Consider the following 72,089-nt stretch of genomic DNA (forward strand, 5'->3'; position numbering starts at 1 on the left):
TTAACGGATATTACTCTGAAAACAAACCCAGGTGTCTCTGGTGGCTTGTGTTTTCCAAGGCCAGCACTGAGGTGGTGGAGAGCCCCAGCCCAGCTGTGATCCCTGCCTAGGCCACCGCAGAGCTGGAGGAGGGAGGTGGGGCTCCCAGAGAGGGTTATAAGCACAAGACAAAACCCAGCTGGGGATCTGTGTACCTTTTGTGTCCCTTCCTTTTCTATACCTTAGTATGCAAGCATTACTGACAGCTATTATTCTTACTCAGGATTTTCCTACTTAACTCACTGTTTGCCTCAAGCGTCTTCTACCCTTTACATTCTTACAAGCCTCTCATCTGTTTTTTCCAGGACTTCTTCACCACTCCTTCCTCCTCATCGGCTGGCTCCTTGTTTTTCCTGCCTTTATTTTTTCTAACTCTCTTGGTCCAAAATCGCTTCATTCAGCTCCTCCTTACCTAATCCCCTACCCTACTTTTGCCCTATACAAAAAATCTCTGAAAAAAAGCAGAAGGTATTAAAAAAAAAGAAACAACCACTTGTCTTTTTGCAGCCAGGCTCCTTTCTTCATACTCCAATTTGTTCTTATTCCCTCCAGCTTGCAAGATGCCCATGCAGCACCTGGAAGTGGTGTGCATGATACTGCCGAGGCCTTGCAGGCCACCAGGGTGGGACAGGAGGGATGGGTTGAGCTAAAAGCTCTCAGGGAGCCAGGAACACACTGCTGATGTTAAGGCACAGCAAAGAGGGCATAGAGGCAGCTTGAGTTTGTTTTTCTCCCAGAGCTAGAAATTCCTGTTTCCACAAAAAAAAAAAAAAAAAAAAAAAAAAAAGCTGGGTTAATGGGGTGAAGTGGACTGTGCCCGAAGCAGGGCCTGACGGGAAGACGGCTCGGGAGCGAGGGTGGCCGGACAGCGCAGGACTGCACAGGCTGCCTTGTTCAGCAGCCACCTCAGGGTCACTCGCAGACAAGTGCAATTAAATTGCTAACAGCAGGTTTCAGAGGAAAAGAGAGGAAAAAGACGTGTCTGCTGACACCAAGGAGAGAAAACAAACCAGACGAGAGGTTGTAAGTCCTCAGGGGAGACTCTGAGCTGGGTGGCAGATGGATATTTCTGACACATAACAGTGTCTGTCTGCTCAAAGGGAAGATGCTTCTGTCTCATGATCAGGCACCACCCCTTTCCCTTTCCCTGGAATTGGGTTGGGAGGTGCTCCGAATCCTTTTCTTAGCCAGTGGTGCTTTCAAGTGAGCTATTCATCACTCTGAATGTGTAAAATTATAAACACTGTTAATTTTGACTAATTACTGAGACAATTGCTTCTTCATTAATGCCAAATTGGTTCAGAAAGGGATTTTTCTAGTGAAGGTCCAGTAGGAAGCAAAAGCTGATATTAATGCCATTCAATGCCGTGTACACCTAGTGCATTGCAAATTAATAATATGTTGGAAACCGTTCGGGAGGCTCATGATTTCTGATCCGTGGCAGTGCTCATTCTGTTCCTGTAATGCTTTCTCTCAAGCATTCAGGCACTGCTCGCAGTAGTGTGAGCCGCTGCTTTAAAACTCAGTGCACAGTGTGATGGGACAGGACTAATTCCCCTAGCCTGGCTGAGGGCCCTCTGGACGCCAAGGTCCGTCTGGGAGCAGGGTTCTCGGGGGGACCCCGGAGCTGTAGCCACCTCAGTGTCACCCGCAGGTCACCCAGATGCCTATGGCCACACAACAGCCCCATCAATGCAGCAGGTGGATGACCACGTCCACCTGGCTTTGGCCAGCGCCGTGCACCGCATTACCAGCATGCAGAGCTTCCTACCAAACTCCCCAAACCCAGCCTCACCTCCCCTGAAATCCCCACAGAGAGCAACAGACAGGGACAGGCTCACCCATCCCCTCCTGGTGAGGGTCGGTTTCTAACCTAGACAATTGCATCAGCAACAGGATAAACTTGGCTATCAGAGATTATTTTCGAGTGTCTGTCTGGTTTATTTTCAGGTCAAATAAAAATGTTTAGAAAAATCTCCAAACCTAACTATGTTACCTTCAAATCTACCAGTGGAAAGAGCTCGAGCTGGCTGTGGCTGGCCTGTGAGGGTTTGCGACAGGCTGAGGAGCACAAACATCTTTGGCTCAGGGGGGTGGTTTTGACCTGAGTTTCGCCAACTGTGGGATTCCCGCAAAGTGCACTGGGATTTCTGTTGGAAAAGGAGGCAGCTCACCCCATCTCAGAGGTGCCAGGCAGAACGCAATACTGAGCGGCTGCGGCTGCAGAGCGGGGCTGGGCTGCGCAGCGCGCAGGGGACTCCCTGCCAGGAGCCAGCACCTTCTGGCTTTCTTGCTCAACGGGGCTGTCAGCAGCGGTGTCAGACACCCCCCCGGTCGGAGCAAAGCGAGAGCATACGGGCTGTGCTACCCCTTGGCGGGGAGCATAGCAGAGACTTCAGACTTACTTTCAGGGAAGGAAAATGACTTTCAGAGAAAGAGGCAAAATAAAATCTCTGTGGAAAAGGAAGACTTTCATTTTAAGACTGTCTGTCTTGTATCCCTTGCAGTCCTATCCCACAGCCAAAAGAGAAAATCACCACTATATTACAGACAATTTCTTAGCTCTCTCCTGCTTTTGATGAAAACTCATTCTTTATTTTTCTGCATTAAACATTTAGCTGTGTGCCCAGGGACTCGGAAGTTTTCCTTTAACCAAATGTAATATGGTACCTGCCTCTAGACAGACATTACAGATTCTTACAATTTCTATCTTTCAGCAGATGAGGCTAAGACTGTGAATTTATTTGTTTGTGGCTTTTGTTTTTTTCTACAAAAACCACATCCAGGTGAGTAATGCTGCTACTTAGTAGCATAGCATCAACACTCAGTTGTGATCTATCGTGCCTTTGACTGGACTTCCAGGTTCGTTCCCAAGGCGAGGCGCTGACACATTTCCATTAGCGCACGGTCTCGCTGGCACGAGCACTACGAGCCTGGCTCCAGGCTCACAGGTGAACGCTGCCATGTTCTTCGTTATGTCTGTGATTTACTGGAGGAAAGGTGCTTTCCGATTTCCTGGATACCAGATAGATAGGCAATGATGATGCCAGTTGCAAATCTTATTTCTATGGTGCTAGAGGAGTTCCTTCTCTGTAGAGTACAAAGGGCATTTTTATCACCTGAGTCACATGAGCCAGCAATATAATTACTGCAATACAGCACCTCTATAAATGTTTCACAGAAAGATGCCAAGTACTAGAAGTTGTTTCATTAGACACATCTGAATTCTTCCAAAGCATGTTACACACCAAAAACATATTGCAAGATCTGTGGTCTGAAGCTTAGAAGGAGGAGTTGTCTGTCCCAACTGTTGGCAAATGGTAGAAAATAACAATTAAAACTGCTTGAATAAGCCATTCACCAGAACTCTAGCCCAAAGCTCTGTGACAGCTCTGAAGTTTTGTGACATGCGATCTGCACCACTGAGAGAGTAGAAAAAAACTCCTATTTGCAGTGGAGAATATCCCTCCGGTGAAGAGTTCCTGCTCAGGAATCCTGTTGCTCCACGCTCTTTAAAGGAGGCTGATGAGTCCTGTGGATTTCTCTGCCTTTAATCTGTCAGGCTGTACCTTAAATGCAGGTCTGGGGTATTCACATACCACAGTCAGGTCCTGCAGCCTGACTGGATGCCTTTCAGTTAAATTCAATGTGTTATCATCTATACTCTTTACATAGGAAAGACTTTTTTCCTGGGGGAACCACTTCGGCTCTCTCTAGGCATACTTACAGCTTAAAAAGCACAAACAGACACCGTTAATCTCAAATACAATCACAAATTGCAAACACAGTATCTGGGCTGTCTTTTCTCTCGCTGGTGAGGTCCCAGCAGCTCCACTGGGCTCAGCTGCAGGGAGTGATGTGCTGGAGGACCCCAAGGAGAGCAGTGATGAGCAGTAACAAGCAGTAATGAGTGCACTGGCCCACAACTGTCCAGGACAGCCCTGGAGCTCACCTGGCAGTGCCCTGGGTGTCCTGAGGCAGGAGGAGGAGAGGCAGCATCACTAACCAGCTCCTTCCTCTTCACAGCTGTAGTCCCCTTCTGCTTTGCCATATTATGCCTCAGGACCCTCAGCATCCCCTTAGGTCTGCTTATTCCCACCTCCTTATCACGCTCTCCAAGGACGATCTCTGGTCTTTGTGTTTTCTCTGTGTCTGTTCATTCTACCTCCACTGAGCAGACATGCTTTTTATAAGGCAGACACTGGTACATGCTCTGAGATAAGCAACAGATCTTTCTGCACATAGAGAGTGAGAACTGTCTCTAAAAAACTAAAGTAACCAGCATTTTTTGGGCATTATTGTGAACATTCAAAAAAAATGTTGATTTTTGATTTAAGATGTAGCATTTTCAGACTGTTTTCTTGAAAAAGTTGGTATTTCAGGCCTTAAGCAGTGTCCTGAGACTGGAAAAAAACAAGCTGGAAATGTTTTGATCTCTGATTTCTGCCTGAAGAGAGGTAGCAATAATACCTTTTGTCCCACAACAGTAGGACAGTAGCAAGGTGGAAGAACCATCCACAGCTAATTAAAATCTGAGTATAATTTCCACACTGACAGCGGTGTTAAGTAATTTCCAAAAAAAGCTCCCTTGCAATCCAGGACAGAGAGGTGGGACACAGTCTTCTTTCCAGTCTCGTCTGCAGCACGTCAAAAATAAGTCGGAAAAGCCACCGAAGTGCCTCACAGGGCTTCCTCAAGGAGCACGAGGGAGCAGTGACATGTCAGAGGCTCCTGCTTGTTGGGACAGAGGTGTCCTTTTGCGTGGAGCCCAATGCAGTGGGTCCTTAGTTGGCTGAAGCTTCAGATACTGTAGTAAAATTGCATAAATGTTAATAATTTAAACAACTGTGTTCAGCCCTCACTACATGGGAAGGGAAAAGGAGACCAGCCCTTCCCCACCTACCTTGAGGACTGTCTGGTGCTTGTTATTGGTGCAGTGGACCAGATCTGCAGGCTCTTTGCAGTGGCGCATGGTGGGAGGGCATGAAACATTGGACAGAAATTTAAACAGAGAGGTTGCAACTCAGCATAGGGAAAAAAAATATTCACTGCATGGATGGCCAAGCACTGGAGCAGGTTGCCCAAAGAGGCTGTGGGAGCTCCATCTGTGGAGGTTATCAAATCTGATCTGGATAAAGTAAGTTCAGTGCTGACCCTGCTCTGCGCAGCTGGCCAGACTAGAGACCTCCCGAGGCCCCTTCCAGCCTGGGTGACTGTTGCAAATTTAACCATATCAAGGTGTTCAGCTTCACTTAGTATCTTCAAAAAGATTTCAAAAATATGTTAGAATAGGGAAAAGGCTGCATTCTTTTCCTTCAACAATAGATAAAAAAGGAGATGTTATGGCCATTATTTGTTCCCTAGTCACCACTGGCATTTAGAAGTGTCATAAAATTTAGACTTGCTCTTCATTATGCGACATGATCAAATAAAAATGTACACACATAAAAAAATTCCCCCACACAGCTTGTTTCTCGCTTTCCCACTTGTGCAAGTGATTAGCAGGGCAACGTGAACATGATGCAAATAAACATGGCAATAGAAAGCAGAACATTAACTGCTACAGCCCACAAAGCTACCTAACTTCAGAGCCCTACATTTGGAAAAGATCAGAGACACAAAGTGGCTCCAAGTGCAGTGAATATAGAGACTACAGAATAAGTTGCTCCTGTCATCTGCCAGCCCAGGTCAAGAACTATCATAGCACTCCTGGGAAGGGCTCTCTGACAGACTTTCAACACACAAATTAAACCAAACAAGAACAATCTAACGAGAGGAGAAAAAAAAAAAAAAAAAAAAAAAAGGACCTCCTCTCAGGCTTCTCTTTACTGTCCTTCAGTCTTTCTAAGGGATTGCAGGATACGGAATGAGCTTTCCACTGAAGATGAGCTGCCAGCAGTCTTCCCTCCATGCCGCCAGTCCTCTCATCTTCCCGCTGTAGAGAAGCAAACCAGAAAAGTGGTGGAGCTAAAGACTGTCTTTTTTCCAGTATTTTTCAGCAGAAAAGCAAATAATTTGGGATTTGGTTTGATGCAATTTTCAGTTTCTTCCAGTTTTTGACCCTGGAGAGAAAGGTGAAGCCTGACTGACGCTAGCCTTTTGGGCACAACAGCACAATCCACACCCAGGAGATGCGTAAATGAAGTGTGACCCAAGGGAGAGTCGGATCCTTTGCCATCCGAACTTTGGTCCACCAGGGCTGTAGGCCAACCCACCCAAATTCAGCAGGGCTCTGCCTTGTACCCACGGGTATGATTTCCTTCAATGGCTTTCAGCACCATGGCAGAAGTGACCTCCAGCAACGTGGAGGACAAGCGTGGCCACCTCGGCACCAGAGGTGCTGCCTGTGGAGGTGCCCAGGAGTTGCAGCCATGCAAGGTGGCCCTGGTGGGTGGCTCTCCTGAGGGCTGCATGCCACGGTGGGTACTGTGGGAATGCAATGGCCCAACGAAATCTGCTTTAGAGAGAAGGCAGACAGAGCCAAATGAAACACAGAGAGAGTGGCTTAGCTTTAAATCATTGCTAAGCATCATGCCTCCCGTTCTCAAAACATTTATGCTACAGAAATATGCTGTGTAGCGTGCTGTTGATCATAACAGCTATTGTAAAATAGCAACTGAATCCCACTGGTAGCGCTGATACTTCATGTTTATAGCTGTTCCAGTTCCCTTCAGGCAGGAAACTGAGATTTGCACTCACAAATGACTACACTGTAACTAATTACACAGTGATCAGTTTGTTTTAATAGAAGGGGTTATGTGGTAATGATTACACCAAAAAGTCATTATAAATCATGTGTGTGTTCATTTGACATGTCCATATATATCTTGCTCCATATGTTATATCCAGGAGTTAGTAATAACATTATTCATTTTCTAAGTCTTTTCTTTTTTTTTCTTTTTTTTTTTTTTTTTTGAGTATAGCCTAGGCATTTTCAGATTTCTAACATCTTAGTTACGTATAGAAACTTTTGACAGTTTTCTCAAGAATCTATGCCATTCCTTTTTCTAATTATTGCTGACTTGAAAAGAAACAGCAACTTCTTAAAATAATTAAGTGGCTCTTACGGTAATAAAGAGCTGAACAAAGCAGGGTGAAGTTTGAAGAACAGGAAAACTGATTATCTGGGATTCCTATAAAAGAGTGCAGATCTCAATGATGCAGAATGAAACAAAAAATCAAAACCAAACCCTCAGTCTGATAAGAATAACTAAGAAAACTAGCTGGGTAAAGGTGAAATCACCTTGAAATTCATGCCACCGCTTCTCTCTCCTATCACAATTCATGGAAAGTTAGCAAAGAAGATTTTATCTTTGGAAGTCTGAGATTTGCTCTCAGAAGCCCCATTGACTCTCTGAGCGTATGTGATCCACTAACTGTAGTCCTAGGTTGAAGCAAAAGAGAAAGCAGCAGAGGACTGCATGCATTTTCTGCTGAATAGGTTGGACTGAAGACGACTACTTCATAGTGAGAAGCAAAAACTACTAACTTCAAGGTAGTATCAATTTCTTAGCTCATGCTTGGCATTTGAGGAACCTCCTGCACATCTCTCAAACCTTCCTTCCAGTTCTCCGAATGTTTTCTCAGGAGCTGCTTTACACTCGCTTCCTTTGACATTGGCTCATTCAGTCATTGAGGGGAGGGGGTGAACTACATTTTGGCCCACAAGCATGCTGAGTATTGGTTTTGAAATAACTGTATCCACATGGTATGATGTCAATAACACATAACTAGCTTCTATAGGATTCCTTCTAAAGCTAAATACCCTCTTGGCATTCCAGGTAGATATTCCTTACTTGTTTGGTCTCACTACATAGCTTTTTCTGAGTGGGGACTTTTTTAATGATGTATTATAAAATTACTATCACAGTTTAGGATTCCTGTAACACCTCTCCTTCTCACTTGCTTGGGGTTTTTTTTGTTTTTTTATGAGACCTATTAGCCATTCTTTAAATCACTGCCAGTCAGCACAGAAAGGCTGTACACTCTCATCTTGGCTGCTTTTAATGCATAGAGGCTATACTAAACACATGTACAAATAACCAGGAGGGCACAACTTGTTTTAGGAGCCAGCAGTTGCTTTGCAGAGCCAACACGAACAGAGAAAAAGAAAATTGAGAAGCTAATTCCATATGATTTATTTATCCTGAAGCATCCTCATCTGGTGGACTGCTGTTTCTGGACTGAATTAACAACATTTATTGTTGGAAAAGGACAATGATTCAGGTATGTCTTAAAACAGAGTCATATTGGCAACCAGAAGAGGTTGCTGATGGATCTGAACCGTTAGGGATGAGGCCATATAGTCTTCATATTTGCTGCTTTAACACATGACTTCGACACTCATAAACAGAAAAGGGTATTTTTCCACGGTGCCCTGAAACGTTTGATTTCAAAGGAAAATAATAGGAAATGGTCCATGGCCTATTCCTATTTTCCTGTTCCTGTCATCTTTGTTCTCCTTTGGCAAGTTGTTGAGAGGTCACTCAAATTATAATCTCCTGTGCCAGAGGTTCCATCAGTGATTTTTAGTGATCTTTTTTTTTGGGGGGGAGGGGGGCACATAATATTAAGGCAGCAGAGCTGAGAAACCAAACAAGTCATTACTATATAAACTCCAGTCTCCATAGCAACAGTGAAAAGTGTTTTCCTTCCTCAGTTTTCTAGTTTCAATTCTATGGTCTCTCCTCTGGCCTGGATGAGCAGAGAGGTTAAAATGTTTCCTCTCTTACTTGCTCATTGCACAGTTTGAAATGCAGGCTATTGTGGTGAGTTAGTAAGGGGCCAAGTGAGATCAGTCAAGTTTTCCTGAGCTCTGGGACATGAGGCAGGGGCTTGGGAAGGGCAGGTTGGAAATAACAACTCTTTAGGACTTCCACATTGGGATACAAATCAACTACAGCAGAGAAAGGGGTTGTTCAAAGTGGTGAAGAAAAGAAAACACAAAATTATACAGTGACAGCATTCACGAGAATGAGTGTCCTGCATCTACTGAAGTATCAGGGAGGCAACACTATTACAAACTCACCTGAAAAGATGAGGCCACTTTGCTATATTTGTGACAAACTCAAAGCAATTTCTTTGCCTCAAATTACTGCAATATGCAGTATGCAAATATGCAGAGTGTACTGCAAATAGGCAACACTGAACTACTTAGCTTAGAAAAGCTGAGAGGCTTCACTGACTGCTGTGTCCTATAGCTATTCAATTTTGATACTTCATGTTGAGCAGTTCAGTTCATGAAATCCTAAAATTGCTAAAAGAAAAAAACACTCTGAAAAAATTCAAAGAACCTATGACTGACGAATTCTCCAGCATAGATGTCATTTTTAGCATGAGGAAGGTTGGAAGCTATAAGGCTTGGGAAAGGGTGAAGGATGCAACTCTCACCTACAAAATCGTCCCCACTGTCTGGCACCAAAGTTCATTTCCCCCCTCCACTATGCAACTCAAAGATGATGTTTTACATGGCACCTGCATGCAGCAGCTTCATGCTGGGTGCCTGCCAGGAGATTTGGCTGCTGTTTGTTCTTTGGGAAATTGGTGGAGGAAAGACTTAGGCTTTGGGATGAGATTTCCTCACAGCCCTGGTCAGCCTCTGACACCAGGTTCTCTGCAGTGGTTTGGCACTCTGCGTGATGGATTAGTGTTTGGCAGAGGCCTCTCTGGAGGTAAGTACAGAAAAGTACCAACAAGGTAGGAAGACCTTTCTATTTGCTTGTAAAGGACAGTTCTTAAATCTTGTTTTCTTAAAAAACTGAGTAATATTATAAGCAATATTCCCTGTCTTCTAGTTTCCTACAACAGAGGCTCCAGCTGAATAACGTCGGGTGTTGAGGATCTGTAGTTATATACACGTTCCTCCCTGTGCTATTGTAGCAACATGTGTTAGTCACAAATCTTTAAGGCATTTAGTCATTTGAATAAAAAGTATTGATTTCCTGTCTCTCAATCTAAGCAAAGTCCCACTGCATGAAATTAAAATTAACAATGCAACAAGAATTAGACAACAGAGAATTAGGACAACAAAATTAGACTGAAATACAAATTTATCCAAACAAATCTTATTGTACTTCAATGGACACAAAAATGCACTGAATTTATTTTCAAAGCTGGTCATTAGACTTACAAAGAGCACAAGTTAATTGGAATAACTGAATTGGACAGGCATGGCATATTTCAACTTGAAAGAACAAACAAAACAGAACAGGCGTTGAGTTTCCTTGTTTTGTTAAATAAAAAATAAAAATAAATAAAAAAATCCTAAATGAGTTTTCCTTTTTACTATACCTTAAGGACAGATTCAGCAACATTGTGGGAATACTTTGCAATACCATCTTAAGCTGATGAAGTTTTCTGGTTCCTAGCCCTATAAGACTAGGAAACTGTCATTTTAAGATACTAGGTCAGGTCAATTTTCCCACCACCTGGTAGTATGTGCTTACAATTTTAAGATTAAATGCCGAAGGAGAAATTATCAAATCAGTTCTAACTGGGTCTTTGAATAACAGCAATCTTTTTCAGTTTGGAAAAGTTATTTTAACTTATGGGGTCACAATCAAAGGTGACTTCACTGACGACAGCATGCTATTTTTAACCTACACTCAAACAGCAGAGGAGATTTACTAGAAAGATGTTCATCTGTGAGTAGGAAATGTGATAAGCTGAATTACTCTGCACCTTCCTACTGCCTTTCTAGAGTCCCCAGAAAGAGAGAATTCACTCTTTTAGCAGTCCTCTTTAACCCGGGGCAGGGCAGTATACCTAGGAATTGAAGGTGTAGACAGAGAAGAAGTGCTGTGTTAGGCCATGCACAGTTTAATCTCAGTGTAGATACAGGATTCTGGCTGGCAGAGCCTGTTGAAAGGATCTACCAAGACAGTCCAACATCCACTTCGGTGCATCCAGACTGCAGCATCCAATTTTTGATGTGGGTCTGCTGTACAAGAGAAGAGTATGACTAATTTCTGTTGCTCTGGCCTTGCTAGTGGATTTTCTGTGCCATAGATTCTGCAACATTATTCCACCACAGCAAAGCTAAGTGATATCCTGCTGTTGGTAAAACCCCAACAGAGTTATGTCTGCTTACAGTGCTGTATATATTTTACATTGCTGTTCATTTACATTGCTGCTTTTCATTTGCCACCTCTAGAATTAGAGGTTCAAACCCAGCATATGGACAGCTATTGAAAATTCTCTAGGAAAATCAGGCATTTCCAGTCTGTGCCAACTCAGCAGTCTCCTTATGTCCTTTTTTCAGGAAACCTCTCTCCCAGGACAGATGTTCAAAACATCTCAGATGTTTAGGTGTTATTAGAAGACAAATTATTTTTAGGTCTTTTTTTAGTGTGGTTTCTGAAAATAAATACAAAGTATCTAGGAGAAAGACAACTTTTGTTGTGTTACTTCCTTTAAGTGCACTGAAGGGTTGCAGCAACCTGAGGAGAACCAGCCAGAAAAGTAGATATTGCCAAGGCAGATAATTGAAATGGGCACAAACTGAAATATAGGAAATCCCATTTAAACATAAGAAAAAACTTTTTTTTACTGTGAGGATGGTTGAACACTAGAACAGGTTACCCAGCAATAGGCCCTTATTTTTCTTGTTCAGCCTTTTACTGCTAATGTTACAGTAAAAGCTGTTCTTGCTGCTTTTGACATCCCCGGCAAATCTCAACGCCAGTTGAGTTTTGGCTTTCCTGACACCATCGCAGTATGCCCAGGCAACGTTTCTAAACTCCTCCTTTGTAGCCTGTTGCTTTTTCCCCTCCTGTGCACTGCCTTTTCCCTTCAGACCTCAGTCATGAGCTCCCTGCTTAGCCAAGCCGGTCTTCTAACAGATCTACTTGTTTCCCTGCATATCCATCTTTGTTTCTTTTGGGGTGCAAAATAATCATAGCTGGCTCAAGCCAGTGTCCACGCAACTGGACACAACTCTGGTCCAAACCTGGACAAACTCCTGAAAAAACAATCTTTCAACCTTCGCCAGTAGAGAGGAACTGCTCACTCAGGAATCTTGGAAGCCATTGACAGATACAGAATAGGTTCAAGGAATATTAGCTATTGCATTGCAAAATTCAAAACAGTAAGAAACCCTGTAAAGGTTTCTGAGAAGAAATACTAAAATCCATGACAACAGCAAGAGGCAGAACAATATTAAAAAAACAAACACAATGCACACTATTGGAAAAAAAATGGGAACAAGCAGCAATGTAGCTCCATGAGAAACTGTGCAACCCGTTTCATATACTGAATGTATCAATGGGAATACAGGCCATTAAGGCATGCCTTGGAAATATAAACTAAAAATGAGGAACTGGGTTGCCCACAGATATTTTAAAAAGACCTCCTTAAGACATGTTTTGCAGACAACATAGTGCCTGTGAGGTCCTCTGCTATTACTTTGGCTATAGAAAGTAAAAATTAAAATCACTTCCAGTAGCCAGGGCAAGGTATGATATTGTTCCTCCTCTAACTGACCAATATCACTACCTAGAAGCCAATGAAAATTTGGCCACTGAATCATCAGAATTAACCAACCTCTCATAAATATATATCCAAAGTGAAAAAATAGGGGAAAAAAAAGTCCACTAATAATTGAAAAAGATTAAAGTAACTCCAAATAGTGGAGAAATATAATTCCTTCATAAATTCTACCTTCGATATGAAAAGTTATTCATTATTTGTAAATGAATATCACATTACAATAAGACTTACACATCAGGAAAGTAATAAAACACTGGACTCCTGATATGTTCAATTGTTCTTTTTAAAGCTGTATAACTGTATTTTGCATGTCAAAATTGTGGTAATTTTCAGTTGGAGATTTCTGAAAATAGTTTGCTTGTTGATATGACTTCTGGTCATATGCTTTTTCAGCTACCTAAAAGTTTTGTTCATTGCTAACTCCCTCTAAAATCCCACCAGTCAGCAGGCAATCACAGCAAGTGTTACCACAGATAAGATTTTTGTGAAAATTTTGTCACTCCCTTGCTATTTTGTGGACAATATTAGATGACCATTTCTTTCATTAGCTGCACTTATAAATCAAAGAATTTTACTAATACTTGGTGGTGCTGATTTTTAGTTAGCTGGCTTTGCAAAGAGCCAGTGGGACCACCCACATATGAGAAGTACTTGCTTAAGTGCTGTTAGGATCAGAGCATGACTTACCTATTATTACTAGCTGTTTTAAAGCCAGCAATCTTTAAAGACATTGCATTCTCTACCGTGGAATTTTGGCATTTGTAAGATTTGTTTTTAAACAACTGGAATACAAATACTGTACAAAATACTGGCTACCATGGGAATAAAGAAAAGAAGATTTTGGATTTATTAAAAAGGGGGTTGTGAATGTATAGATGTTGACCCTTATCTCCAACTCACTTTAGGTCTCATTAGAAGCTTAATTTTTCATATCAAATAACAATTTTTCATTATAAATTAACCTGTAGAAATGTGCATTATCTAGGTGTGTATGTGAGTAGACAGATATAAACAAGTACTCTAACTAGTTTCATTAAATGTTTTGATAAAAATAACTGCCCTTTATATTTTACTATTTGAAAGAAATTTGAAAACAGTTGAACATTGACTTGAAAGTAGACACACATGTATTAGCAATCAAGGGATGGAAACAAACTGTCTAACACCCTGATATTGTTTTTTCATATTAAAACTGTGTGTAGACCTAGTGAGGAAAATTACCGGTTCCTCTAAAACTCATAGAAGGGCAACAAAATAGACCCTTCTGCCCTAAACTTTGAAGTGAAACTTGATTAGATTTTTACAGCCTTTCAACTATAAAATCTCTAATTACATGTGAATGGCAGTATCAGACACACTTTTCAAGGTTCCTGCATGCACATCCCATCTGCTTCCCACCTTGATGCTGGGGCTAGGTCCAGGCATATAGCAGGCCAGAAAGGAGCTGCAGTTCTCTCCAACCACATCCTTGAAGCACTGGGAGCCAGGCGTTGTGGACACCAGCCCTGCAGTGCAGACACAGTCTCTGCTCTTCTATACTTATTTGGGCTAAGCACTCTGCAATTTGTCCTTGAGGCTAGAGGATGTTACTACAATGCAAACAGCAGAGGCAGGTGCTGCTGGAGAAAGATGCCGCAGAGCAATCCTAAGTGTTCCTTATACAGAAGGCTGACAAGTGAACTTTTAATAGAAATGAGCAACCTGCAACCTAAAATCCTAGGAAAGGCTTCAGAACTGGGGAGGCGAGGAAAGCAAGAGAGACAGAAGCAGGCTGCTCCCCAAATTGCTCTGAATTAGGATCCAAGAACGCAGCTTTGGCAAACAGCATGTTGTTACAACCCGAGACACATGGAAATGTACTTACTTGTCAAAGCTGTTATCTCCAAAGAGGAAAGAAATTATGTTGTCTTGAACACTCTATAGGTAACAGACAGTGAGAGGTCCAGAAATAGAACAAAACTAATAATATAAAACTAGGCATAAAATATGAAATGAAAGCTGTCTTTTAAACAGAAAGTGGGGGTGTTTTTTTCTTAGCAGATAAAAAAGTGGGACTTTTTTAGACACTGCAAACTGAGTATTACAATAGGCACACATTGTCCTGATGAAGGCCTAATGTATTACCTATAAATTACTGATATTTGTTATACAGTATAATGAACAGGGTAATTTCTGTGATTAAAGAGATTATAAATTCTGGTCTGTATAAAACAATGAATAATATGTGATATGGCACTTTTAAGGATCCTTTGGATGCTATGACACAATGAACTAATGTATTAAAAAAATTAGATAGGAATTATCTGCAAAAATGACATGATTTGGACGAACCAGTCTCAGAGTCTAGCTTTGAAAAAAAATCCTGAGTTTACTTCATAAACCAGTGATTCCTTCACAAGGAATTTAATAGTGAACTATATCTTTTATTTTAAAGCCCATTCCACAATAAAGCTCAAGAAGAAAACCAGCTTTCAATTTCAACAACAGCACAGTCTTCTAATACTGCTTGTTTCCTTCCACCCAAATGAATGCTCTTAGTATTATACTTTTGTTTTCTGCCTACTGAATCCACATCAGAAAACAAGTATGAGTTGTGTCTTTTCCATTAAGATAGAGGATGATACACAGATGACCAGCCACAGGTGCTAAGATTAAAAAAAAAAAAACTTTCTATTTTTAAAATGTCAATTTACTTTTACCAAATTCTTCAAGTCTCCACTTTCCATTAGGAGGAAATATGTTGCAATTAACATAAAATTGTTATGATTATTACATTTTAACATTTATCCTTGCAGAAAGAGCCAGGTATCCAGAGACAGTTTCAGACAAAAAGTTATGGCATCAGCATCTCCCACTACTCCACAAAAAATGCATTCTAGTACAACTGAAAAAAGGAGTTTCCAAATACTTCTGTATGTGTTAAAGCAAACTGGAAAACCTTTTAGTTCTTGTATTTTGTATCTTGTATTTTCTCCTTAGAAATGGTGAATTGCTTATTGGGTTTAGTAGCCTCATCCATCAGTTCCTTCAGCTGTCCAATTTGTTCATCACGGAAGTCATTAAGTTTCTCTTCTGTGAGCTGGATTCCAAACACAGTCTTTTCTCTTGAGTTTTGTCTGTCTTCATTAATTTGTTGCCATATCAGTGCTGCATAGTTCTAACGAGGAAGGAAAATAAAGGTCACAAAAATGACAAAAGCAGGATTTAGGTCAACTTTTTTAACACTATTCCAACTCTTTCACAGCCCTCTACCACCGTCTATTAATCAATACAAAATATTCACCTTCTGTAGAAAGGAAAGTTATTAGAAAAGTTATCAGGAAAGACATCCCCAATATCTCTTGTTAATTTTAAGTAGCTAGTTAAAAATACAGATCACATATGTAAAGATTTGCTTGCAAATTTTGTCATATCATGTACCACTACTGAAAAACAAAATTTAGTTCTAGATCAAATGTATTTATGTAGATACAGCTAGTAAAATATTTCAGTTTTTATCTAGTAGAATATCAATAGAATTCAATTTGTAACCTAAGACAACTGGAAAAGTATTATTCTTGAAGATATGTATTAGAAAAAGGAACCTAAATGGACTATGCTAAAAGTACCAGAAAACAGCTATTTACAACACAGTACCCAGCACTGCAGTCTGATTGTTTAATAGGTTGAGTACTGACAATACACCATGTCCAGCAAACTACACCCACTACAGATCACTTGAATGCCTTCTGGTGCAATTATATTTTTTATAAATAAAACTAAACTCCCTAAACCATGCAATTTGATAAGCCCTTACTCTCTAGCTCTGATTAGGAAAGTTGTTAAGCACATGCTTCATTCCTGCTGACTTCAATAATCCTAAGCATTCATTTAAGACACACAGACTAGCAGGCTCTTCTGAACATAACTTTTCTGACTTCGCTCTGGACAGGCTAAATTACTTCGGTAGCTTTGCTTTGATCTTAAGATGTACCTTTGCAGAGCTCCAAGGGACACACACAAGCCATCTCCAGATGTTACCCCATGAGTGAATAAATCCTTACTAATGTCCTTCGCAGTAATATCGGACGCTCCCAAAATCCCTATGTCACCCCAGCCCTGATTTCCTAGGAATCTTACTGTAATATCTTTATCTATCCTCTTTATGGCCTAAAGCCCTTCTCCCTAACCATTCTGTGGTTTTCTGGGAACTAATAAAGTCTTCTGCACCTAGCCACTGATTTTTCCAAGGACTGAAGGAGTTCAGTAACTGTGAGAGGTCTGCCACATGGTCAGCTTTGGAAGAAATTTGATAGCATATTTAAAAGTCAGGGGAGAATAAAGGGGGGCTTCAAAGACAGATGCCTTCCTACTGCAAGCCTCATTTCTGAAAGAAGGAAAAAAAAAAGGATAATCACCTTTTTGTACTGTTCTGAACATATCTTTACATATGGTAAGTTTGTTCAGACATCTTTTTAATCTTATAACAGAAAGGATTTGTATCATGTTTATTTAAATTACAGCATTTAGGTCAGTGGATAGACAGAATGGTCAGTATGTATTAAATCAGCATCAAACTGAGTGCCACTATAAAAGCAGAAGTTTCTTAAAGCCAGAAATGGAAGTGGCCAACAGGTCATACCAGGAATGTGGGCACAATTTGAAAATTGCTCTCTCACCACTTTGGAGCAATCTTTGACAATTATGATTTCTCTAAATTGCAACACTCAAGGTTTTGCAAGGACAGCAGTTCTGGAAATTTAATTCAGCTAACAGTGCTAACACTGACACTGCTGCAGTCAAAGCACATCAACATGACTTCTGTGCACTCACTGGTTCCTTCTGCCCAACACTTCCCTGCTGCAGCAGTCTCATGTCTCACAATATATTGCTCTCATTTTGCTAAAAAAAAATGTTATAATAAGTGAATTTGTCAAAAGCCATACAGTATGTTTACTTACTCAAGTCTGTGAACCTACTCAGTTGTTTAAAAGTTAAGCATACACTTAAACAGTGGGTTGGAAGGGAGCCTAAAATTTTATTTTCCCTTAAGAGGAACTTAAAAGCAACTCCGCAATTAACAAATTAATTCCAAAAATGCATTTTTATTGAACAAATACAGGCTTCACTCTTATTTTGGCAAAGTATCCTTTAAAGGTATCTTTAAAGTTTCAAATGCAATTCTGAATACAATAGAAGAAATTGAATCAAAAATAAAAACCCCTATATTCTGTATAAATAAGGTGCTGAATAACTGTGTTACATGGTAATATTTTTTTAAATAAAAAGATAAATATAGGGAGGATTGAAAAGCATAGGATTTTAGCAGTGAGATATAAGTATTATTTCCACTGCAAATTTTCAACTGAACAGAGTCAACTATGTTAAGCTTGTTACCAGTAAAATATTATATTGTTTACAAACCACATCAAACCTCACTGAAGTCAGAAGGATCTTACCAGTCCTTCTGTGAAGCTTAATCTATGGCTGCTTAAAGAAAATAGATAAAGCTGAAGGAGGAAAACACAAGTAAATATTAATACTGACTGAACTCAATTGGCTCTTCATTTCCATTAAAAATATCTGTAGCACTAGAACTTTGTGTTAAAGCTACCTAATAGTACAATAATAAGTGTTTTCCTAACGCTGTGATTCTTGCCCATATCACCTCTTCCATTTTCACATTAAATACGTATCCAGGAAGAGTGACACTACGGTCAATCCCTAGAGTAATTCTAGGCCCCAATGGTATTACTCTATGGTAGAGTAAGTCCAAGGTTCAGGATGAACTGAATATAGCATTTTCCTGATGTCTGAAAGACCAAACTGTAACAAGAAGGGGGAAAAAAAAAAACCATAACAGATTCAGAGCCTTCAACTTTGCAATTTACAGAATTTCTTATGAAGTTAGCCGGACAAATGTGACTTCTGAAGTCTTCAGCAGACGAGTAATATACTGACACGTTACACATGCACTATTCTGTCTCATTTTATCTGCAATTTCTACACAGAACAATCCAACCAGTACTGATTTTTGAGCTGTGAACTTCAAAAAAAGAAAGAAAGAAAAGAAAAAGAAATTCTCATTATACCAAACAGCAACATCTGCAGTGTTTAATTCAGTAGCAACACTGAAAGCCAGCAATGTGAAAATCCCAACATTTATTCAGGGAACCAACTAAATGTGTAATACCTGCTCCAGGGAGAACCTGAAAAATGCTCCATGCAATGTCCAAGCAGCTCAGATTCCACAGCAGGAGAAAGGCCCTCCCCACAGTTAAGGGTAACCAGCCCGGGAACTACCCCATGGCGACTGCTGCAGGCGTGGGCTATTGTACTTAGAAGTAACTAGAATATGAATATGAACTAGAATATGAAGTCTCTTTAAAGACAGGTTATAATTTCACAAACCTGTAGTTAGCTTTAAGATCATCTACTCCCAAAATATCAAGTGAATTACTGATAATAAATCCACAATATTTTTTTTTTTTTAAACCTAACATCAAAGAATCACATTTTTACATGCTGGCAAAGAGGAGCAAAGATTTCTAACCACCTCCTGCATTCGGACACACAGCAATGGACTATAATCTGTTTTTCCTCGCTCCTTTACGACAACTGTCCTGCTTCACAACACTCCGAAGCGGCTGCCATCTAAACATGTCACCACTGGTTCTCTGCTTCCCCATCCATTTCCTAGCTGAACAAATATTTTGTGCATGCCAGAAAACCTCAATAGTTGTGGTTTCACATCAATTTGTAATGCAAACAAAAATGCAATGCTGGACCCTGAAGAAATGCTACTTTTTGATCGGCTCCTGACAGAAAATGGAACATTCTCACCCCATTTTACCAGGAAGCAGTGACATGCCAATGAAAATGCATTTCAGCATTTACAAGAATACTAGAGAAAAGAATAAATACGTAGCATATCATTTTCTTTGCCAACAAAGCCAATTCAGGAACTAACAAAACTTGGGATATTTAAGTGTTTAATACATTGCTGTTCTTTGATAAATTCATACTGTTATTTCAAATAAGTTAACTGAAGCAAATACACAGTTTTCCTCTGCTCTCCAGTTCACAACCATTTGCAGAATGCATGAGTTTATTAACAGAGTATGGGCATGGGTGACGGGCATTTGAGGTTTTAAAATACCAGGCACCACAGAAAGGGTGTTTGTTGTTTTCAAAGTTTAGAACGGATGAAGAACAAATAAGAAAACCTGCAGGCAAAACCCGCGTTCCCTAACTGCCAAGTGTGCCAACTGCTGTCTTGTCCAGTAAATGCTGACAGGCCACTGCTTTACTAATGCTGGAAATAAATTCTACGGGAAACTTAAGAGCCCACTTGCACTGGGAAGAATGGCAATCACCTCTATTTTCTTTGAGGTCCTCCTCAAAGGAAGGTTTAACATGCAGAATGTTACATTTTATTCACTCAAAAATTTTTTGCTAAAAGACTTTGATTCATTTAGATAGAAAAAGTCAGAATGATTACGTCTATTCACAATAAATACCTGCATGATTTGCTTTGTTGACAGATTTTTTTTTAAGGAAAAAAGTCTAAAATTATCATTTCCTAAGTTATAAACAATTAAAAGTATAAAGCCAATATATTCATTTATTCCAAAAGACCACCTTCACTTCAAGTCAATTAACGATAACACTGATCAAGCAACAACATTTTTGGGGCCTGATTAGGAGTTGCTATTCAAGATGTTAAATAAACAGGGCACAGTCAGGGCCTGAAAAACGTGATCAAAAGGAAAATTCTTTTAAACTGATTTTCTGAGGGTGATACGAAAAAACATGTGTGGCTCGGCAGGCCACCCTCACCGGTCACTGCAAGTTAACTTAAGATGGCAACATTTCAAATTCTTGTTCTGTTACAAGGAGCAAAATCAAACACATGCAGCTAGGACTGTAGCATGAAGCAATAATGACACCAAACAGCCCAGCAACGAACAACCTAGTGTTATTATTTTGCAGACATAGGTTGAACGTATTTTTATTATATGTATGTTCAACCAGAATTCTGTAACTGATTTACTGTACTTTTTACTACAAGACTATTTTGCTCGTTAAACAACTTAAGTATCAGTAAAAGATGAAATCTTTATAGAAGTGATTTTTAGGTGGGAAATATACCTCACGAAATACCAAAGCAGGTGCATGTATTTTACCTGAAGCTGTATATGTATCCAGAAATGTAATAGTACACCCAGCAAAGTTCTGACACCACTCTAGCTCAGCTTAATGCACTATTTCAAAGTATATTTTCATACACTTGTGTACACATTAAACCATAACAACCTACATACCACCCTTAAAAAAAAAACACTTAAAACAGCTTAGTAAAAGAAATGTATAAAATACAATTACTCAGTCAAATAAGTCACCTAATGTGAACAAACAGCTGTCTGAAGTCACGTATTCTCTAGCATGAACAATGTATTATTAGACAATTTCAAGACATCTTTGTTTGTGTAAAGAACACACCAAGATCATTTAATAGCAATTAACAATAATATAAAGAGTGGTGAGTAAGCCTTCCTCCTGCTTTTTGAAAATACTCATCAAATCTTATCTGAATGATACCAGATAATGACATATGGCTTGCATTACCAGAGTTTTGTATGTGGAAACATAAAACAGTATTTGTTGTGACAAAGCATGAAGATATGAATCTCATTCTGAGGTATCCAATACACATCCAAGCACGGAAAAACTTGGGAGTAAGTGGTTAATGCTGAGTGCTTTCGAAAAAAAATTATTGACTCCAGCATGAGCAAAAGAGGGAAATCTCTCAAAAATTATGCTCTAATCTTTCTGAAAGTGTTACAGGATTTTACACTGATCTGAACACTGACATCCAATTCGTATGAGACCAAACGTTTTGTCCAAGTGTTCCAGTTCTAATGCAATAGGTAACATTTACATTCTAAGTCAAAAATAATGCCTTAAAAATGGATCTTGTCCCATTAATAACAAAGTATTAGGAACAAGCCGATCTTCATAAAAACACGGTTAAGCTATAAATCTTTACACAAGAAAAAATAGAAGTGATAAGTTTATTTTTGATAGAAACCAATAGTTTTCTTTACGTTTTCTTGACTGGATAACTATTGATGACAATCGAGTTAACTGCAGCTTTTCAGCCAGACTAACTTTCATAGGCATCTCCTAAACAACCATTAAAATATAAGAGTATAAAATGTACATATGTTTGTCCCGAGTGTTCTTGGCTTATAAACTCTGGGCTCAGCCAGTATTTTCTATTTGAGCAGGTGATGCATTTCATAAGACTGTGGCAACATTTAGTATCCCTGCATGAAAAGGGAACTTAAGAATACTCTCTTTTTTTTGGCCAAAATTTCTGCCTTTATTAAAAAAAAGCTTTATATGGTTGATTGCTGTTTTGCTTTATAATTTATTTCCATTCCACGGACAGCAATAAATGCTGCTGTTCTGAAATCTATTTATCACCTTCAGACAGCTCTTAGACATAAGGAATAAAACGTACTCTCATCAGTCATGCTCAGAAAAAACCTGCCGTTTCTTTTACATTGAAGTTTCAGCCATTCTTGATATTTTTTGTTCATAATAAAGAGTTCATCTAAAAAGAACTCAGAGTTTAACATATTCAATAGGTAAGTTTTATTCAGAGGTTTGCTAGATATAAAAACATGAACACTTTAAAAAAAGGGGGAGGGGGGGTGAGTAGATTATATGACTAGTTATAAGTATGTTAAGCTGCAAATTTAAGCACATACAAGTAAGAGTAAAAACAGGAATCACACAGAGGGAATCGCCACAGGGAAAAAGCACAGCCTGGGGATAAAGCAGAGTAGCTAACCCACGGCCGCCTGTCCTTGCCCCGCTGCTGAGATAGCCAGTACAGTGGTGCTCCAGAAAGTAAAGGAAAAATGGGCAAAGCAGAGCAGCATGCAAAGGAATTCTTGTAGGCATAAATGGAAAACACAAAAGGTATAAAAATTACATGATTTGCCAGAGGCCAAAGTAGTTCTTTATGCCCCCTTCAAGGCCACGGGTGTGGACTAGGGGTGTATCACACCACAGAATCTATCTCATTACGGATTACATTTCTTACCCCAAAAGAAAAATAACACGTTAAATAAAATCCTACCTATTCTAAGATACCACATTGGAATTAATGCAAAGCTTTAAAACAAGTAGTGTGAAGAGCAACTTGGATAAGCTGTGTTGTATTCTAGTTGATTGTTAGAAGAAGGGATTTGTAGAGACTGTTTTAAGCCAAGGGGATATTGTACCATTTGGGATGGGATTGTCTAAATCTAAAAGATATTTGTCAAATTGAAGATCGAGACCTAAGTTGTCTTTATGCTGAGTGACAGAGAGAAACTTCTATGTCTTAAACATGATGTGATGATGGGATAAACTGTCCTCTGGAGATGTGGGTCTCATCATTGCAAAAGCATCTAAATCTCTCACTGGCTATAGATGACCGGCTTCAAGCAACTTTTGCACTTTTAGATGGTGAAGTGAATCTCATTCTCAGTTAAAGGAGCAACAAAATACCATTACTCCATGAACGAATCTGTAATCCCTGCCCCAGCGTTTGTAGGATTTTTGGGTAACTCTGCTGAAGTCAGACTCAGCAGCATCCTGAACCAAAGCACAGGATGAAAAAAAAGAAGAAAAAAGTTCCAGTTCCCTTTCTATCCTTAGAAAACTTTGAATTTCATGGGGTTTTAATTTCTGAGGATTGAAGACCATGTCACCGTTTTTAATTAAAATACAAAAGGCTAAAACAAATCTCCAGGATGAAGTTACTGGGTTGTAAAGAACAGGAACAACCAGAAAATTTCAAAGTTTTCTAAAAGTTGATCTGAAAGGAAAAGGCATCAGAACTGTAATAATATCATGTTTTCCCAAGTGATTCAGATAGGATACTGTAATATGTGATACTAACCAAAACTTCAGGCTAGTGATGCACATACTGTAACTATACATAACTGTAACTATACATAACTCTTACCATATAAGGATTTTTTTTTTGGTTGTTTGCTCGTTTGCAGTTTAGGAGGGGAGAATGAGAAATTGTTTAGCTAAAATGAAGCCACAGAATATAATTAGGTAATACTTAGTAATCACCATAGAGAATTATTATTTGATCAGGAAGGTATAAATGGACTACTTTTTTTGAGCACCGTTTACTAATATTGTTAAACTGGAAGGAATGACATTTATTTAGAGGAATGTGAAAAAGCTGAAGGATCAACTCAGTTTTGTTTATAGCTTCAATAATATGTTATTTTAATGCCCTTTTTTCATGCAAGACTTATGAGATCATAATTTGAGGTAAAGTTGGAAAGTCTGTGGCCTGACCATCAAAGTAAACATATATCAATCCTATTAAGTAAAGAACAGAGCACAACAGTAGTACAATATATCAGAGTGACTTTACTGTCATTTGTGGAAAAACAAGCTGTGATTAATCATCTCTTTCTGGATGCACAATACTTACGTCAATATTGTACATCAGGGCCAAGATCTAGGTCACTAAAAGCTTTTTGCTTCATCTGATAACAGCCATAGTTTTTAAGATCCTTTCCACTTATGTTAATAAGCTTCATATTTGGCCTTAAAGAGAAAGCTTGAGCTCCAGTTTTAGTGAAAGAGAAAGAAAAAATGGGAAAATATTTGAAGGAATGACAACATTTAGAAAAAAAGAAAGTCATCCATTAAGTCCTGAAATGACAGGTCATAATCTGAAATGTAGATACAGTATCAGAAATGGGGTAGATTAACAGATAGGAGGTAGGATGAGAGAGATGGTCTTGCAAATGGCTTCCAAAGGCTTGAGCAAATCACATGATGGTCCTCTTTCCTTGGACATGTCATATAATTCAAATTGTGAACTCCTCCTAAAAAGACTACTTTTATGAAAGAAAGAAAAAGTCCTTCTCCAAAGTAGGCATCAGTGTGTTTGAGAGGCTTTTAAATTGGTACTGGAGACAAAAATATTTGAAGAGAAACACATTAAAAACCCATTGAAGTTAATACAGTTACAAACAAAACAAAGGTCTAGGCTGAATAATTTTCTGTGTCTGTAAAAATGATGATGAAATTACACTGTTGCTAATAACAAATACTAGAACTTCTGTGAGTAGACAAACATGCAACAGACCAGAAAACTTATTTAACTTCTTACAAGAACATCGTTTCATATTTTTATACAAATCCTAATAAAAAAAGATGATCATTTCTTGACTCGTTTCTAACTTGCTTTGATATTCTGTACTGTATATAGCAGCTCTTTGGCTAATATAAAAGCTGTCCTGCACACTTTCGTCTACTCCTGATGTTTTGTCTGGCAAATACTATGCTGCAATCTCAGGCAAAATACAAGGTTTTATCACATTCTGTTAATTTAAAGCAGGGCAAGGGAAAAGACTTGAAGCAATAGTTTCATTCCTAAAAATGAATTGATACTTGTTCAATACATCAGTTACAGTGTAGTGTAATATTTTCTATTTAAATAGTAAGCCTGAAAATCTTGGCAAAGTGCTTTCCTGCAGAAGATTCCTAGACAAATATAAACACTAATTATAGACATTTTATGTAAAAAGAACCTAAAGACTATTTTATCAACATAATCACACAACTATAATTAAAGCATGCAATGCCAACCTCATTTATAGTCTTCTGTATCTATTCTTTAAATAAAGGAAAAACAGCTTAAATTTATGTTTTTTTCTTTCAGGAAGTATTTCTTCCAGATTTTCAAGGAAGACAATGATTTTACATCTAGGTATTTGCAGAAGGAAAATAAAACCTGTTTCCAAGACAACCACATTCATTTCCAGACTGCTACATAATAACCAAGAACATGGAAAAGATTACATATTCCACATGATGACACTTAAAGACCTTCCATGCGCGTTCTTCTACTCAGTTCTATCCAATGAAGCTCTTCAAAACACACATTCATCCAAAAAGAGACTACTCTGTATTCTTATTTTTCCACTGCTCATATTCCTATATCTTACAAAAGCTTAAAGTAATACAGTACAGTAGAAAATCTTAAGTCTAAATAAAAATTTAATCTGCAAATACGCATCTCACATTGGTGTCAGTGACACCACAAATAACATTTTTTTCTGCTGAGCATACTTTGTATTTTAACTTAATAGATCTGTAGAAGAAATGTTTTTGAATTAATTAGGTAAAAAACATAGGCGATATTTAATTAACAAACCAGAAGGTCATCAGTCTAGAAGTCAGACCCGTCCATTGTGACAGAAACTTCCCTAGTTTTAACTGAACATGTTCTACACTCTCTGCTCTAATACAGTAAATGGAATTCCTTCCTGTAGTAATTTAGGAAAGCAGATTTGGCAACAGAAAATACTGGGTCAACATCTGTACCAAAGCCTGACTTCCTCTGCCAGTCTCACCTTGGTCCCTCTGGTAACACATCCACTGTGGAAAACAAATTATATTTGTAAACTCCCTACAAAGCAGGTTTATTATTGCAATAAACAGTAACTTCACAGTACTTTATGAAGACAAAAAGACTAAATAATTAGTATTTGTGTTAGACCCAGGGCAAATTCCTCAAAAATGTTTGTCACTGAGCAGCACAAGATGCTAAATGACATAGAAATTTTAGACCAGAAATACATTTTGTATATATATGATCTTACCTCTGTCAAATAAAATTAATAACACTGTTTAAAAAGTATTCTACATCTTTCAAAGAATAAGAGAAGAAATCAGTGTTTCCCTTTTTTTTTTTTTTTTTTTTAGTTTTGTTGCCCTCAAAATTACAGTAGAAGGTTCCTTGCACCATTTTATTTTCCTAACATATTGTGATATAACATAGCAGCAGCCAGAAAGCTTCCTTAGATAATGGTGCTGACCAAAAAGGATCAGCAAAATGAAAATTCCCTATTCTAAACATAATTCTAACACAGTTCCACATTTTTTGATTTCAAGAAACTGCAAGAAAATTTAAAGTCTGCATTGTGTATCAAGCCAGTGTTTTTTTTTTTTTTAACTTAGTCTGCAGATCTCAATGCAATCTCTGAACTACCTCAGAAACATCAACAGAAGATAACTGAAGGAAACAAACGTATCGTTCACACATTTAAGAGTTGCTACAAAGGAGTCTGCATCTCTACTGACTGTGCAAGTCCCCAAACCGGAAAAGACCGAAAGCCTCTTAATTTTCTACAAATCACTATGCATATGCCCTTCTAGCCAATGGCTCTGATATTTAATAGGACTTTTATAGCACTTGTCACATTACAGCAAATATGAGCTGGGCTGTCACAGAAATGTAGAAGTCTGGAAGTATTAAGTACAGAAAGAAAAAGGAAGATTCACTGGCATGCTGAACAAGTTTCAAAATTCAGTAAAGTACTCAAGAGCTAACCAATTTGAAAGTACTTCTGAAAAACACCATAAAATATTTTGTACTCTTCTTGTGGAGATCAAATACATATAAAACTCAAGCCTGAGCAACCTGTTGCTCCATTATCTCTACACAACATATACTTCAAAATGAACTCATCTAAATCTTGTTCTACTTCTTCATTGTGTTTCTGCTACCATTTTTTCCCCATGGTAAAAGTAATTTTGCTTTGAATTATCAAGTGAGAAGAAAAACAGACTACGGAAGTAAGACAGGGAGAGAAATCAAGCCAGCCAAACAGTTTAGAATGGTATTTACTTCACTCTGAAATGTGCACTCAATTAACAAAAACTTAAGACATCTTGAAAAAAATATCCAGACTGCTTATTTACCTTCCTAAACACTTTCACACACTTGGTATTTCTCCTTATTCTCTGTGCTACCAAAAACTGTCAGCTACCAAGCAAGCATATGTATTAAACTGGAATAAAAATTTATAGGAATAATTTAAAGCAGAGCGTCCTTAAAAGAATGTGAAAACACAGGAGTCAGGAAAATTTCAAAGAAACTTTTCAGAAAATCAAATATGCAATGTTAAGATTGGTCAAACTAGCTTAGTTCTACCCTCTTGCTGCCAGCTTCCAAGGTTGTTTGACAGCTGAGTATTGCGTTCTTTAGCTTTGGGTAAAGGATTAACACTTGGAGTAGAAGCAATCTGTACAGAACAGATCAAAATGGAGAGTGCAGCATATTATACTTTTACTTCAAATAATCCAGAGATAAACTATCTTTACTCTGAGTTACATGATACCATTTTATTGGATCTGCATCCATTCAGATTCTTTCTCCGCCCAAATACAGCGATACATTTATCATTAGCATGAATGAATGACAAACGGCTGCATTTTTTTATACTTACTAGTAAACACATCCTTTTCTCTATTGTACATGATGATCAGGAGAGGAAGATTTTTCACACTGACTGCATCATAAACTCTGTAAAAATCTCTACTTGTCATCCACTGATGACGTGAATAAATAGGTTGCCTCAGGGTTTCTACTGGTCAGAGAATATTAAAACTGTCCAAGAGGTCTCATTTGTATTTCAAGACTTTTCAACTTTAAAGAATTACCTTGACTTGTATTTACATGGCTTCAAAACAACTTTGAACTTGTTGAACTGAAACAATTCAATGCTGTTTTAAAAATAATTCCAGTTTTATGTTGTTTTTTTATACATCTTAAAGTTTTTTGCTTGCTAATCAAGGAAAAGAAAGCCTTTTGTACACCTGTCAAGAAGCACATGTCACATTGACCTCCTGTCTCAATCTCCACTCAATAGGATGACTTTTAGAGCTAACTACTTAAGATAAACTCCCAATTAGGCTACTATTTTTTTAATTTAGACACAGGATGCACTATAGAGTTAGGCCTAGACAGCTAACGAGAAAAACACACTCGCTATTACAGCAAAGGACTATCGTGTACTATTGTCTGCTGCCCTAGAAAACAAAACAAAATATAACTTGTCTATGTCAAAACATAACATCTCTTAACATGAATTTTTAATTTCCTTAAAACAAGAAAACATTGAAACCAAGACAGAACATCAATATGAAAAATAGACATTAAAAGACCAATTGTTATCTTTACTTTTACACAACTGTTTATCTTTCTTTAACTGAAATTCAGCAATGTATCAGAAATCAAATTACATCGTTAGAGCAATGCAGTCCCAGTCAGCAAGATTTGCCATTCTATCATCCAATCAAAAATGTACCAAACTCTCCTAAAATAAACTTTAAGACAGATAACAACAGATGGAAGAACCAATGACAACACATCTTTTAAGGATATTTTTTCATTTCAGTTTAACAGATTATGTATCACAGATTTATTTGGGGAGCATTGTTAATGAGTACATAATTTCTGAATTTCAACCGCAGAGAACCATCAAGCATGACTTCAATCTCTGGGGTTCATTTTTACTTAGAGATCTGCTTCAAGCACTCCTAAGTTTGAAAGGAAGTACAGAATGCCAAACATTTTATTCCATTAAAGATGACTTAAACTATAGGAATGCAAAATCTCTATAATGCTAATATAAATGCTTGTATGTACATCCTTGTGCATCTTTTTTCCAGTTTTGGGGGGGCAGAAAAGCAATGGGATCATTTGTATTCTACAGCATTTATTTATGAGAAAAATACAAAACAGATCTCTTCATCTTTGATGAACTGCTTGTTATAGCCACTATATCAGCAGCTTTAAAATTCAATGGGTTTGCAAAATCTCTTCTTTTCCAGAACCAAATGCAGTAATTTTATTTCATCAGGTGGGTGTAGAATTTCCTTGGCAAAGTTCTACCACTATTACTGTCAAAATTATACCTTTTTGAAAGATCTTTACGATCCTATCTTCCCTCAAAAATGCTGCCTACAAGCAATCTAATCACAAGTGAAAACAAACAAAAAAGTCACATTACTCAGGAAAAAGGAGACCTTTGGCAAGTAACATAGTAACGTGTGCCAGTAATACATCACTGGCCGGAAAGCTTTAATCAACAAATGGAATATGCTAAATAGTACAAGGGGTCATGAGAACTTCAGCTAACAGAAGAGAATGAGAACATTTGAAGGTGGAAAAAAAAGACAAACCAAATAAAACAAATTTAAAGTGCTCATTCATACTGCAATTAAATCCATTACACCTTGTTGTATGTTTTCTACTAGACTACTAAATAAATTCAGGTGAAGCACTATTAGATATCAATTTAGCTAATGCATCCTAAAACTAATGATGTGAAAGACATTATCAGGAGCCAAATCTTTTTGATACCATGGAATTGATTTTCAAAAGAAAAATCTACACAGACTTGCTTGCTTAATTTATTCCTACCTATACTTGTTATTACATATTAATAGTGTATATTTGTGCAAATAAATGCACAAACAACACATGAAAAAAACAATACAATTTAATAATAATGTAGACAGCATTCACAATCAGTATCATATGGGTTTCTAAGCTACTGCTAACTGCCATGAAGGTTTTTCCATCAGTTATGTTAAATACTGTCTAGCACCTTTCAAAAATGAATTAAAAAAAAAAGTTCTGGAAAACAAAGCAACTTTTTAGACACTTTCTAAAGCCTTACCAGATTTTATTAATGAGGTAAATCCTTAAAATCTCATGCAGAAAAATAAATCAAAACCAAAAAGAAACAAATTTTCAGTGTTCAGGCCTCTGCTGGCAGAGAGGCAGAGCCGTATTCAATATGGTATTTACGGTACATTTAATATCACACAAGGACAGAAAAATACAGATCATTCAAGAAAATGAACATATCATGATCTCTTAATTAAAAGTAATGCAACTACCTTTTATTTCTCCCCCCCAAAGGAAACTACTTCTTTAAAAGTAGGCTAAAACAGCATCACTGCTGATGCCAGATTGGGGGAGCAGCTGGTAACGCTGGAGGCTGGATCTCAGCAGGACCTCTCTGCAGGATGGAGAAACAGGCCCAGTGGGACCTCATGGAGTTCAGCAAAGGCACACGCAAAGCCGTGCGCCTGGGCTGGAATGACCCCTGCAGCGGTACAGGGCGGCCGGCCGGCCAGAAAGCAGCTTTGCAGGCAAGAACTGGGGGTGCTGCTGGACAGGCTGAGCACAGGGCAGCCGTGTGTGCTTGCAGCTGCATCCTGAGCTGCAAGACTGTGGCCAGCAGGTCAAGAAAGGCGATTATTCTCCTTTTTTTGGCACTGATTAGAGCAGTTTTGGCTCCCCGGTACAAAAAGAGAGACATTGACATACTGTAGAGAGCCCAATGGAGGGCCACCTCGTCTGATTAGGAGACTGAGGCACACGATGCACAAGGAGAGGCTGAGAAGGCTGGGTAGTTTGGTGGAAACAGACTCTTCTTGGACGCACGAGGGATAGGACATGAGGCAACATACATAAGTTGTGGGAGGGAAAAATGGTATTGGATACTAGGGTTCTGCCACCACCACCCCACCATCAGGGTGATCAAATATTGAAACTGGCTGACCAGAAAGCTCGTGGAGTCTCCATCCTTGGAGATATTCAGAACTTGGTGAGACAACACCCTGTACAACCTGATCTAAGATTGCTCTGCTCTGTGTAGGGGCCTGGCCTAGATGACCTCCAGAGGTCCCTTCCAATGTAAGTTTTTCTACGATTCTACTTTATTAATCTAGTAGCTAAAAAGCCAAGACTTGTCCAAGTTAACTATCTCAAGTAAAAACATTGTAAATGCAAATCTCAGGTTACAGACAAAAACTTGTATTATCCTTTGAAGAATACCGGGAGAAATTAAGATTTATTTTTTCTTTAAATGTTGCAATACCAAATATATCATACCATAACAAACAATTCTTTTTTCCTAAGGCAAATGTATAAAACCAACTTTACCGCTTTTAAAGTGAAATTTATAATTGGTCAGTTCACATACTTAAGAGATTAGTAATAGATTATCATCATTCAACATTTAGAAAGTGTAAGTAAGTAACAGATTTTTCAGATCTAGGATACATGTAGCAGAGAGCTAAGTGTCTGGCAATCCTTCCTGGCTAAGAAGGCAGCAATCTTTTCCTGCTTTATTTTTCTTTCAGGAAAATACTTTCCACCTCTTCAGAGTAGAATATTCAGAATTGCTTCTGTATGGATATTACCGCCCAGCTTTGAGACCCTATTTCCTAAGGAAAAAAAGCTATAGGCTATACTTTTATCAGATCAGAGACGGGATAACATTAGAGAATTCAGAACTTGTGAAATTTGTGTTTCCGAACACCCTTCCAATCTGCACACAGATTCCAAAGACAACAACTCCTGATTTAGAGAAAGTTATATAAAACTGGTGGTTGATGAGAATCTGATAACATAAGAGAGAAAGAGAATCTAGCAGTAAAAGAGCACTGTCATTTGACAGCAGAGGAGTCAGAGTTCTGTCTACATTACTAATTTAAAACAGTGCCAGGGAATGTTTCCAGGTACCAGACCTCAATCATCCACCCTGTTAATTTGTTACAATGATCCTTGGCACAGTTTTTGATTAATGCTAACTAGCACTCTCCTCTCAGCAATCCTCAGGCACAATCTGCAAGTTGGCATGGATCAGGGACCACTCCCAACAGGTGATTTGGATGTGGCCACCCTGTTTTGGAGAGTTTAATAGCATGGACTTGGGCTGTTCCATTGCCAGCTGTAAAACAAGCCCAGGCGCATTTAATTTAACTTACAGATAAAGCTGTAGAATGACAGTGCTGAGGCCAAACAGTCTAATTAACAGATTTCACTAGACTCTGCAACAGGTACATTCCCAACTCAAATGTTTATTTCATATATTGCTTTTTTTAAAAAAAAAAAATCTTATATGCACGAGGTACAGTGTTTCTCATCAGGACAGTTCTTTCTAAAAATTTATCACTTAGCCTACAAAGACTGGGTGGCAGACAGGCCCCTACAACATAGTACGTGTTCTGAAAGGAATACGGATTTAGCAATATGTTATCATGCTTTCCGTTCAGATATCAATATATTTGGGTCTACAAAATTCACGATTAATCAATTTTTTAGAATATTATGCACAATGCTTTAGAAAGTGGTATCAAAAGCAGAATTAATACAAAGGCTTGGTTTGATGCAAATAGGTAAATGCTTAGGTTCTTCACCTGTAAAATTTGGCCTCCTATCTCTTAATCAAATACTCCGGTATGTATACAGTATAAGTTTGCCTCCATATTTGGATGTAAAGGAGCTGAACAACACTTACAGCAAACTTTCCATGCTTCTTACTGAGGTAAACAATATCTAGATATTGTTGGGCACATTCATACTTACCATTTTCTTCCTTACTATTGCACAGTAATGTCTTACTTTACATCCAGTTATAAATTCCACCCTTTTCTTTTCCCATTTTCCTCATCTTTCCTGGTCTGTCTAGCTTCCAGTCAGATAAATCTGTGATACTTGTGAATAGTTTACATAAAAGCTACTGTCTAAAACTGTGTTGTACTGAATACAACAAAAATGTATTTATTCACTTCTTAAACAAGATACAAATTTCTCTCCTACATGAAAATTTTTGATTCTGCCTGGCAATAAAATGAGTACCATACCGGTATTCCTTACACACCATGTGTTTACTTTACAAACAGAAGAAATACCTTCCAAGTACAAATGACAATGTGACCATGGAATTTCTCAAGCTTGTTGCTCTATTAGGGTATTGTTTCAAAAAGTACTAGGTGGTCTTCAAAAAGACCAGTCATTCTGAAGTGAAACATACTTTCAGTAAAGGAATTTGAAAGTTTGGTGTATATCAATGTATCAAAGCCAAAATGAACAGCAAGAAAACTATAAAGCATTTAACAAACCCCTCCATACTTCTGCAGTTACGCCAGTCGTTGTTAAAGGCTGCGGCATATTAGAAATTTGATTATTTTGTCCAATATACTTTGTACTAAAAGTACAGCAATTTCAACAGACTGTTCTCCTTCTTACTAACCTAAAAGTGAAGCTCAGTTTCCTCCAGGAACTATTGAATAGTCCAGACAGCCAACATTTGTTATGCTTCATTCTGCTGCTTTAGAATTCACTCACAACCTGTCTATTGGCATCGCCACTCAACTGGCCATCTTCCAACCTAAAGGATTAACAACTTTCTCAATGATGGACAGCTCTGCCATAATAAATTCAGCAAAATAAGATCATCATTTTCAATTTTTGTTGTGACTGACCCTACCAATTAGATGGCCTAAAAAATATTCTGAAATACCTACATACAGGAGGCAACACAATGCTACTACTGTCCATTGAGAAGATAATCAGGCACATCTACAACTTTAGAAGAGCTCACTGAAATCTCCTTATGATTTCAACAGTCTTTGCTTAAAGTCATATACACTAAACAGCAAAAGTAGTAACTGGGTACCAAGCTCTCAAAATATACCATACATGTACAGTGTGTGTACATATATGTGTCTGTCTATATATATATACACACACACACACACACACAAAAATCCTAGAGGGAAGGAAATAATTAACATCGAGAAAATTCAGTGTTAACCACTTATCACTGAATAGTTGACATTAGATAATGCTATAGGAAATATCTTTGAAAAGAGAGGCAAGCTTGTTGCAACATCAAAGTCAGAAAAGCTTGTTTGTGAAAAACTGACAGGAATAGAACAAAATGCAGAATAGAAAACTCCTTAGGAAAAAACTTAGGTGAATATAGAAGCAAGGTCCATAACCCTGAACAACTTCATGTTACCCTTTGTTATTAATAAACAGGTAATTGGTTAAGTAATTATTAAACAAACACCAATAAAAAACTCAAATCTCAACCTGATAGTCTTCTATGATGAGATGACTGCCTTGGTGGATGAGGGGAGAGTAGCGGATGTTTACATTGTTTACATTGACTTTAGGAAGGCTTTTTAACACTGTCTCCCATAAAGTCCCCAGACACACTGATGAAATGCGGGCTAGATAAGTAGACAGAGAGGTTGACCGAAAAACAGCTGAACTGCCAGACTCAGAGGGTGGTGATCAGCAGCACAAAGTCCAGCTGGGGGCCAGTCACCAGTGGTGTCCCTCAGGGGCTGACACTGGGGCCAAGGCTGTTTAACATCTTCATTAATGATCCGGATGATGGGACCAAATGTACCTCCAGCAAATTTGCATATGGTACAAAACTGGGAGGAGCAACAGATATACCAGAGGGTTGTGCTGCCATTCAGAGGGACCTCAACAGGCTGAGACGTAGGCTGGCAGGAATTTCACGAACAGTCATCAGCTATTCAGCTAAAATACTGATCGACACAGCTATCAGAAAATGCTGAAGAACAAAATCAGCTTATTCTACCATTTGCACTACCCTGGGTTCAGTGTGCCAGCAGAAAACCAAACAACACTTTAAGCAGCTCAATTTTAAAAGATATCTATTTAATATTTTATAGTGCAGGTATATTCTTATCTTTATATATTCTTATCAAGAAAAACAAAGACAATACAAGGTAAACTGTCACCAATGTTTCTGAGAAACAAGGTTTACCACAAATATTTTCCTTCATCAGTTAATTTGGGGATATTAGTCTCCTGCTTAGCAGTGGCACCTGCAGGCAGATTTGCCAATCAAAAGTCAGTGTTCATACTATTCACAAAGGAACTTGCACTTCCTTCTTGACTGACACCATGGTGATGGTTTCCTTAAGAATGTAACTTCTTTCAGTTATAATGATGCTACTGTATTGCCAGAATGACATTGTTATGCTGTCTATGAAACTTCTTTTCACTAGCAGGTCAGCAACAAAACCAGTGGAAAAAAATACAACTACATGAGATCTCATCTTTGTAACCCACTAAGGACATGATACACATTTGTTATTTAATTAAAACTCTTAATATCATGGCTCTCAAATAAATTCTTAAAATGACTTACTGTAACTGATGTTAAAAAGCTTAGTAGTAGGTTTCACTATGAACAATAAAAATTCAAGAGGATAAGAAAACCAAATGAATACCATATTTTGCGGTACATCTTAAAATGAGTTCTAAGTGTAAAATCAAATTTAAACTACTGTAAATGCAGTACATACAAAGAGTGAGATAAGCCATTTCAACATAAACCAGAACATTCTTAATTTTAAAGCAACCTGCTTGTGCCACAGCCTAAAGCTGATCTATACTCTCCACATGATGCTGTTCTTACAATCCACAGTTCCAGTAACTATGACAGACCTTTGGGGCTAAAATTTCCCTTGTGGATGACTGACACATGGCAGTATTCATTTTAAAAGGGACAGAATGAATAGGAAGAGATCCAGTTTAAATGTTTCAGCTACTTCCAAGAATTCAAGGTAGGAATAAATAGTTTATTTTTTATTATATTAAAAAAATTCTACTCCTCAACAGCACCATCTGATACCAACATACTCTGTAAACGCACCTAAAATTTGGTGTTGTTAAAAAATCTTTTATCATTTTGATGAAGAGAATGCCCATCTTTGGCTACAGCTATACGCTTCCAAAAATATAATCAGTTCAAACATGCTCAGTAGATTTATTTGTTTATTCTTTTTAAAGTTCTGTGTCTAAATGCTGAGATTCCATCTCCTCCAAGCTGTCGACTACTGTGGCTGATCAAAATTTTGTAATGACTCTTCTCAGCTGCCAAATTACCAGAACAAAACCAGAGCAGAAAGCTATTGTGTCAATTATCTCCCTCCTGATACCACAGTAGCAGAGGTGTGCTTTTTAATGTCACTAAAGTATGACATCTGACATCAAATCTGCAGCCAAAGAATTGGCTGGTTATCTAATTACTAAAACTTAATTTGAAAGATCAGCAGTTCTTCAACTGTTAGACTTAAATTAAGGGAGGTTGTTGTTGGTAAACACAAACTAGGCTCACAGAAAAATCATTTATACAGACTCTAATTGCGCCCTGGTGTCTGTCCAGGACCCCTAGATGGGGATCTGGTCACAGCACATCTCAACTCCCTTCTATCCTGGAGACACTGGATGCCTCCAAGCGGAAACCAGGGAGCTGCAGTGCACGTGGATGTCATCTCCATATGGACTCCAAGGTGTAGCCTAGGCATGTTAGCAATGGAGGCACTACACGTCCAGTCATTGAGCCAAAAGCATTTGTTGGAAAATTTATATTACTGAACTAGATTATAAGGTGAGAGCTTGCAAAGACAGACACTCATGGGGAGTGGGAGAGGGAACACACAGGAAAAAAACAAAATACTACACAGCAGGTCAGAAATATACATCTGTTAAGGACTACAGGAAGAAGGAGGTAGCTGACTTAATAAATGTACCAGGGAAAAGCTTAAAGAGGAAAGCAGAAAACACATTATGTTGGACTCCCTAAACAAGACAAGAGCACAACACTTTGAATAACTCCCAGAACTATCTGATGGGTGACCTGGAGGAAAAAGGGCCTTCTATCACATCAGTATCTGCCAGAAAAGGTACAGTTAGGCACTGGCAGTCTATTAGGCTCCTAGAATGTGATCAGGAAAATTGATTTTTAAAATACAGTGGAGGCTAGTGCAGGATACTACAGTAAAGTTTTCAAATTAAAAAACCTTCTCAAAACCTGCAGTAGTGGTTTAATGAATCTCAATATACATTTTAAGATATAATTTAATGAGAATTAAATCTGTGAAAATTCTAACTCAATTATATTTCAAAAATTGAAAGTCCTACTTTTTTCTAGTATAGAAGCAAGCCTGCTAAATGTAAGCATTTGCTGCCACCACGTGTACACTTCAAAAACTGCAGTCTTACTAAGGATACTCACTTTCATGTACCATCAAAGTCAGAAATCACCTTTCAGACTACATAATAGGGTGTTGCAGACTTACTTAGTCAGTAGAGGGCTGAGTTTGAGAGACTGCCAATGTAATATGAAGTCTTTTGCCAATACACAGATTGCAGAGCTGATATTACTATACACTGAACGGTATGCAAACTCGATTCAGTTACATAATCCATACACACTCTCTAGGCAATGGTAAATAGCAACACACTGATTATGAGCTAAATGATATGTGGTGACCTACAGAAAATAAACCAATAGCTCTGGTCCATTCTATTCAGATATTAATACTATCAACACAATTCAATACTTTCAATTACAACTTCTTCAAAGAAGCAATGGTTATGTGGAGTTGTCCTAAATTCTCACCCTTTCACCAGGCTTATTCTGGTTCAGATTTAGAAAAAGAAAAAAGTGATAACAGTGCAGTGACCCAGTCACGTATTAGAGCATAACTTCTCCTCTAAATTATGGTGGCAGCTATAGAATAATTCAGGAAGAAAAAAAAAAAAAATGGCATAACAGTAGCGTACCAACTTTATGTTACTCAGAAATTCCCTGTAGCAAGGGAACTTGCTGGATGGTAAGGATCAGTTGTTAGCCATTCTGGAAAGATGGGCCTAGATCAGTTTGAAAGGTATTCCACTGATTTAGCTACTTACTGCCAGCGCGGGGAGTGCTCTACAGATTTTCTGCTCAGTCTATTCCAAGTACTGAGTAGCAGCATAAACAGCAAGATAACAATTAGAAGATCTAATTCACGCAGCTTCACTCTTAAAACAGACAAAACTTTTGGCATTATGAAAGCCAGCTGAAACAAAATAAAGAGGCTACTAAATGTAAGATTATGAAGCCAAAACCTTGAGGTTCATCTCGCGAAAACGTATTTGATTAGCTGAATCCAGCATCACAGTGAACTGTATAAAAGAACCTTGATCCTTTCACGGGTCCATGCACATCAGTGTCATAAGTACTGCTCTATATTTAAATGCAAAATACAAGTTCAGGGCCATAAAACTTCTGTAAATTGTATAATGGCACTTGTGCAGATACTTAATATGATGGTTTTTTATAAAAAATTCTCAAGCTATTATTTAAAAGTGCTCCAGATTCCATTTTAACTCACAGAAAATATCAATTTTGTGTTTACACAGGACAGAAAAGCACATCCATGCAGTATATGCAATTACAGCACTCATAATATTATAGCAGTAATTACAAAATATGGTACTTGACAGCACTTGTGGAAAGTTGGCAGTTTATAGTGTTGATACTGGAAATGCATTGAAAACACAGTAAAACCTACCATGCTTACAAAACACTACAAGCTGGCAATATTTACACAAGTAACTAATGCTAGAAGGAAGGTTTCATTAAAACACAAACAAACAAAAATCCTTGTAAATTTGCAATTCCAATTTACACCCAGTTTGTCTGACCCACTACATCATCTGAAAATACAAGAAAGTCCAAAAGGTTTATGGATCAGTTATCTAGATACTATCTTCATCAGAAAAGCTAACCTGGTAAGGTTTTCTAAGTTCTACTGTAAAACACTTGAATAATAAAAATACTTAGTGTTGGAACATCAAAATGGGGACAAAACGATCAGAATGCCTGCCGCCGCCTCCTCCTCCTCTTTCCTCAAGCCAAAAAGCAGACAAGAAATCTAACAAGACCTCTGCTTGCATACATACAACTTAGAGACAACTTTTAAAAACATTGACCTTTATTTCCTATAGATCTGTATCCAGTCAAACTTTGAAAAGGTTGTCAAGGAATGTGGAAAAAGCAGAATTAGTTTAATTTGCAGCAAATGAAAAGGTAATCTACTACCTTCAAGGACTACTCGGGAATCTAAATGTACACCACAAAAAAAAAAAAAAAAAAAAAAGACTCTTGATCATTACGGATATATTTTTTAAAATTACGTGCAATTGTGTATATAATTTATGTACACAAGCTTCTGATTTACTGAGTTTCAACAACGTACAAAAGTACTAAGATATGTTATAGATAGCATGGTGATGGACAGAATTTTATACCACCACTAGATGGAAACCTGAATTACTTTTTAAATGACAATTCTGTAAAGGTTCCATTAGTGGTTGAGTTTCTACAGTGTCTGATTATTTATTTCTATTTTCCTAGTTAGAGATATGTTGACTGTTACAAACCTGCATTCATTACAAAAGTATCAGTTAGCAGGCATACACAGAACATCCTGTAATATCTTAGAATCGTAAAACTTTAAAATAACAGGCCCTGCTGATTTCTCAAGCAAGCACTACTGAATACAAGGAGTAAGGTGTTGTGCATATTAGACAATTACCCCACTTCTACAGCAATTTAAACTTTTAAATCTGGGTTATAGCTGATAAAAACTGCTGTACTCCCACAATAAATTGCAGTTTGGCTTTAATTAATATCACATTTTAAATATCAAAGAACTGTTACATATTTTATAAATACATGTAACAATCAAATCATCTGAAACTTATAAACTCATTTGCGCACCACATTTATATAAAGTTCCATCAGTTCAATGGAATTTACCCTGCAATTTATTATAACCTGAGGTGACTGGCATACAGAAGCGGCTGACATTACTGACCAACATGACCCCAATGACTCAGAAATTCTTTCCTGTTGCGTCAAGACAGTTGGAAATAAAAACTTCTGCTAGCAGACAGGCACAGCGACCAGGACAGCCATCTGCCTAGCTACAGGCATACATATAAACCATAATATATAGATAACTGATACAGCAACAGTATAGAAGTATTACGAATACTGATGACACAGCTTATACAAATTTGAATTAGGAAAATAGAGTAAAGGTCTATAACAAACATGAAATTTCACATTTGCCTTTATGTCTTACTTTGTTAACTCTAGACCACACTGTTATTGAATGCAATAGTACACACACACAAAGTGCATTTACATATAACAAAGTTAAACAAAAGAAGTTAATCAAATGCTATACCACACCAACAGGCACACAGAAATAAACAGCTTACTGGCCTTCCCAGTGCGCAGGCCAGTCTAAAAGAAAGCGGCTCCATTCTCCAAGTGAGAAGCACTGAACGCCCCTTCTCATGCCAGACGGGTACCACTCGCTAGTGGTATCCAGCACGTTACCCCAAGTCTCCCTGCACGACAAAACTCCCAGACCGTATGGATCCGCAAGGCAAAAGAAGCAGGCCTTAACTCTTGCTTCCAAATCTAAATCTGAAGAAGAACTGAAAGGATGGAAGTGAAGCCACAGTATTAAGATGAGGTATTAGCGTGAAATTTTGTTGTAGGGACCTGTGGGTCAACCGTTGTTTTTATTTTTGTGGTCAAAGCGATCACAGCACGTGAATGCTGTTTCAGGAAACTTAGCAAATCATGCACGTACCAAGGCAGAAGTGCCACCTGCCACAGGTGGATCCCAAAGCTCACGCCGAAGCAGGCGCCACAGACGCCAGGTCAGGGCGGCAGGCGGGCTTCCCGCTCCTGGGCGCACCTCAGTGCCACGGGCCCTCTCATTTATCAGCCACGACTACGGGGCGCTCAGAAAAGGGAGAAATTATTTCCTGTCTTTTGAGAAGTATCAAAGAAAATCAAGGAAATTGTCTCCAATTTAGTCTTTACAAATTAATACCCATGAACACTCTAAGCGAAGGCTAAATATATAAGTCTCAATAGGAATTTACTCTTAATGTGAAGGCTTTCATCCAGATAGCCATAAAATCGCTAAAAGCAAATTCCAAAGTATCCAGTAATGTTACAATGAAATACTACTCCTGAATCCTATTTCACAATTTTTATTAAAGCCATAAAATGGCAAAACCCTCAAAATCGTATTTCATTTTCAAAATGTATTTCATTGTCAGGCAAAGAAAAGATCACTTATATAATGTATTTCACTGTAACTTAGAGCAGAAAACAGAAAGTTAGCAGCAGTTTTAGACTTTTTCAACCTATATATTTGCTGGAAGACAGTCCACAAGGGAATCCAAGTGCCCCATTCCTGGGCCAGTTTGATTCCAGTACCACTATGTCCTGGGAAATATTATGTGAACCAGACATTGCAGCAATGTAGGCAATTTAAAACAAATTTGATTAATGAAAATTATTTTTATCAGATCTGATATGATACCAATTAGGAAAAACAGCCATTTTTGAGCGGCTAAGGTAAAGCGACCAGATGCCCCAGGCAGAAATAGAGGTAAGCTCCACCTGAATTTTGCCAAAATACACGTAGATTTGTTATCAGGAATGAAAAGCAATCACCGTTCTGAGCGTACGACAACAGATGCCAGCTCCCAAAACAGTCTAAGTTAATTTGAAAGCTTACAAAAAGGCTTCCAGAGTCAAGAGAGGCCAAAACATTTCAACAGCAATTTATTCAATCTATTAGATGTGAGCAAACGTCATGTAGTTCTGCAGAATGATTCTGCCTCAACTCTGGATGGCCCACACCTTCCTATCTGCAAGGTTAGTCTTTTTAAACAAGGTAAGTATGAAAGGACAGGCTTCAAAAATTAAAGGGAGAACAACTCAATTAGATGTTGTAACACAAATGATCATTTCAATTACTTAGCTGAATATTCTACATTATATCATGTGTAACCTGGACCAAAATAATCAATAGTATCTTAACATTACCAGTGCTTAAGTAAAACATTCTCATCAGTTAACACATGATTTAGAAGACGGTTGGACTAATTTACTTATCATATCTGTCAACATTAATTGAATAGTATTCCAAGATAATAATCACTATCAATCTAATTATATCAGCCACCTCTTGTTAACAAGTACCAATTATTTCAATTAAAATATTAAATATTTAGAAAATAGAAAGGAACATATATTAATAATTGATATACTTAATTTGAATCTACCTGAACAACTATAATTCCTGAACAAAGCTCGCTTTCTTTGCCTCTCCTTTTAATATTTCCCAGTGGGTTTCAATATGCAAACCACTGCTCTAACGTCAATGCTACAAAAAAGCAAATTTTATATTGTTCTACTTTTATATACATTCAAAATGTACTTGCAGACTATATCTATCAGGCTCATTCACTTAAGTACTCTTTGAAGCAAGAATAGTCACAGGATAGCATCCTTATTTTGTGAATTCACACATAGTCTAGGCTTCCCATAAAATGACATTAGCCACATACATTTTGAGCTACATGACTGGGTTCTAACAATGAGTCTCTCACTTCCTCTACACAGCAAACTGGGGGATTCTTTCTCATCTCCTTTAAGTGAAAATGGTATAGCAGAAATACCAGGGCAGTATGGAAGTTCTTCTAGAATCATTCACATACTAAGACAATACTGCTGGGGAGTCTTTCACCTTTTTTTCATTTCTGTTTAATCTTACAAGTCTCCCTTTAGTGCTCCACTTGTATTTTTGTGCACTCTAAGTGTATTCAAAATGACTGTATCCTTATCTGAGAACTAGATTGCATATTCAGGTTCTATACTGAGAGTTGGACTCATCCCAACAGCAGTGTAACACAATCTAATATTAAAGGACTACAGCGGTATTAGAAGTTACAGTTGCTTGAATGCCCTGTAAAATTAAGATTCTTCTAAGAGATCTTTTTAAAGTTTTCAAACAGTAAAATCCTGAAACAGGATTTTACTGTTAACATTTCAACACATTTCCCAAGATATAATGGAATTTGCATGGCTTGATTTCCCTGATAAACAATCAATGTGCCCGGATCTCTTGAATCAGCATTGTGATTTAAATAAAGTTGGGGGGGGGGAATTGCTTAGAGCAGCCCTAACTTGTGATTAAAACACCAGGACAGTTAACTAAACACTTGGGAAAATAACTAAACTGGAAATGAACTGAACTAACTAAACCAAAAGCTAAATAAACTAGAAGTTTTCCTAAACTAAATAGTACTCAAATTGGAGGACAGGCAGGCACAAACACAGACTACGAACCCATCCAATGACCTTCAGCACATCTACACTGTTTCGTCTTTTACTAGCAATGTAGCCCATATGGCAATTTCTACTTATTAAAGTATACTTATGCATCTTCCTCACGCAGAAGGTCTGACTCAACCCATCAAAGCCAGAAGTGTTTTAACAAAAGTCAAATAGTTCCATGTTAAAACAAACCAAAAAGAACTTAGAAATTTTAATTCAAAAAGCATATGCAATGGCATATTAAGATTACACTGCATACTGAAGTCCTTGTTCAAAGTTAAGGAACATTGATGCGATCATAATATTTACAGTCTTCAGTCTGCCCTTTGATGAATATATATTAGAGATATAATATTTTGATATAAAATCACAAATACTGTTTTTCTGTAATATGGTACATCATGCCACTTTGTAACATACAACCTGCATGGAATAGAAGACATTAGGAAAGACTTTTCCTGGATTGAAGCTGTATATTTAAATGTAATGTAAATGTATTAAGGTATATGCATGCCTTAACGAACAAGTAAATTAAGAACAAAAATGCTTCACATGTACAACACACTGAAAGACCATTATCAGAGCTGCAACTTTTGCATTTTTCCCCAAATAATGGTTAAACCTGAACACAGATTACAAATACTACTTTGCATTAATGTTGTAGCAGTTGGGGTTGGGTGTTTTTTGTTGTTTTTGCTTGTTTTGGTTTTTAAGAAAAAACAGATCGAGAGGGAAGAAATACATTATGGTTCACACACATAAAGCAGCAGGTGAGTGCTTCGAGCATTGCTGTGTGATGCATATGCCCTTCAAGCACTGGCACTTCACAGGGACACTGTTGTGTTTTCCAGTAACCGCTCAGGAGCCTCCAGTCTATTTCCAAAGAAACCGAACAGCAACCTGTTGCCCAGGAAGGGTGCAACGAGAACTCCAGAATCGTTAGGGCACCTTCTGCAGTTATCTAATCCAAGTTTAATTCCAGAGTCCAGGCTCCTCAGTTATCTAGTTCAAGTTTTCAAGGATCTGGGAAACATAACATATTCTAAGATGTCTCATGGGCCAAAAAATGTCAAAGTCTGATTTAGAAATTCTACCTTTGAAACAGATAATGATTTGGGTGGGAGGCAGGAATACAAAACAAAACAAAAGATTAAAGGAAAGAGAAGAGCCACTCAGCTCAGTTAATCTCTCTCAGCATCTTCTCAGAAGAGAGACATATTTGCAAGGTTCTTCATATTCACACACTCAGATATTAAACTTAAACTAGTTTCCTTTCCTTGAACATATCATAACTAATAGCAGTAAATGTCAGATTTCAAAATTCATCAAATTGTGTTCCTTGTAATCTATTTTTTTCCATTTTTCCCTGTAATCTACTTTTTTGGTTAGGAAACATTTTCACTACTTGTTCACTTCTCAGAAGTGACTAACGATATTTCATTTTAAAAGATTTCTTCCTTTCAAAAAATGTTTTTAAGGAAAATTTTAGCATGGAAAATTGTAACCTGTAACTTTTCTTTTTATCTCATGTTAAAACCACAAGCAGTGATGCAGAAGCGTTTTACCAATATACAATAAACTGCAAGTGAAAATTTTAATAGCATCAGGCATTTGAGAGGGAGAGACAAAATTTCCGATTTCTGGATCTATCAGTAGGCAAGAGGCAACTAAAATATACTTAGTCCTTTTATCCAAAGAGAATACCAAGCAGTATTCTCCCCACTGATTTTTGACATATTAGTGCAAAACTAGTGGAACTCTTTTACCCCCAAGGTTTCAGCTATAGTGGGTAAAAGAGATGAGTCAGACATCTGCCCATTACCTCCTATTGCTAAACCTGGAAACGTCATACACTACCTATTCTAACCAATTTTCAAGACAGAGTTGAATAGGACCTCCACAGAAAGGAAAATAATTTTGAGATTAAAAAAATACTACCAAACCAGTAGTTCAGTGAGCATAAAATTTAGTGAAGCTTAATCATCTATAGACACGTCTCTCATAGCTGTTTTCAAGATCCAATTGAGGTTTTCTCCTCTGGTGAAATATTTATAACACTTCCCTTTCACATGGATTTTTGGGGTGTAATAACAGGCACCTGTTACGTCTCAGTCATGTAGAGAAAGCACCTACAGAGTCTCCCTCATATGCTGATTTTCACAAAACTTGTTACAACCTGATTATTTTTGAGATATCCACTTTTCTGTTATATCTGGTTAAAATCAGCCACTAGTTCACAGGGAGAGGCAGAGGGAGATAAGTAGAAGCAGTGCTCACATAAGACTTGCTTCCTTAGGAAGCATACTAAAAAAAGATAAAACTATCACTCAAAAATGAAAAACAAGTTCATGTGGAAGCTATTTATGCATATGTAATTATTTAAGCATAATTATATAATTATCTGTATATGTAGTTATATAAATATATAATATGCATATACATAAAAAGTTATTATATTATTATATATATAGTTAAATATAGTTAAGGCAAAAAAGTAAGAACCATAAAAGATGACCTGATGAGAGAAACAAAATTACATATCAGGAATTCTCCCTCCGTAAAGAGCTCACCTTTCAGAAAACAGCATGTTGGAGAACGATATAACCACAAGAATCAGCAATGGTTAAGTTAGTGGTAATTAGCACCAATAGAATTAACAGGCATTCATATTTTCTTTTTCTGATAAATATCCTTAAACAATGCAAAGTCTAGTAAGCTACTGGTGACAGAGCAGATGACAGGATGGCTAGAAGATATGACTAGCAGAAAGAGCAGGCCACAGGAGTTGGACAACCAATAGAGGCCAATTCAAAATAAATCAGTCTTCCCTTCTGCAGTAAGTGTTGGGCAAAATCCCTTGCTTACATATAAGCACAGAGTCTAAAGCAGCTTTTCCTCCTAGACGCCAAGTCTAAATAATGATGCATGGAGAGGAAAATGTGGCTACTTTATAGGTATGTGGTAGAAACACCTATAAAATAAGCTCAGGTAAAAGCTTGATCTTGTTTCAAGTGAATATTGGTGTCCATTCTAGAACAAGAAAAACACAGGTTGTGGCAGATACAACAGACATGAAACGCAGCCAGACGTTCAGGCAATCCTACTGCCGAGCCATGGATTTAGCCATGCGTTTCCTCGTTTTGCCTTATGAACTAGTGACAGAAGAGCAAGCGACCAAGGTGGACTTTCACCTCGTTTCAGTCTGCTTCAGGAACCTTTCAAAAATCACGCACGCTAGGGAGAAGGGCCTCAGCAGGCAGGAGGGAGGGTGGTTTGGTGGGGGGGCATACCAGACTGGAAACCCAGGAGGAGCTGGTAGAGGACTTAGCAAACACAGTAACGCCTGCTACTTTGGGCACACTGATAAGCACGCTTCCTCCCACCTCGCGTGCCTGTAAAGGAACACGGCCCCGAGCCGCCCCCCTGCCAGCGCGCTGCCGGAGGCGCCTGGCTGACGCGCTCCCCGTCGCACCTCCGGGCCTCCTCAGCGAGAAACGAGCCGGGCACCGCAAGGGAAGGACCAAGAGCTGAACCACAGAAATGCACTGCCGGCCTAGGAGCAGCGGTGCCATGGCAGCAGCACCCGCGGGCGCGGGGGCACCAGGAGCACCCCGGGAGCGGTGGCACCGCAGCTACAGCACCCGCGGGCGCTGGGGCACCAGGAGCACCCCGGGAGCGGTGGCACCGCAGCTACAGCACCCGCGGGCGCGGGGGCACCAGGAGCACCCCGGGAGCGGTGGCACCGCAGCTACAGCACCCGCGGGCGCTGGGGCACCAGGAGCACCCCGGGAGCGGTGGCACCGCAGCTACAGCACCCGCGGGCGCTGGGGCACCAGGAGCACCCCGGGAGCGGTGGCACCGCAGCTACAGCACCCGCGGGCGCTGGGGCACCAGGAGCACCCCGGGAGCGGTGGCACCGCAGCTACAGCACCCGCGGGCGCTGGGGCACCAGGAGCACCCCGGGAGCGGTGGCACCACGGCGGCAGCACCCGCAGGCGCTGCGCCACAGAGCGCAGGGAGCAGCGAGGCCGGGCAGCCCACCGGCCCCGAGGGGAGGCAGCCGGGCGGCCCCTGCCTCAGGAGCGCTGCTGGAGGGCAGAAACCGACAACGCGGACCCGCACCAGTGGCACCGCCCAGAGCTGCGCGCCCAGACCCGGCGCAGCTGAGGGCGGCACCGACGCGGCCCCGGGGCCTCCCGCCCGCGACGGCGCCCCGCGGCGGGGCCGGCGGGCACTTGCCTCCCATTCCCGCAGGAAGCGCTGGGCCTCGGCGGGCCCGGCCGCCTTGTGCTTCCTGAACTCCTCCTGCACGTAGCGGTCGCCCAGCGCCCGCAGCGCGGGCGGCAGCGCCCGGTGCAGCCGCAGGACGCGCCGGTAAAGGCCCCGCGCGGCGGCGGCGGCGATGGCAGGCGGCCCCAGCGCGCCCGGCATGGCGGCGGCACGGCGGGGGGCGGGGCCGCGCGGGGGGCTGTGCTGGCGCTCGCTGCAGCTTTCGCTTTTCGGTAAATAAAGCGGCTCTTGGCACTCGCAAAGGCAGTGTTCCCACGGCGCGGGAGCTAGCGCGTCCCTGGCGCCCTGGGGGGCACAACAGGCCTGCACAGACCTGGCCGGCAGGCTGCTTGCTCGGTCTGCCCCCTCGCTCTCACCTGCCTGCCCCTTTCGAGGGGCATGCTGCTGGCCTCTGCTTTTGTACCCCAGGTATTTCAGCGAGGAAAGGGTTACGAGCTTAAAGGCAGCTGCATCCGGGGAAGATCTTATTAGTATGCCTCAAGCATGCATTACTTAGCAGCATCCCTAAATGAAACTGTTGCTTTCTGAAAAAATTGTTTTGGATTTTGCTTGCTGGCCTCAGCGGCCTCAGCGGAATATAAGCACGTGCTGAGGTTACGCTCTGCTTACTGTGTCCTGGATAGAGGACCGATCTCTATAAAGTAACGCAGAATAAACTTGGGGCCTACACTCTGCACATGATTCAGCTATGTAGTGTTCATCTGTACAGCTTTTAAAATGAGAAATTCAGTTACAAATCTGACTTTAAAAAGAGATGGAGGGCAAATAATTAATTTGTTGTTTAAAACCAGTGAGCTCTGTGGATAGCAGAGGAGGTGATCATGAGGTATGTTAAAAACAAGAATCACGGTTTATTTTTACCTCTGTTTTCACCACGAGTAGAAAGAACGATGCATTTTGTATCGGTGTAGAATTTGGAGCAAATGATTTAATCCACTAAGACCAAACTTCATAAGCTTAAATTTGATTTATTTGCATTTTTTTTTAGCTTTGGGTCAGGGAAGAGGAGGAACTGTAGTAAGAAATCCTGCTACCTTCTTGGGTCTGCTCCGGACCTTGTTATCACTAAGCTCCTGCTTTCTATTACCTCCCACATACAGCCCAAGTTTCAGCTCTGCAGTTCTCAGTGAAGTTTTTTCAGCTGTTTAACATCATACCCAACCCACCCACATGGAAAAAACTTCAAATGTCAACAGTCACGGATATTTTGAAAAAAGAAAAAAGAGTCCGAAAATCAGGCAGTGGCAGCAGTGACGAAAGTCCTGCCTAATCACCGATTCCTGTTAAGCCCCTTGTAGCCAATCAAATAATTGACTCTTTAAAATGAAAAGGAAACTTTCACCCAGTGAACATTAAGCTTTCCCCAGGATCCTGAGAAATGTAATAAAAATACACTGCCTTGTCAAAACCCCAAGTCATTATATATGAGCAACATAGAAATGAACAAACTACAATCTAATTCACATACTACCATTTTTTGGCATTTGTTTATTCTCCCAAGCACTTCAGTGATGGAAAATGGCTTGTGGGCTTCACTTTTTCTTACTCGCAGTTTCCAGTTCTCTTACCTGCGTGTAATGCTCATGTAACAGGCTTTATCCTATATTGGTGCCGTTCCGCTGAATTATCCGAGGGTGCATTCATTTACATGATTTATTTAAATGGTTTTTGATGTAATGGCCACTGTACCCATGTTGTTCCTTGACAGGCTTTCTGCTGGGTACGCGCTTTGTGCTTCGTACCAGCCCTTTTCCCTTAGTGGCCTACGTAAGTCCTCTGCTGGGCATTTGCTTTGTGGCTCAAATATTAATCGAGCTACATGAGACAAAACTGTAATCTTCAAAACTTTTTGCTTTTTGCCGCTCTGCTCACACAGGCTAAAAGCCACTCTGCCCACCTGGGGCAGGTGGTGTCTGCCCAGCGGAGGGGAATTGCTGGAGAGACGATGAAGGCACATGTTGGCTGCTAGAGCCGCAGCTCGTGAGCCTCCTGCTTGCGCCTTTGCCAGCCAGCTGCCCTGCGGACTTTGCCCATTTGTCAGCAAATTCCCCACGGAGCGGACGGCAGAGCTGTAGGCTCTGTGAGTCGCTCAGTAATGGGGTTACGTCAGCCTTTTCCCATCAGCAGCTTTTCCATCTGAGTCCACGCAGGGCTCTGCACCACCAAGGGGTGCGGGTAGGCAGCAGAAGCGCTTAGCGCCCTATCCCTGGCACGGGGGCACAAAAGAATTCACAGTCAGGACTCCTTAAAATATAAACTACCCTATTGGATGTAGTATATTATTTCCATATAGTCAAATCTCAATCGTCTGTACTCAGATTATCCATGTCATAGACAGCTTGGGTCCAGCAGCAATTTTAGCTACCCTAAGTGCAACTATTTTGCTTAGATACATAATACAGCATGTACTGGGCATATTTGATTTCGATATCCAATAAAGAATTTTCCTGCATCCAGCTGGGCTTATGGATGCTGTCTCTGTGTTAATCGTGCTGAAACTGGAATGGCTCCTACAAAGCTCCTTTGCACTTTTGGACTTGGAGAGGTAACACCAGCTCTGTCACAGTGCAGCACAAAACCAGACTGAGTGGTTTAGCCAATACTAAATCTTTCTTTAGATGGCTAGGACCAGGCAAGTGGCATTCCAGTCTTTGCCCAAGGATACTCAAGAAATCTGTGATAAAGCAGAGGTGCAAAGTGCCAAGACAGTTTTGTAGTTGCTTAGCCGTCCTTCTGTACCCTCGGTACTAGCAGCCAACCAAAAGCAGAAGACATTTTTTTGGCCCCGTGAATCCACCAGAGTGGCAATCTTGTTTACTCCAGTCCTAATTCCAAGTGTAGAAAGAGCGGAGGAACATTTCCATGTTTTTTTTTTTTCTTTTATCAGTAGTGGGTTGACTAGAGAAGATGAAACTCAAGTATTTATAGAGCTGTTATGATTGTTGTAATTTTAAAAATTATCAAAAGCATCCTGAGAGGAGTTCTTCTTGTGAATAAAAATAAATTATTAAATATAGAATTCAATTACATGATACTCCTTTCAAAAAACTTCAGTCGTCCTGATGAAGTGTGATTGTATTGTCTTCTGTTTAAGCAAAAGGATAATCTACAAACTTCTCTAGACTGTAGGTTAAATGTTAAAGTACAGAACAGTCAGGTGTCTAAGTAATAGTTTCCTGCTATGAAAAAAAATTGATCATATACTCCTGTCCTATGTTTCCTATCTTTTCACTGTGCTGATCACAACAAAATTCCATCTCTCACTTCAAAGCTGTGAAGTTCTTAATGAACTCTCTAAATATTCAAATAAATTCAAGACGGTTCCTTTTTACATACTATTCCAGACCAAGACAGACTTTAGTGATTCAGAAACCAAGCCAAAGATCTGTTATGACGGCACAGATTGCCTGCTAAATATTCTGCGGCATCTTCCAGCGTGCCTCATAAAGTAAGAAGATGAGGAATTATGCCTTCTTTGTGGGAAATGAATAGTTTTATAAATGAATTAGAAAAAGCTCCTGAAAACTGGAGTTCCACAAAATGATCCTGCCTCCCAACAAAATCAAACAGAGGAACAGTATCAGTCCTAGCATGGGATAGTGTGTTTCAAAAGGATTGAGTGCAATTTACGTCAAAACCCGCCTAAAAATTGTTTGTACAAACTAATACACACAGATGCTGTTATAAAATGACCCAGCTCTTTCCCCAGGATTTGGGGAAATAACGAGTGGTTATTGACTGATGATGAAGATGCCAGCTGTTTGCTGTGGAGAGAATTGTGTTGTGTGTCCGACTCGGGCAAAATCAGGGTCTTTCATGCAGGCTGCGCTCGGTGTGCCCAGCAGGCTCATCAGCAGGACACAAGAATGATAGCAGGGCAGAGAGGGTTTTCATTCAAAAGCTCCGTTTAAATAAGGAAAAAAATCCCATAGTAAATACTATATGATGTAACTCTTTGGGATAGCTTAATAGAACGTGTATTTATGAAACGAATAAACTACAAAAAGATTTTGGAAGGGAGACATAGCCAGCTATTTCTGGACTTCAGTCAATTGCATGATTGACTTGTTCATAACTTCTAGGAGTTAAAAGGAAATTTTCTCTTGGTTCAGATTATGCTGGAGCTGCTCATTGCAAGATTTCTTATTCCTTCATCTGAAGCATATGATCTGTATCATCCAAAACACATTTTTTGACAGTCAAAGGACGCAGTTCCTGAGGAAACTCTGCTTGCCTCATGTGGACTTGAAAGATGCCAAGTGTAGCGGGAATCTTCAGAGAATTTAGCTGCCATACTCCATCAAGTTTCAACTTGAACATGTGTGAATGGGGCTTTTCACTGAACCAAATGTCAGCAGCTTTGCGCCAGAGGAGCGCCAGGCTCATACCTGAACCCTCCTGCTCATCATCTCCTCAACTTCCTCTCAGCAGTTTTCCTCTCCCTACCTCGGTGCCACATTTCATGTCTCTACCTAAAAGCACAGCAGCGCCAGTATTTCTCAGATAGCTGTTTGGGAAAGAAAGAGCAAAGGATTGTGGAGAAACTGTCATAGTTTTCTCTAATCTCATTTTCAGAAACATCTACTATTTACTTGAAATTTTCTAACAGAATTCAACTCAGTGAAATTATCCAAAATGAAAAATTTTAGGTAGACTGATTATAGGGCGTCAAAACTGGAAGAAATGACAAGCAAGATCTTTTCCAGGGAAAAGTCCTGCAACTTCATTTATAGGCAGTGGTGCCAAATCAGACTATGAGCTAGAAATCATCTTTGTCCTTTAACTATTATTGTTTTCAATATTCAAAGCAAACACCCAAAAAGACAGCATTAAAAATTGCCTGGATTATAAAATGATTTTTCTATTTCTGAAAATTCAAACAGAAATTTAAAACGTCCATGATTAGAATCACTAAGTGTCTTTTCCTTTTATGAATGATCTTTTTGGTAAATGTACTATTAATCCACTTGGTTACACTGCCACATGTGCTGTTCTATTTAACCACATTAAAATTCTATAAGAGATGCAATATTCTTTTGCAAATTCACTTAACTAAGTACAAAAAGCATGTTTTATTATTTCAAATATAATAAAAAACTGCACACCATTTATTGGTAGAGCTTTGTTTTCCTGGTCTACTTAGTAAGTCATTGTAAAACTTAAAGCCATGCAAAGATACTTCCACAAATGCATTAAAATTCTTTCCAGACGAACACAAAAAGAGCACAGAAATTGTTATGTCAATGATTGTAATGGAGGGAGGGAAACAGAACAAGGGACAAAATGGCCCAACTAAATAAACTAATCTTTTGAAAAGCTGCAGGGAAGACCATATGTGTGCAAATGCAAAACAATGGTTTAACCTTTTAGAGCCAGGATGGGTGCATGAGCGAGCATCTCCTGTACAACCTCTCCATGGATTCGGAGCTCCAGATGATATTTGGGCAGGCCCCAAGTCTAGACCCAAGGAACAACACTAGCTAGTCTACATCACTTTTAAGCTTTTAGCCCAGCTTCACATTAACCCAAAGGGAATTTAAAACATAACATAAACATGTGTTTAAATGAAGTTAGAAGAAAGCTTGTTGTCCTGTCTCCTGTTTTAATTAAATATGTTTTATATGAAAATCATAGCTTACAAATGCAAGCTATGTGGTTTCTCTGGCAGCATTGCAACTCTAAGTAAATACACTATAGTATTATTTTGTTTGCTTTCTTCCCTAATTAAGTTTTAAAAGTTTCCTCAGCACTCTGTGTGGCTGCTTCAGTTTTGGCAGCAGCACTGTGGCAAAGGGGACTGGGAGGAATACGCTTTCTCTTTTTCTCCCTCCCCGCACCGGCGATCCCATCTCGGATCAAATGAAAATCCCTTATCTTTGCAACACAGTTAAAGGTGTACAGATGAGGGGCCGTATTCTGGGAATGGAGCACGAGTGCTGTCGTACAACTGTGAGAGCCCACGCTCTCCCACGGCGAGAGAAATAAAGCAAATGTTAAAGGGAGGTGTGCTCGCAAGAGGCTGTACCAGGCTGCAGGCTGCACGGCAGCAATGAGGGCTGAGCTGCAACATTTGAATCCAAATATGATGTTTTTCGTACTTGGAGGGTGTTTGGATTTATTGTTTCACTTCAGCACAAAACCACAAAGCTCAGATGTGAACTTCCTCGGAGGCTGAGGGCTTTCAGATTCGAGGCTCTGTTGTAAAACTGTTTGCATTTAAAGAATCCAGATCATTGTCTCCTGATTACAATGAAATACACCCAAGCCAATGCCATTCATCATTTTGACATAAACGGTGTTCTATCAGCAAAACACATTTCACATTTCAGATACTTCCTTGCTCTTTGAAAGCCCTCTGAATTCATCCACTTTGTCCCGGACAATTTAATGTATTGGCCAACTACTGGAATACTTTACTGGCCTCGCATTAAAACATTTAGCTTCCCCTTTGATGTGAATCACTGGCTATGCATCTCTTGTCTCTCTGCAGTTTCTGATGTTGTAATCATGCAGGGTTATAAATCTAGCACAGAACAGTGTGTAGTTCTGCTACTGTTTGTGCCTGTTTGTGCTGTTCCCTGTCCTGAAAGTCAGCAGCACACCACAGACTGGGGGATAGCTGAATGGTTATTCATTCTGTTTTATTATTCACTGAATTTGGTAATATTTGGTTTTAAATTTGTTGGTAGTCAGGATTTTTCTTTGTGGCTTCTTGGTATAACATCACATATTAATGGTTGAGATTCAGGATAGAGCTATAGGATATCACATGAAAAAACATAGCTGTAACATAAATATTCAAGGTTCCTTGAACCTGTTTCATATAACAGTGCTATCACTGTACATCAGTTCCTCCCTCCTCCCCCTTCCCCAATCACCTGAAGGCAGGATGGATAATGATCAGAAAGGGAGGATGCAGTTCTTAGTATTGAAATGATCACATCTGTGAAATATGGATTTTAATAATAAGTTTATTGCTATTTGCTTTGTGAATTATGGCTTTATACTTCTAAACCAAAACAAAAGTTATCCATAAGATGCCACAAGAAGAGTTTTCCGATGAGAAACAAGTAAGTTACAAATCACAAATTCTTTAGTGATTCGTGAAAGTGGTATTTGTGTTTGTTTCTTGAGATTGAATGTTACACTGAGATGTTGAATGACAGATTATTCTTATATGCTATAGAGTAGTAGTAACCATGGTTGCTGTAGAAAGAACAAACCCCTTCAATTGTAAAAGAAACCAATAGAGAAAGAATGATTGATCATTTCAGTCTAACATGTTAGACAGTAAGACGGACATGGTTACTTCAAAAGGAAAAAGTTGGCAACTTTCCACTGATGGGAGATTGCAACGACAAGGTGTCATAGCAACATTTATTCTCCTGTTTTGATTTTTCTCCAGATATAAATTATAACATTTTTATATTAATTAATGGGGTAGAAAAAAAAATGTACACTCTGAAAACCCTTGACAATGAGTCAAAAGCAGACTGTTTTATAGTGCAATGATGTGCTACCGCAGCTTGTTGCTGAGAATAGCATTTTATAGCACAGCTGATTTTCCTCTGAGCTCTGTAGTCCAAATGCTTGGTTGGGCCATCTTGAAAACTGGAGAATCCCCTCTGGGTCTAGGGTACGGTCTGTAGTCCAAATGTGAGGTTTTTTGAGAAAAGAATCATACCCAAAATGCTGCCCACCATTAAAAAATATCCCCCAATGTCAATATCTGACAAGTCTTACTGCGTTTGAGGGGCTGTTTCAATTTTTTGTGCATGGAGGGGCACAAGTATACCTGAGCTCCCTGAATCTAATCTCATCTGCTGGGATGTTGTTTTCAGTTCGAGACCATTCCCACTGCTGCTGGAGGGGGATCAATACTTCAGAAATTCCTTAGGAGAAAAAGACTTGCATCTCCTCTGTTGTTCAGCTTCATATATCAAAATTGTGCTCTTTACAGCTTTCAGAGGGCTTTGTTGTGACTCATTTACTGTCTTTTTGCATTCTGTTTTCAAAGTTATGCCCTGAGAGCAAAGTTTCTGATTTAAGACCTGGATTTCAAAGTGCTCTAAAATCCACAGGCATCTCTGACATGTTTCGAAAATTGTTATACCTCATCAGAGCCAAGGGCAAAATTAGCCATGCAAGTCTGAAGTCATTTGGTCTAGCAAGTCTTCAGATAATACTCCTTCTTTTCAACCTTCCCATGAAGGACTGCATTTAATATGCAAATTGCTCTGGAATCCACTGGGATATGAAGATTGTCTTGAAAATTCACTCGTGACAAAGATTGCAGGACAGTTCATGATGCAATTTTGGGGTCATTCCTCCCTCCCCATGGAATTGCTTATAGCAATTTTCGATTTTTGTATTTTCATGAACAGCTCAGAGAAACCTGAAGCTCTGAATCCCATGAAATATATATTATGGTCTGATCCTGAGCTCAGCTCTTCAGTTTATCAAAGGCCATTTTAGAAATATTTAACATTACTGATGTTTTAGAAATGCAGCAAAACAAAAGTTGAAATTTCTTTTGTGATTCCAGAATGCAAATCCCTTTTCTTGCTGTCATTAACTGCTTTAGCTCCCTGCTCAGCTATTGTCTATGTGATACATGCACTATGGTGTAAGCAAAAGAATGGATCTGCCATGCACCGTTAGTGTGTGCATGCATACACCTATGTATATTTTATACACACACACACACACACACACACACACCCCTCCAAGCGTGCATATATATGCCTGGATACATACATACACACACACACATGCATGAATGAATGCACATAGAACTGTTTTGCTGTTGCAGTGGTCTGGAGTAATGTATCAAAACCGTATTTCCCTGTTTTACTTTATAATCAGATCTGTTACAGTTTTCAATATGGTGATTTTTTTTTCTTTCTAGTAACTCATCCCAGTACTTCCCACAATATAAAATCTACCCTGTACATGTATACTTGACACTCACTGATTGCTTTACATGCTTGCATTTCAAAATGTGCCTTCAGCTACATCAAGAGTGCCCTGAAGTACTACATCCCCGTTCAACAGATGGGAAACCTGAGAAACTGGGACACACTGCACATCTGTCGTTCAGTAAGACCGTGGCAGAGGTGGGACAATAACTCAAGACATTCCTGCATCTCCGTTCAGTGCTTTCACCAATAGCCCATGGTTGCCTGTGAGGTTTGCCTGACTATGTATTAATCCACAGTGTGTCTATCTGATGGCTTTTATTAAAAACTTTTTGGACAGTATCTTGTAATCATGTGATAAGTTACCCACAAAACCAATGTAAAGTATATGGCAAGTTTAGAAAAATCTATCTATAGACACTGTAGAGTCTGTCTCAAAGGGAACATACCGTTATTGAGGTTTTGAGTCTTCACCCTAAAATGAAATGAAATGAAAGGTGTTCCAGCAGCAGAGAGAGTTGCAAATGCCCCTGACAGTGACCAACTCAAAAGATGCTGATTGTCTCTGATTGATGTTGACTAGCAGAAATACGTCTTCAGGCGAGATTGAAACATTCATTAAAGAGGGAAAAGAAAACAGCATTACAAAAACAGAGGTTTCCCTCTTGCACTTTAGTAGTTACAAAATATACTTCTGGCTCTTTAATTGCAGCTTGAGAAGGCTCCATACTGAGTCATTTAGTTTCTGTAAGTAACAACCGTGTCCTAGCCTTCTTATTGGCATTTACTCCTATGCCACCCACATTGAACTCCAAATCTGGATCCAAGGATTGCTGAGCTGTGAACACTGTATTTGTATAATTCTGCCAGTAACCACCCATATAACCTCAGAAGAATCAAAGGGAACTAAAGATATGCTGAAACATTCAGAAGTCATTTGAACACCACCTACCGGGAGATGCTTACAGGTTTGAAGATATTTTACATGCATCCTGTTCCTTTCTCTGGCTGGTCTCTTCAGGGTGGAGAAGGATGGGAAAGGGTCAATGTCATCTGTTTGTGTTTGGTCATTTAGTACAAAAGAAGTTTTGTATTCCATACATCTCATCTCCAGATGGTGGTAAGTCAAGTCTCAGCAACGTACCACGCTGCAGGACCAGAGGAAGACAGCTGAGCATTGCCACAGGGAAAAAAATGTGTTTAAGGAGATGAAGACTATAAGCTGCTAAGCATAATTAGCCTGGCTATGCCGTTTACCCACGCCACAGTTTGTTCCTTCACTAGCTAGTAATCTTCCCTTCCATAGTAGATAAGTGTTTCCTTTTTGCCTACTTGTAAAAGAAAATGAAAAGTTTTGCCCAGGGCCAAAAAGAGGTCGATAGCAAGAGCGGAAGAGTCTAAAAACATCCTTACTTCTGTCTCCTGGCGTCACCACTCACCCTTGTCGTTTCCATGTCTAGCTGCCGCGTGTCCAGTTAGTGTTGTTAGTGTTAACAACAGTTGCTGTAAGGCTGGAAACGAAGTGAACATGGCTTCTGGTGTCCGAATTAGATGTCCTAAAGCTGGCACAGGCTCTGTGCTTCTGAAAACCGGGTTCTTTCAGGATCTCTCAAAATTGGCACCCAAAGGTGCAGAATGCAAACTCGCTAGTGAAAATGTCTCCAGGTATAGCTCTGTGTATAAAAAACTCTCTGGTTCACGTGTATACATCTATGCAAGGAAGATACACATTTACACACAGGCATATGCAAGCAGACCTGCTTATTAAAAAATAAGGAAACAACCAAACGGTTTGAAAGGCTCTACCCCACTCTCTTTGATAGCCGAGAACAGTGTTCTGGCACGCCGGAGGACAAAAGGGTTTCCATTTTTTTTACCTAGGGCGCTTAACCCTTCCACTTCATTTTCTGAGACTTCATGAACATTTTTCAAGTATATAGCTTTGTTTCATCACTCTCCCAACTTGGACAAAGAAAGTGGTTTGATTTATTTCAGATATCAATAATGAATTTCTCATCACTTTCTCTCCCTGACTCCCATGCACTAGCAAAAGGCTGCATTGTCCAAGATGCGTTGGCTTAGTGGAAGATGTTTATTTGTAACAGACAAGCACCAAAATCCCCTGTATCCACTGGGAATGATAAACACAGAAATATCTCTACTAGTCTTTGGTTTGGTTAAAAAAATGTGTTTACAGTCACTATCTTTAGCTCTCAGTTTGACGTCACAACGTTGCTTTAAACAAATAGCCCCAGCCAGCCCAATGTTTTCCGGGGGAGAACAAAGGGTACAACTGACTGTCTTCTCCCTGGCCAAGAGCTTCAGCAAACCTACAGCAGATTCTCTTGGTTTGGTTAAAAAAACCCCACCCTTTATTATCTGAACAAATATTTTTTTCTTCACCGTTCACATGTAACTGCCCACACAGGGAATGTAAGCAAAAGTCAAACAGTGGAAGGGAATAGCTAGGGGGACTTGCGAGGGTGCTAGAGGATTACATGGAATTTGTTTTTGCTGAACACGGAGGAACACACACATGGGCATATATACATGGGCACACATGCAAGCGTAGAAGACGGGAGCTGTCCTAAGGTTTGTCTTCTCACTGAACAGGGACGCGAGTGTCGCACTTAGAGTTTTCAGACTGTATCTCCGTTACTGCAGTAAGAAAGTCACTACCCTACAAGAACACTTACAGAAGCCACGAACGGCATGGTAACTTAGGACAGCAGCCCAGATAGTGGCATCTGATTTATTTTTATTCATTATTAGGTGTCACTGTGTTTAATGCAAAAGTTCACATCCTGTAATAGTTCTGTTTAAAGAAGTTACACATATCAGAAACTATGGAAAACATCCTTGCTCTTGATTTTTTTTTCTCAATACAATATAGCCATTCAGAACCACAAACCAGGATGTCATATTCAAACAAGCAGCTTCGCAGATACACACATTCCTGTTTTGTCCTGCATCCTGAGGGCTGCAAGGCAGGAATCGAATGTCACATCCTGACATGCTCTGAAATTATTTGAGGAGAGAAATTCAGTCCACAGTTGTTCCATTACCAGTACCTCTGCAGCCAAGGGGATGTCTAAATCTGAGGTACAGAAGGATAAATATGTTGTATATGGTCTGGTAGAAATGTCTGTAATATTTTGAAAATCAGATCATTGTCACCACAGATTTTGGTTTCATTGCTCTGAGGAAGACCAGTTTAGACCTTTACAATAACAGACTGAACTAGCGGCACCTTATCAACTTTTTCTTTTCTGTGTTTTGCCTTTTTCCTTCTGTTTTCCCTCTCCTTCCCCCTCTTTCTTTTTCTTCTTTGCAACAGCTCTGTGAAAAGCTCATTGTTGAGTGGTAGGGTTGTGACATTAGGGTCAACGCCCTACCCCTTTGCTCACATTCCCTTTTCTGCTCACTGTAACGGATGAAATGTAAGTGAAAGGATACACAAAAAATTGTACAGAGCTTTGGACACATTCTTGAGTCCCACTAAAATCAATGAGTAACTGCACTCAAGCCTTGCAGGATGAGGGTGATCACTTTTAATGCTGAGATTTGCATCAATGCACTGCTCATATTTGCTCCTCTTGCTTGCATACGCAATATTGGCCATTTTTGAACAGCTGAAGTTCTCCTCCACTAAAGAGGAAGCTATCCATGCTGTATCCCTTAACTGTGGAGTGATTTGCTTCTGTCCGCTGCAGTCCAAGCCTTCCTCCCAGCACAGTATTCCTCTTCTGGATGCTACGCAGATACTAGAGATCTGTAACACTTCCACCCCGTGCCACTCACTGAGTAAATTGGCACAACCTACCAGTTTTAGAAAGCAAGTATGATGATTTTCTGAGCTGCTGGTTCTGCTGAACTGCATCATCTTGGTGAAGCAACCAAACTAAAAATTATAGGAGCAGAGTTGATGGAAGACAAGGCAGTTCAAAATGATATGCTTTGAACATAGGAAGTGTGTGCTGGTAGGAAACACACTGTCTCTTTCTCTAATCGTCAGCATTCACATCTTCAGGAAAAGACTTGTTTTGATTGTCTCCTTTATTTATTTTTAATGATACTCATTGCAATAGTTGAGAAATATCTTACTGCTGGAGCACTATGTGCTTGCGGTAGATTATGTGCAATTTTCTGCACGAGACTTGCACCATGTTAAGAGAAAAATGCACTTAATAGCAGTGCCGTGCAAAAATTGCGATTGTGTCATTTTAGGATGTCAAAAATCCTTGCTTACGAGCAGCTTTTTTTCAAGAGTACAGGAGGAGTTGCATTTGTGCATTTTGGATCTTCTTTGTGGATTTCAGCTGCTTACACCCAGCATAAATTGTTTTAACTCCTTTTTTTATGTAACAGCCACTGCTGAAACCCTGCACCATCTAAGGATTTGGCCAATGTTTTGCGTGTTTGCTTTTTCAAATAAATAAGTGGTGCATGAGTAAAATATCTTAGGTTTTGTTTTGCAATTTCCTTTGGATTCCTTGAGAAGTTATACATACTCTCTATATTTATACTCTGATGTTCTTCTGATTTATGATCCTGACCCTTGGGATGATGACATCCGCTTTCCTTGCAGAGCCTGTGCTGATCGCGGCGCAGAACCCTCTCGCAAACACTCCTACACTCCTCTGCGTTGGCCAGCAGATGTCATTGTGTTTCCACGGCAGTAGCACATCAAGCATATTCATCTGGCTGCAAGTGCATGTCCAGTCCTGCAGACAACGCTGTTGATTATTTTGGACTTTTTCTACCCTGCAGCAAAATATTTGTTAAAGATGTTCAGCCAAAAAGAAGTGAAAATTAAGTTCCAGGCATTTGGTAGCTGTTACTAACTAGCCGGAACACCTTCAGTCTCAGCTAATGTTGTGCCATACAAACACGGCTTTCTCAACAGAACACAAATCACTGTTAATAAATTATTACAGAAGATGCCAACAGAAGAGCACAGAACTAATGGGATTAACAAGCTTCTATAAGTAACCACCTTCCTTTTCTCTGAGTTAACCTGCTCTTCGATGTTCAAAGAGACAGGATTGCGGATTTATATTTCAAAATTTTTTAGACCTTCATAAAGTAATGAAAAGTCTCTGTAGCCTGTGTTTTCTCAGCTATTTTATCCTGGACTATGTTAACAGCTTCCTAATTTGCATGATATAATAATATTTGTGATGTAATTAGGGAGTTCCATTTGAGGTCAAAATATGGTAGCAATAGAGAAGCAAACACTTGGCAGTCATCCCAGAGGTAGGGTTTTCCAGAAAGTCTGACATATTTTTATCAACAAAAACTCAAGAGGCATCATTTTAGGCTTTATTTTTAACTGTGCTTTTATAAACGTAATTAATTTAAACAGGCTTTAATATCTAAAAAGCTACATTCTGAATTGCAGTTCATTTTCCAGGTTAAAGGACAAACACAAGATGAACTGAGGGTGAAGTCAGCTTGCAACATCAACTCTGGAAACAGCATGTTGGGCCAAATTCCTTGCTGGCAGTAGCCAGTGATGCTCCATCAGCTCTAATGACACCAGAGAACCTTGACAGATTCAGCACAGAATTGGCCTTTCGCAATGTGCTTTGAGTCCCTGGGGCTGTCCACAAAACCGAGTGAAGGCAGTGGAAATCTTTTGCTTGCTCGCAAAGGACTCTGGATTGGGCCATGAGTCAGGTTTTCTGGAGGCTGGGCGCAGCACACCTGCCTTTGGGTGAGGTACTCTGAACAGGAGCAGGGTTGGGTGTGAAGGCACTAGCTCCATCTCACATGTCTCTGCTGGAGCTTTAGTGTTTTAGGAATAACCCAAGGTGATGCTGTGATAAATGAAATCCTTCCTTGTCATGATGAGGAGGCTACAAGAAGAGTGGCTCATGTTGCTTGCTCACTGACACTCTGATCCCTCTTTCTGATCTGGGGAGACGTTTGCACAGGGAGGAATTGCAGCAGTTTCCAAGTTCAGATATAAGGCACAAGTCTGGATATGAGGCAGTAGATATGGAGGGGGACCAGTGTTTTGAGTCAGGACAGCACTGCAGGAAATCTAGGAATTACAGTGAGGTATTGCACACCATGAGAGGAGACCCTGTAACTTTGGCTGTCCAGAGGGCACCCAACCCCACCATCCTAAGGGCAGGAGGATGCAAAGTTGGCCTACAAGTACTACAGCGGTTTCCTCTGGGCTGCAAGAGGTGTGCTGCGTGTTTAAGGATCACAGCATAAAACCTCACCTGCTGTTTTACACATAAAATCACTTGCAAATGCAGGAGCCATCAGTAGTGCAGAACTTCTCTTTAATAATATTCCAATGTTATCTCTTATTTAAAAAAACTGTGTGAGAAAATACAAACCTAACACTTTTCATCAGCCAAACTACAGGTGGCATACCATGTCCTGCACATCTTTCCATATTTATGTTATAAATACTAGTGGTACTTGTTTTCTGAAGCATGTAAAATAAATTGTCATATCTAACTGAGACTAGTTTTGATCTATTGAACTCTCAATGCTATGCTTCCAGACTTGCAGATTTAATTGGGATTTCTCATCTCAAAAAGTAACTTAGAACTCTCTTCAGGCCACTTTTTTGATTCACATCAGCTGATAGTAAATGTCAAATCAGAAACACATAACAACTGTTTGCTGAAACGCTGTAATCCCAGATCACTGCTTCCCCATCAGATTCCTTTAACTCCTCCCTCACTCCCTGTTCCACCTGACCAGGACTCGCTGGCACATTTTTACTGTGGGTTTAGCTGACTCCAAGCACATCAGGAACTTTTCTACTTTCAGTTACACACTGATTTCAGATAATCTACTACCTCACTACAGTGTGATGGTGTCAAATATATACATATATGTAAAAGGAGAACAAAACAGAGCCCCATTTTTCGTTCTGCCTGAGGAACACCGAAACACGTGCAGATGGTGGTGTGTACGCTGGTGGGATGGATGCGGATTGGGACCCCAAAGAGCTGACTTGAATCTGGACTCTGGCAAGTCTCCTCTGCCTCTTCTTTCCATCTCTAAAGGTGACATAATACTACTCACTATCTTGTCCCACTTGAGGAAAAGCTTTATTGAGATTAGCATGGCCCTTACATATGCCTGTCCGGGTACCGGGGGAGGCAGGCAGGTGAGAGAGCACCTTTTCAGCTGTGACAGGCAGCTCCGTGCGGGGGCCTGGTTGTGGTGCTGTGCTCACGTTCGTTAGCCGTGCCCACAGGCTGTGCACCGCTCAGCCTACGCACCCTCCAAGCTGCCTCGCACCCGGCTCCGAGCTGCGGGAGAGGCACTCGGGGCTATCTGACCTGCCCATGCAGCTGTACCCATAATCTTTTCGCCACTTGAAAGAAAGAGGACATTGAACTTTGAAATGGATGAAACATTAAGCAAGAAAACCTGTTCCTATTCCTGCATGATAATTACTTTTCAGGAGATATTTTTGCAGTCACGTTAATAACCTATTTATTCAAACTGTTCTTAGTATAGTATCGTCGCAAAACTCTCTTGGTGTGCTCCATGCTGAAAGTCAGTTGAGATGATATAATGATGTCAAAATGAAATGCTGTCAGAGCAAATCTATAAAATGACATAACGGTGTCAGAAATGAAAGGGAATCATATCAGAGTGTGTTCCAGCACCACTGAAAAATTTGTTAGAGGAAAGGGTGCCACAATTTGGGGACAATGTTTGTTATGACAGAAATGCTCAAACAGCTTAAAAGGGAAACTGCATTTGCCAACCACATCACTTATTAATCCAACAGATTTATAAAGAAGTTGTGTTAATTTCCTCCATAAATATCTCTGTGAGCAGAACAGTGCTTTGTGTTGTAGAATGTGTTTTTTGAGTAGTTGCAGCTCCAGGTTTATTCTGAAATGATATGGTAATGTTCATGTCATTGTTCATGGCCACTTCTCTTTTGAGAGAAGGAAAAGGAAAACACTTCTCATTCAGTTATCCTCTTTGAGGAAACCCCCATCACTGGTGTCTTTCATAGCATCCTAAAGGAAGGACTCTCTAGGCAAGAGCACTATGACAAGTCTATTTCTGTATCTATTTTTTTTCTACTGGGTAATGATTACAAGTCCCTAGAAATTCTGACACATTTTGAGGAAGGGTCTTTATTTTGCAACTGTTCATATTACATAGTCTAGACTGTCCAAATTGCATAGTTAGGGGGACATTTCTCAGGAATCTGAGGTTTTCAACTACATCAGTGAACTTGCAGATTTCATTTTTAGATGAATAAATTTGTGTCTTGCACATATCTGAATGCAGCTTATCAGGTTTAGCTGAACCTCTCATACAGAAATCTACTCATGTATGGAAACCTGCTCATGTGCATTTGTGGGAGAGACTAGGGATGTGAACTTGTTAGTAATGCAAGGCAAAATACATACCTGCCAAACTTTATACTTCACATTCACTTTATTAAGTCTGTGACATAGGCTTTGCTCAACTATCTATCTCAAAACTATATCAACTAAAAATTTTCCTAAATACCTCTAACGTGCTCTTTAAAGCCAAGTCCTGTGAAGGACATAGCAAAGGGGGAAATACATGCTACAGGTGCAAGCCGCCAGTCTGGTCTGCTGCAGAGCACAGACTGGTGCTGGCGGCTCTTATACCTGCCCAGTTCAGCCAGTGCACTAGAGCACATTATGATAAGCTGAGAATATGCAAAGGTGAATTTGCTGCTGGGGAAGCCAATGGTAAACCTCCTCTGGCATCAATTTGACTTCAAGCCAAATACTTGAAAAAAAACAACCAAGGAGGACTGGATTTCCTGACTGTAAAGAATTTTACCATGACCTTTACTATGGTGTCCTGAGGCTTAATTACCTTCATAATTTAAATGTAGCAGTATTGCTTCCATTTGGAGCTGACTTCAGTTTCTCCTGGTTAAAATATGGGACCATGGTACAATCTGCTCTGTGTTTGAAACACCGGACCATAACGCTTGGGGTGACAGGCTTGCCAGAGGAGGTTCTCTTTAGCTAACAGTCCAGTGTTTGACTCGCAGGGCATACATGCACAGAGCAGAACTGCCCTTATCTGCTGGCTTTCAATGCGTGCCCTGGATCACATACAGCTGAAATGCTAAATACTCAGACCATATTACAGATGCAACTAGTATTCCTGACAAGTCAAATCTATTACAGCCTGTAAAGCATCCACTAATATCGCAAATAGTTTACTTGGGTTTGCCAATACTCTTGGTATAAGCAACAGATCAGGTATGTAGCAACACAGCTTTCTTATGAGGAGCTAGATGTCTCTTCTAGGAGCAAGCAGCTCCTCCTCTAGCCACATCTGACTTCCTCCAGTGACAGTGATGGAAGCTGAGGTTATTGGCTTAGACTCGAGACCTAGATTTTAGGTGACTACAGCTTGGTGAGCTGCATCCCACTGAGAACGACCATGGTACTGAAACTCACGGACCAGCAGTAAGAGATCATGTCGATGTTCATGGATAGAACTTCCAAAATAGCCAGAAGAAGTTGTCTAAAATTCCAGCTGATAGAAAGAATTTTTCAAAGTGCCTATCTGTTTCAGGAGTTTCAGTTCCATTTTCAATATTTGATTTCAACAACAAAGTGGATTCTGATGTGTTTTTCAGCCAAAGTTGTATTTTAACAAAAACTGCAGATTTGATTACTCCAAAATATTTCATGACTTGATTTCAGAGTTTTTTTCTTCAGCTGTTCACACTGAAAAAACCAAAATATTATAAAAGTCTAAATAAATTCCATGCTGATGTTTTAAAACACAACATTTTTGTTCTGTGATCACAAAATTTCTTTCATTTCTTTTGCACACAATTAAGGAACTTAAAAAACACTCAAAGCTAAAGTAAAATATTTAATTGCAGGTCAAGCAAAACATATGTTTTATATGACCTGAAAAATTTGTCTGATTTTTTTATTTTTATAACCTTCAGTATAATTATTGAGTAATCATTCAAAATAAGTTTTAAAAAGGTCCATCAGACTTTCAGTGAAATAAAATCCTACCTAACATGCCTGGACATTTTTTAAAGTAGTTACCTCATATCATCAACAGTTGAATGATGGAAAGGAATATTGCCAAATTTGAGTGAAAGATATTTTTCTACACTGATTTTGGAACTTAGTTCTGCTGTAGAAATGGTGCTAGAAAAATATTCAATTCATTTCTAAATAGATATTCTAGCATATTAAAAATCCTCATGAAAAATTTCCAGGTATCTCTGTGTTGCTGATTTTGACTAGATAACATGTTTCAAATATTTGCAGTTTTGGCAAAATATTTTCATTTGACTTGGATTAGCTCATTAGGCTTTCATTTGTGCAAAATTTACTCAAAAAGTGGCAACAAAAGGTAAAATATATGCATATTTTAAAGCCTTTCAATTAAAATTTGGATTTGTTTAAGGAAGTTTGAATATTCTTTCTTTCCTATATAACCAGGATTTTCACTGAAACAAACTCTCCGAGAGCTTCTGTACATTTATATATTTAAAAGTATGTCTATTACTATGTCAAATGTGTCTCACTAGAAAAAGCTATCGAGTTTTCCATTCTACTGCTTTCATTTTCTATTGCTCTTGTATGCTGGCATACTCCAGGTGGATACCGTGTGTGCTTCTGATTATGCTGTGCTACACAGCAGGGAAACCTCTTATCTCAGACTGGTTGCCTAGTTGAGAAAAAAACACATTTAAGGTAGTAAACACAGCTGTGGAAGAAGTATTTTCTGTTTCCTTGCTGTTCATTTTAATGTACTAAAATGACATAATTATGGAAGTCTGCAAAAATGCCAAAAAAGTAAAACACAATAATAATTTGGTATATGTGTTTCTATTATAGTTACTGTCTTCCTAGATAGCTCTAAACAGTCCAAAAAATGTTCAGAAATGTCATTTTTGCTTTATGCACTGTTTTGCTATGGTATATAAAATACAGAGTTTCAAATAAGAGGAATTTAAAAATAATCTAACAGTTACACTGGTATTAAGAAGTGCTCAAGTTTTGTTCCTGCCATTTTCATGCCAACTTGGAACTTTTGGCTTGAAGGTTGTTGTTTCTATTGTTTTCTTTTTGACTCTGTGCAAACATTTTAAAGATAGGAAATTTGCAGATCTATGAAAAAAGAAAGAATAGAGGTTTTGTAAATCTAACCACCGCAACTTCATTTGAAGAAAATGAAATCTGAACTCTGAAAGAGGACAATGCCTTTTATTTTTTTCAGCTTGCAAAGAAGTGAAGTAATGCAATCTCTTTTATTTCCTATTCAAATGAGGCTGAAGTGTTTTCATCTGTGGCATGTAAAGCCTGCTTCGCAAAGAATAAATTCAGAGCACACACATTGTAAGTATTTGCCAAGAGCACCGGGCTTAGATTGGTTAAGTAAATAGCGCTACAATATTATAATTATAAAAACAAAATGTGTAGAAATATGTGATTGTCACTCTTATTTTAACACTCCATTACTTTCTGAAGTCCTAGTGGGAAAGGATTAAACGTTAAGCACTCAGTAAGGAGTTCTCCTCTATTCCTAACTTCAGTCCTTCTCCACTGACCATTATTTCACGAGAAGAACTGTATTTTGATAGTACTTCCTCCGTTCAAAATCTGTCCTTGGAAATCTGAAAATAGTTCCCCAGAAATCCTATGTAAAATAACACTAATGAAGTCCTGGCTTCCATAGACTTTGGTCTACGGAAGTTTCCATCTTTTACATCAAAATGTGTAAGAACACAAAGAGCTTCATAAAGTTCTCCTGAATTTAGCTGGGAAGAATCATGTTGGCATGAGCATGCCTTTGGATCACAGCAAACCATCCTTTTACCCAGTCCAAAACTATTATTTTGTTGCCCAGAATTGTTGTAATGTGACTGCCTCCCTTTATAATCTCTGCATTTTATCTGATTTCTTTTCCAAAGCCAGAAAGGATAATTGTGAACTCTGGTACAACACAGTAAAAAGGCTTAGGAGGGGTTTCAGAGAGATCCTTTCTCTGTTCCCGAGTCTACCGATACCTTCTCCCAGGACATAAAGTACATTGAGACAAAGAGCAGCAGCAAACATAATGACAGATTCTGATCTGCCTAAAATCATTAACAAGTGCAAGAAGAAATGATTACATGCCTAACCTACCAAAGCTGAATCCCTCAGCAAAGTGGAACTGAGAAGAATTCAGGCAGGCAAATAAAGAACCAGATTGCCAAGCCGATGAGATTCATTAAAGCACCAAAATGGGTATGCTAAGGTGGCAATGATAGTTATACAGTTCCAGGTATTTAACTGAGAGAGGGCGCGTGAACACACAAAACATCTAATCTACCTGCCTTTAAAGCCAACAGAGAGTCTTTCTGTTGGTTTTAACAGAACCTGGATCAGGCACATGTTTAATATCTAGCAACTCTCATCTTGGGTGGGTTCCCCGTGAAGATCAGGAGAAAGGAGGATGCAGCATGCACGCCTTGTGGTCAAGAGCCCTAGGGTTATTTGTGGGTCCTTCAAGTGATAAAAAGTCCCAAATCCAAACATAGGCATCATCATGTGCCCATGATTTCTAATGAGAAGAGATTCTGAAAGCACGGTAATGTTACATTAACCACAAATACTTTATTCGGAAGCAAATGAGGAAAAAAAAGTTTTCAGGAAACTGGCAAAAGTATTACTAAAAATGTACAGATTCTAAGGTCAGAAGGGACCATGATAGTCATTTGCTCTCATTTCCTGCACAGCGCAGGGCATACAACCTCATTTAGTAATATCTGCATCATTCTTTCATCCTCTGATCCAAAGATCTCTCTTGGAAAGGGAGCCCATCTCCACTAAAAAAGTAGAAGTCATGAGGAAGCCACTCTATCCCTTTGTAAGCTTTTTCCAATGGTTAACTTACCCTCTTTGAAAGAAGAAGGAAGAAGAGACAAAACGTGTCTCATTCTAGTCCAAATGTATTTTCAGATAAAGATCTCTAATGAAAAATCTCTTGCTTGTGTAGGTATTCATCCTGGTGGTGCTTTACCTCAAAATACCTGCCTGCCTCAAAATAATGGGTGACAGATTCTTAAGAAAAACACCTTATTTCTCAGTCCCAAACCAAGACATTTTCCTAATAGTAAAAGAACTAGCAGGCTCTCAGAAGCACAAATGATACAGCCCCAAGAGCTATTTTTCAGCTGCTGACTAAAGAACATGTTGATGAAGAAATCTGAACTGAAGAAGAAAATAACCTTCATTTTTCCAAGAAATGAAGATCTTCACAGGAATGTAAAATGCATGTTAAAGCAGAGCATCTTGATGCTTCTTGCAGCGGGGCCTCTTTCAAGGACAAAGCTGTAATTCAAAAATGGAGACCAAAAAAAGTCTTTTCCTCTATGCTTATGAATATAATGGTGACCTTACCAAGCCCCTTGACAACACAGCCAGTGATGTCCAGCTTCCCTGCAGGGCTGCTTGCAGCTGCAGCCTGGATTGCAAAAGATAAAGGAGAAGAAGGTTTCCCTGTGCTGCATAAGAAAGTTATAGGAGACAAAGTTTGGATTATGGCAGTGTACATTTCAGTGAAGGACATAAAAGTTAAAGATGAAATAAAACAATCTAACCCTCAAATTGCAGTCACAGGGAAAATTTAAATGGCTTTGTCATGTATTTACTTTAAAAAAAAAAAGTTAAACTATTGCTAGGGAACTGAACATGGAGTGGTCAGGTTTTTATTTCAGATGCAAGTTATTAAGCTGTTTCATAGACATTACCTATTGCTATCTAGTGTATATACTGTATATAAATACATCTTGATAAACTTAATAGGAAAGGCCAGACAGATCATGTGATGTAAATAATAAGGACAGAACAGTATGAAAAGAGATGTTATTTTGCTATTTTGATGCTTAATCTGCAAGGTGTCCTGGTACCTTGTTGAACTATCTCTTCTTGCATTCACTGTCCGAGCAATCTAACTGCTGTGTTTTATTCCGACATTGATTTGTATGATTTAATGTTGCCTGATTTGTGCTGATTACATGGGCATTCTAACCTCACATTAAACTCAGCATTATCTAAAAAGGATATTCTGAGAGTTTTTCCTAAGAGTGTCATTGTCCACAGATGTCTCCAGGTGCTAGTCATAAAAGTCTGGCTGACCTCCATAGGACAACAACTACGTCGTGAAGAGTAAAAAGAAAATAGTATGCTTAGTTGCTGAGGCTTGTATGGAATGATGCACGTGTTGTGTTGCGTGAGGGCTTTGGTTCTCCGGCATCCACAAGCCCCTGCTCCAGGAAACCTGGCCTGGTCTGTTCTAGTGAAAACAGACCAAAGGGAAATAATAGGCCTAAAAAGCTACATCTCAAATTCTTTAACAGCAATGTTGGAGATCTGGAAAAACATTCCTACAGCACTGGGATGCAAAGAGATTTAACCGACATCTGAAGTCCCGCAGAGAGACAACTCTACTCCTATCTGAGACTGAGAAGTGAGTTATGACTGAAGGAGATCTGACAGATGGAAGAGAATAAGCAGAGTAAACTAGCATGGTAGAGATGAATCAACCCTCTTCCTTAAGGAGTAACTGCCTTTGGCTACACAGAAAAGCTAGAGTAATAAATTTTAAAGGCCTGAGGAGATCATGACAAGTCATCACCCCAAGTGGCCAGTCATGCAGGACACTGAATTTCATGAAGTCATTCCCTCCTGCCCCCTCCTGCCTGACTGAGCTGCAGGTGCCGGGCAGCACCATTGCTAGCTGAGCTCCCTTGTCTCCTCTGCTCTGGGTTGGGAGCCCTTCCCCTTGGTGCCACTGTCACCACACTACTGTTACTTCCATGCCAGACTTCTAAAATACAGCCTAGCAGCACCACGGCTGCTCAGGAAAGACAGCCAGTGCAAAATATTTTCTCAGGAGTGTTTCTGGCATGCTGCGCTCTAACTGTGCTGGCTCATATTCTGCATCAGCATATCACCTCCAGCATTAGTCCTACCTGTACAGATCTAAGTTCACATTCAAACATCTGCTATAGAAACCTGGAGCACCTTCACTATGCTTCTGCACGGGGAGCCACAGTCTTACATCTAAACAGTTGCTGATCCAAATTGTTGATCGCTTGTCCACATCTTGCACATAGATGGCATTAATGATCCTACTTTAGGCACACAGTGATCTAAATATTTCCTCTTGGAAACCACCGCACCCTGCATCAGTCAAAAGTAACTATGTCTCTTGGAAAAACCTCTCCCAGCTAAACTGAGAGTGGTCAGGTAGAAGAACAACTCAGTGCTTTTAAAAAAAGAGAAAGAAATCAGGTTTTCTGGCAGTGTTTGTCTGCTGGCACCCACGACCTCGGAAAGAAGCCAGTGTAACATGGTGGTGGAAGCCACATGAACAGGAAACGGGCAGAAACCCTGGGATGGGCTTCTCCTGAAACATCCTGTCCGGTCCCTGAGCACATCTCCTCCTTTATAAAAATGGGTCACGTATGTGCGGAGCCCTTGCACGGAAGAACAATGGGAGCTCCCCGTCTGCCTCTCGAGCTCGTGCTCGCAGAGGTCAAAAAGGCAAGGGAGCGAGCCACTCTGTTAAGCATTTCCCATTGTGGTGGGGCTGGACTCTGACTGCAAGGCAATGCCCTGCCTTGGGAAGGTTGTTCTGCATCAAGAAAAGCCTAACCAAC

General features: G+C 39.5%; 1 protein-coding gene across 1 annotated transcript; it reads right to left on the bottom strand.

Moving 5' to 3' along the window:
* Positions 1–14,927: 14,927 nt before the first annotated feature.
* On the bottom strand, positions 14,928–47,686 carry SDHAF3 (succinate dehydrogenase complex assembly factor 3). The gene is made up of 2 exons (XM_026099470.2): positions 47,454–47,686; positions 14,928–15,682 (listed from the first exon to the last, which is right to left on the bottom strand). Exons 1-2 carry the CDS (start codon positions 47,643–47,645, stop codon positions 15,467–15,469), a joined length of 408 nt encoding a protein of 135 aa, XP_025955255.2. The 5' UTR covers positions 47,646–47,686; the 3' UTR covers positions 14,928–15,466.
* Positions 47,687–72,089: the final 24,403 nt, after the last annotated feature.

The sequence above is a fragment of the Dromaius novaehollandiae genome, chromosome 2, assembly GCF_036370855.1.
Source record: "Dromaius novaehollandiae isolate bDroNov1 chromosome 2, bDroNov1.hap1, whole genome shotgun sequence".
NCBI lineage: Eukaryota > Metazoa > Chordata > Aves > Casuariiformes > Dromaiidae > Dromaius > Dromaius novaehollandiae.

What these genes read in the sequence shown, in the direction of transcription:
- SDHAF3 (XM_026099470.2), bottom strand. Translation starts at nt 47,645, where the DNA reads ATGCCGGGCGCGCTGGGGCCGCCTGCCATCGCCGCCGCCGCCGCGCGG. An exon ending in GCTTCCTGCGGGAATGGGAG is followed by an intron (nt 15,683 to 47,453) that starts GCAAGTGCCCGC and finishes CTTCCTCGTTAG; the next exon opens with AACTATGCAGCACTGATATG.